This window comes from Lactuca virosa, chromosome 7, assembly GCF_052849685.1.
Source record: "Lactuca virosa cultivar CGN04683 chromosome 7, Lactuca_virosa_CGN04683_v6, whole genome shotgun sequence".
In the NCBI taxonomy this organism is placed as follows: domain Eukaryota; kingdom Viridiplantae; phylum Streptophyta; class Magnoliopsida; order Asterales; family Asteraceae; genus Lactuca; species Lactuca virosa.
The window spans coordinates 6,493,124-6,565,212 of record NC_136432.1 but is presented as its reverse complement, the minus strand read 5'-3'; the positions used below and the strand labels follow the sequence as shown (position 1 = coordinate 6,565,212).

The 72,089-nt window shown below is 36.9% G+C and overlaps 1 protein-coding gene and 2 long non-coding RNA genes across 3 annotated transcripts; 2 read left to right on the top strand and 1 right to left on the bottom strand.

Moving 5' to 3' along the window:
* The first annotated feature begins 33,155 nt into the window (after nucleotides 1-33,155).
* Nucleotides 33,156-40,410, top strand: CYSC1 (cysteine synthase C1). The gene is made up of 10 exons (XM_079058532.1): nucleotides 33,156-33,425; nucleotides 37,373-37,482; nucleotides 38,190-38,247; nucleotides 38,551-38,814; nucleotides 38,906-39,043; nucleotides 39,200-39,251; nucleotides 39,613-39,692; nucleotides 39,777-39,836; nucleotides 39,912-39,992; nucleotides 40,194-40,410. The coding sequence occupies exons 1-10, from the start codon at nucleotides 33,249-33,251 to the stop codon at nucleotides 40,290-40,292; spliced, it is 1,119 nt and encodes a 372-aa protein (XP_078914658.1). The 5' UTR covers nucleotides 33,156-33,248; the 3' UTR covers nucleotides 40,293-40,410.
* Nucleotides 40,411-43,152: 2,742 nt separating this feature from the next.
* LOC145123315 (uncharacterized) lies at nucleotides 43,153-45,429 on the top strand. The gene is made up of 6 exons (XR_013715096.1): nucleotides 43,153-43,557; nucleotides 43,729-44,007; nucleotides 44,093-44,199; nucleotides 44,269-44,342; nucleotides 44,470-44,804; nucleotides 44,907-45,429. It is a non-coding gene; the product is annotated as an uncharacterized LOC145123315 (long non-coding RNA).
* Nucleotides 45,430-45,771: 342 nt separating this feature from the next.
* Nucleotides 45,772-48,106, bottom strand: LOC145125746 (uncharacterized). The gene is made up of 3 exons (XR_013716144.1): nucleotides 47,527-48,106; nucleotides 46,582-46,640; nucleotides 45,772-45,901 (listed from the first exon to the last, which is right to left on the bottom strand). It is a non-coding gene; the product is annotated as an uncharacterized LOC145125746 (long non-coding RNA).
* Nucleotides 48,107-72,089: the final 23,983 nt, after the last annotated feature.

The window sequence follows — 72,089 nt, the reverse complement described above, 5'->3', positions numbered from 1 at the left end:
ACTTAGTATACGTAAGTAAATCGTCATACTTATGTGTGTGGTTTTATATTTAAATAGAACTCCTTAAATCCCCGTGAACTGTGTGTTTTGTTAATTCCCCATGTGAGATGTTATAACCATGCTAAAACTCGAAGTCCTCGTACTCGACGTTCTTCAGGCGTCGGAATTGTTATGACACTTGTCACCCCAGACCTGCCGGTCTAGCTGTTGCAAGCAGCTTAGGTGCGGGTTTGTCAGACCCAATATAGATCTATACACAACTATCACGCTCTCCCTCCAAGAGATTCTGATTATTACAGGACTTTTCTGTGGTACTTAAGAGTACCCCGAAGGTGAATGTCTCACAAATTTATTCATTAACAAGTTCACGTTGTTTGTAATGAAATACCCGTTTTGTAAATCGATTGTATTACCATTTCTTTATTAAATGAGGTGTTCAAACTATACCTATTATAGTTTATCAGTTGTGTGTTATGATTTAATGAAACCTTGATATGCATAACTTTGTATTTCAACGAAAATGACATTGAAACTACTAAGTGTAAATCTTACACACCTTGCTCAGCATGTTACAAGGTGTGAATAACTCTTAAACTTGTGTTTGACAGTTTTACCATTAACTGTCACTGTTTTAGAATATTTATAGAAAAATCATCGTGAGTCGAAAACTAAATCCGTAAACTCTGAGAGTTTAGAAAAAGAGTCTACTGTATTCATAAATTTTCCTATAATTTTTGGTGGTCTCAAACCAGTGTGAAAATGTTCATCTTCACAACCTGGTCCGACTTTGTTGCTGCAGTGATAGGCAGTTTTATAAAAATCACCATAAATTGTAGAAAAATCGTATCGATATGTGCAAGTATTCATTTTAAAGTTATAAACCTGAACTATTTGCATATTAAATAGTTTTGAAAAATATTAAGTTTAATTTGGGTAAAGTAGTTCGTGAACAGGTCACAACTTTTCTGTTGTAAGCTGTCAAGTTAAGTTTTAAATATGTTTTGGTGTTTTAACTTGTATTCCCCCCCTGAAAACTAAAGAAAACTGGAAAATGTAGGGGTATGAACTCACCTTGAGTGATTTCTTGAAGAGTGGAAGGTCGAAGACGAGGAGTATCAAGTCAAGAACACTTGATGAACACGTGAAAGCTTGGATGATCCTAAGAACGATTTTTGGTGTTAAGATGTGTGTTGATGATCCAAGGATGTTATGAAAATATGGAATAACACTTGAGTTTAGATGAAATACTTACCAAAAAGTGAGGTAGTAACTCAAGAACACTTTCACAAAGTGGTGGGAAGTAGAGAGGAAAAGAGGCTTTCTTGAGGGGTTAAGAAGTGTGTAAGTTTGGAATGATCAAGGTAAACCAAGAAATCCTCCAGGGATTTCTTTATATAGTGAAGGTTGCTGGAGAAAATTGGCAAGTTGAAATGATGTTTACCTTGGTTTGTGTGATGTGGATAAGATTGGGCCAATGAGAAGATGACACATGGAGACAAACGGGCACACTTGACCCACTTGTGGGGTAGAATACTCTTCTTAATGAGTTTTAATTAATAAATCCTTGAGAAATGAATAAAATGTGAGTTTAGGGAGTTTAAAATGGTAAAAATATGAATTTTGTGAAAAATCCCCGTCAAAAACGGGCTTAACAGGCGAAAGTGGTCGAAAACCGGACAATAGAAGCGAACCTGCGAGGTTCAGCCCTTAGGAGGTGAGGACCGAGAGAAGGGGAGAAGGGAACTGAAGGAAGGGCTCGAGCCCGAAGGTGATGGGAGCGAAGGCGAGCCTCGGGTCCGAAGGGTGGTCTCGGGTGCAAGAAGCTTCGGTCCTGCTGAATTCGGTCCAGGTGATGTTCGGTCTCGGATGCCAAGTTCGGTTCAGAAGGGCTAAATTCGGTTCTCACTAGGGACCTTCGGTTCATGCAGGGTTCGGCTCTAAGAGGTTCTCCTCTAAGAGGGTTCGGTCCCTAAGAAGGGTTTCGGCCCTAATTAGCTGTTTTTCACGTAAACTTCCCGTTTCAAGCGGTTTTTGGCCAAGTTAAGGGTCGGGATGACCCGGATGACTATAAAAAGTTGAGAGAGATTTGAGAGAGATTTGGGAGAGATTTAATTTTAGCCATTATTATCGTATAATCTCGTAATGCAAGGTTCGTGAACCCCGTTATGCTTCGTTTGTGATTGATTTAAGTCCCCAAAATGGTCCATAGTCGTGTTTTGATGCATTTAACTCCCTTTTTAGGGTTTTACATTGCTAAACACATAATTTCTCCGAGACACTTGGATTCTTGACATACAAATGCACATTTTTATACATAGAATAGCTTTTAACATACAAGTACTAGTTAAGTTTGACCGGTTTGACTTGTTGGGTTTGACTTTGACTTGTTGACTTTTACTTTGACTTGAATTTGACGGTTGTCACACACGAGGAGCTGGGCACTCATCTACATTTCAGTACGGCGTACCACCCTCAGACTAACGGTCAGAGTGAAAGGACGATCCAGATGCTGGAGGAAATGCTTCGAGCATACGTACTGGATTTTGGAGGGAGTTGGGATACATACCTCCCATTGGCAGAGTTCACGTACAACAATAGTTATCATACTAGTATAGACCGAGCCCCATTTGAGATGTTATATGGTAGGAGGTGTAGGACCCCAGTGTGTTGGGACGAGGTTGGGCATCAAGTCATGGGGAGCACTAAGGTAGTTCTCAAGACCACCGGATTGATTCAGCAGGTGCGTGACCGGTTGCGAGTCGCGCAGAGCTGTCAGAAAAGTTATGCTGACCGACGACATTCGGATCTCGAGTTTCAGGTGGGGGATTTTGTACTGTTGAAGGTGTCGCCCTGGAAAGGGACTATCAGGTTCTGGAAGAGGGGCAAGTTGGGGCCTCGGTTCATAGGCCCGTTCAGGATCATGGCCCGGGTGGGAAAGGTGGCATATCGCTTAAAGCTCCCTGAGGAGCATAGTCAGATTCACAATACCTTCCACGTGTCTTAGCTTCGGAAGTGTGTTACTGATGAGTCCGCAGTTGTTTCCTTGGATGACATTCAGGTGGATGGGAGCCTGAATTATGTCGAGAATCCGGTCGCCATATTAGATAGGAAGACGAAGGGTCTTCGGAACAAAGAAGTGAAGTTGTTAAAGGTACAATGGCAGCACCGGAAGGGCTCTGAATGCACTTGGGAGCCGGAGGAGGAGATGCGGGAGCAATACCCTGAACTGTTTACAGCTACGGACTTCGAGGAAGAAGTCTAGTTCAAGTGGGGGAGAGTTGTAACACCCTAAATCTGGTATGACTTGAAACCCTCAAGAAATTACATTTTAGCATAATTGATCCTTTTAGTACGTTGGGCATACTTAAGTGTACGCTTAGCGTACTATGCATGGATGGACGCGGAGGAGCGGGGCGTACCAACAGTACGCCGGGCGTACGTGCCAGGGGTCCAAAACCTTAATTTTCGGACATGAGGCCTATTTAAGCGAACTTCAGTCCCTTGGACTTAACCCTAGAGAGCCTCCACAGCCTTAGAACGTCCTTACACTCTAGAGAAACTTGTGAGACCATTTTTGAGCTTTAAAGAGTGCATTGTGGCCTTTTTAGTGTTCTTTCCAAGAAGAAGAGGTGAATAAACAAGCTTGGAACGAGTTGGTGCTTCAAGAACCTGCATCTTAGTCATCTTGCAAAGCTACTAGAGGTAAAAAGCTTGGATCTTTCTTCTTTAATCTCTAGATTTAGCTAGGGTTTTCTACCTTGTCCCTTTTGGTTGATTTTGGACCTCCATTGGTGAGTTAAGCAACTCCAAAGGATGGAAATGTCAGATCTGAGGTCACTTAGTCCTTTTTCAACATAAAAATGAAGTCTTGGTGGGTACTTTGACCTCATGCATGGGTTAAGAGCTTTAAAAAGGTCTTAATGAGGATGTTGGGAGCATATGAGACATGCAAAGGCATAAAGTTGCCAACGTTATGCCTTAGGTCGTCTTAATAGGGTTAGATTTGACTTCTGGACGTAAAGGAATCGAGTATTAAGCACTTAATGGAATAAGTGCTTAATATGTTAGTACGCTGGGCGTAACCCAGTGTACGCTGCACGTAAGCCCTAGAACCCCAATATGATGCGCGTACCAGGATCGTACGCTAAGCGTACGCATCACAGTGGGGCCGAATCTGTTTTGGGCCTTTGAGCTATTGGGCCTCATTTGATTATTAGGAATGGTGGTATTCTGGGAATTATGAGTCATATCATCTGTTATGGGCCATGGACATATTGATTGGGCCTTATTGGGCCAAGAGGCCCATTAAGGATTTTGGACTTGGACTTTGGGCCCATTAGCAAGGGATGGATAATTGGGCCTTAGGGAAGGGTTTGGAGTTGGGTTTCCTTTGTTTGTGAAGTCCTAACATGGGTTAATATTATTATTCAGCACGGGAGGTTACCGACTGTTAGGAGAGCAGCTTTCGCACTCAGCAGACGGAGGTTAGTCTTCTCACCATACCCATGGGTCTACGGCACCAAGGCCAGACCATTATGTGATTATGATTTGTGTATTAGTCATTATGCGATTTGATATGATATGTGATAGTGTGTTTTGGGTATAAGACCATGTGGGTAGCCTATGGCAGCCCTAGGTAAAGACCATGTGGGGTAGCCCATGGCATTGGATGTAAGACCATGTGGGGTAGCCCATGGCAGTCCTAGGTGAAGACCATGTGAGGTAGACCATGACATTGGATGTAAGACCATGTGGGGTAGCCCATGGCAGTCCTAGGTAAAGACCATGCGGGGTAGCCCATGACATTCTTACATGTTTTATGTATGCATGGCTTATGTGATATGTGCGTAGATTTAATTAGCTAACAAGATATGTGTATGTGTTTTGTGTGTGGTATGCTCTGGGAACTCACTAAGCATTTCGCTTACAGGTTGTCGATTTGTTTCAGGTACATCTGAGCCCAAGGGCAAGGGCAAGGCTTGATGGTGCGGCGTGCAATCTATCTCTCTTTCACTGATATGTTTTGGGGACACTCTGATGATTTAAATAAGTTGTAATGAATACTGATTTGAAAACAATTATATTGGGATTTCATGGTTTATGCAAATGTGTCTTATTAATTAAAAATGAAAATTTCTTTGAAAAATTTGGGTCGTTACAGAAGGGTAGGATAGACCCTGTTACCGGTCGAAAGGACCGAAGGGGTAGGATAGCACCTAGGTATGATAGGCAGTTACCAGTTGAAAGAGACCGAAGAGTAGACCAACACCCATATATGCTAGGCAATAGTATGTAACTTATGTATATATGCTAGGACATTATGTGGTAGAGGTAGGGGTGAAATAGTCCCCGGTTACCGGTTGAAAGAGACTGAAGGGGTAACAAGCACCCAGATATGCTAGGCAGTTACCGGTTGAAAGAGACCGAAGGGGTAGGCCAGCACCCAGGTATGCTAGGCAGTTATCGGTTGTAAGAGACCGAAGGGGTAGACCAGCACGCAGGTATGCTAGGCAGTTACCAGTTGAAAGAGACCGAAGGGTAGGCCAACACCCAGATATGCTAGGCAGTATGTTAATGTATGGTATATGGTATGATGGGGGAACTCACTAAGCTTCGTGCTTACGGTTTACAGTTTTGGTTTCAGGTACTTCCACTTCGAAGGGAAAGGAGTCAGCATGACTGCAGCGCATCACACCACGATTTTCCGCACTATGATGTTCTTGTGATTTGTACTCTGACATTATTATGACATGTTTTGAGACATATGACTTATGAGTTTTTATGATATGAGATAACTTAATGATGTTTTTAATAATATGTTTTCTGAATTATTAAATTAAAAATGAAATTTTTGGTCTTGGATTTTGGGATGTTACATTTGGCCAACAATAATTGCACATGACATATTTCTTTTTGTTTTGAAAAAATAAATGCTCCTTCAGATTTTAATATTGAAAAATATCAAACAAAAAAAAATGAACAATAAGAAAAACATGAGAATTACAAGTCAAAACGAATGGCTTAAAAGAAACAGTTTGTAAAACATGAGGTGTTATATATATATATATATATATATATATATATATATATATATATATATATATATATATATTCCTGTTTTCTTTCTTTTTTTATTAATAAAACTTAGTTATCAACGCACAACGAATGAAAAGGCAAACGTGCAACAAGTTGCGCCGCTAAACCTTTTTGTATGGTAAAGCCAATTCTTTTGAAGACTACATCCATAGAGCTAGGGGATATAACATTGTTATGCATGATCTGTTATACTCTATTAAGAAGCTCCACCGCATCCGACGCAAGGAAACCAAACGTATCATATGCAAATGGTATGAACACGTGTTGATTTTCCATGCACGATTTTGTAACACCTGTTCCAGGTATTACTTAATTTATGTAAGATCTATGGTTTCGGTGTGTGGACTCGGCGAGTTGGGAGTCCAACTCGTCGAGTAGAAGTCATTTCAGGGACGCGAGATCTACACCCTACTCGACGAGCTGGAAGTCCGACTCGGCGAGTAGGCGCTGTTAAGACAAAACCCTAATTTTAGGGTTTGCACCCTATATAATCTCCTTATGAGCCTTAAGGCTGACCTCCCATCAGCCTCCAAACACTAAGAACGTCGGTGCTAACCCTAATCTCCATTCTCTTCCATTTTGGGAGCTAGAGTGTGACAACCCGGAACTTTTATCTCGCACACTTAGTCAATTCAATCAAAGTTAAACTGATTTTGTTGACTTCTTGCACTGTTTGAGGGTTCGTTTAAGTGATTCTAATATTGAGTATGACCGAGGTTGAGTTTAGGAATGAGTCAACAAGTCGTATACTGTCAAAACAAGGCCATACACACCTTTAGAGGGAGTGTACGGTCGTACACATGGGTGTGCGGCCGCACACACACCTCCTAGCAGCACACTCACTTTTTGACAGCACTCACACTCCTATATAAAGGGTAGACCCCTTTCCTTTCATTCCTTTAACACCTTGGTAGCACACAACACCATTTCTCTCAAGTTTCTTCAACCACAAACCCTCCAAAGCTTCAAAAACGTGAGTAATCCATCCCTTAACTTGTTGTGCTTGAAAAACTTCTTGATCTAGGCCTTGAATCATGAAAGTCCCGTCATGTTCTTCATCTCTTTGAAGGAGTGCGGCCACACACCCACATATGGTGACCACACACTCCTAAAAGACCCTCCAAAGTGAGAGTTTGGCTTCTATCTTCGAGTTAGACATGACCATAGCCTTGCTATACCTTGGAAACGACATTTTTGGACACAAAACTTAATGGGTGTACGACCACACACTCATGAGTGCGGCAGCACACTCATGTGTGCGGCAGCACACTCCTGTGTGTGGCAGTACACTCCCTTATACAGCAGCACACACATTTGTGAGACCACACACACACACCATAGGACCACAAACCCATTTCTAAGACCCTAAACTTGTACTACAACCTAGTATGGACCTAAGACACTTCATGGATGCAAGTATGGACCTTGAAACACCTCAAAGACACTTTCCAACATGAGTGTATGGCCGCACACCCATTGGGCCGCATACCCATGGCCGCACACACCCTTAAGGTGGCCATACACTCCCCTCATGCAATCCTTTAAGATCCTAACACTTAGTGCGAGTAGTTTCAAGTTCTTAGAGTGGTGCTCCATCACATCTAGTGGTGAAATACCATCATTTGACTCCTTTATGTGTCATTATTTGTTAATTAGGATCAAATCGTGTTCAAGGCTTCACTTGAACATCCCGCATTCCGTATCGATCCTTCATTCAAATCACCCAAGGTGAGTTCATACCCCTACGTTTTTCCGAGTTTTTCATGTTTTCAAGGGGGGAATACAAGCAAAAGTACAAGGAAACTTGTGCTCAAAATATATTATTTTGTTTAAGATAATCATATTTCAACATGCTTTTGACACGGAAAACAGTTTTACCAAACGATTAAGAAATCAACTCGTAGATACAGTTTTCAAAACTAGAACAATGAACTTGTGAATCATATAGTAAAATGTATTATTTTATAAAGGATTCATGCAATTCATAAACAGGATTTTCGGTATTATTACTTGTAAATTTGTTAGGCTATGTTTGAGACACGTCCTTGGTAACACTCACCACAAGAAACAGAGTGGAGGACTAGCACTCGTGACCAGAATCTGTTGTAGGGAGAGCGTGACTGTTGTGTATAGATCTATACGGGACTCACAATCCCGCACCTCACTGCTAGCTACAGTTGGACCGGCAGGTCTGCGGGTGACAAAGTCATTAAGGATATCGGACGTTGCGGGCCATGTCCAGTCAGTTATGGTTATGAAACTCACAACCTAGATAACATGAATTTACTTTTGTAATAATGAATCAAATGAACTAACCTCAAAGTAACAACCGATAGATTACTGGAGGGTATTAATAATAATATCTTCAGGACTTAGTTCATCACAGTTTTCTTTTATTTAGTTTTAAGACTAATATACCTCTCTGGGTGTAACCAGTGTTTTTAAAAGAAAACTGCCTTTATCGACACGAGTATGGTAGATACTTGTAAACCTCAGTTTAAAACGGATAATCAACCATCAACCTTTAGGGAAAATATAGGATTTTCCCGGGATAAACCGGCAACTCAAAACGGATTGTTTTACAACCAACGGATATTCATATTCATTCCACGACTCCTTGGATTGTACATGCCGTGTATGAATCTGGAATTCATGGAAGGAATGGGTTTTCAAACATGCTTTTCATAAGAAAATATAGGATTTCTTGAGGAACACTTTTCAAAAGAATCAAAGAACATTTTTCCACCAAAACCAAATGCTTATGAACTCACCAGCTTTATGCTGACTTTCAAACTGCTTGTATTCTCAGGGAATTAGTAGACAGGTACTTCCAGGAGTTCGGAGAAGTCGAAGCGTTAGTGTCGTGTATTTCTATTTTACTTTTGATATGAACAAAAACTATGTATTAAACAATGTAAACCTTTTTCATATATGTATTCAATGTCTGGTTGTGTTTACTACGCTTGCTATGATACAATTGTTGTGATACTACGCATGACGTCCTCCGCCCCAGAACGTTTCCGCCGTTCCGGTTTTAGGGTGTGACATAGAGTAACTTTTGAAGCTTAAGAAGAAGGAGATAGTGAGGAGATCCAGCAAACCAAGTGTGACATCCCCATTTTCACGGCCAGAAAAGACCGATTTTGTTTATGCTTTGTTTAAAAATCAGAGTAACGTTTTAAATAAAAGTGTTGCGGAATTTGTTCCCAAAATAAAATATGATAAAAATTTATCAAAGCATTTCCGTAGAAATGTATTTCATAAAAAAAAACCTCGGGATGTCATGTTCGATACAAATCAAAATCATAAACAGTACAATATAAGCCTTACTACATTTATTCATATCTACAGGCCTATATCCGTAATCCCTCATCCAAAACATCACATCTATGCTCGAGCGCCACTACCTGTAATACATGAAACTGAGTGGGTCAGGCTTGGGAGCCTGGTGAGCACATAGGGTTTTCAACCCATAATAAATAAGTTATTTAATTTTATCAACCAACAATAACCCGATTACCCGTTCTCGTTATCCTCACTTTACGTCCCTAAACACCTATCATAAAGGACCTAGTCTAAGGATCATCATCTGTGACAACCGTCAAAAATTGAGTCAAGTCAAAGTCAAACAAAGTCAACAAGTCAAAACCAATCGACTCAATTAACCCTTGTATATTAGGGTTTACACTATGTAATTACTGTACAATGCAATATCTTAATGAGAGAAACATCATTTGGAAAGTTCGTGTGTTGAATTTCCTAAGTAAACATTGAACCAAAACGATAAAACATTATTGCACACTCATCGGGAGTGTGTACGACACTAAAACACGGTTTAACGGGGTTTACGAACCTTGCGTTGTGAAGCCGGACACTCAAATTAATCACAAACGAAACCTCTCTAAATCGTTTTCTCTCTATCTCTTTCTATTTGAAATCTCTCCCAAATCTCTCTCAAAAAGTTACTTTAACTTTTTGTAATCATTTGGGTCATATCGACCCTTAACCGGGTCAAAAATCGCTTGAAACGGGGTAAAAACGGGTAAAATAGCCTTAAGGACCGAAGCCTCACAGGACCGAAGCCTCTCAGGACCGAAGCCTCTCAGGACCGAAGCCTCTCATGAGAAGCCTCTCAGGACGGAAGCCTCTCATTAGAAGCCTCTCAGGACAGAAGCCTCGCATGAGAAGCCTCTCAGACAGCCCATGCGAGAGGTCTCGCAGATGGCCCCTTTTTACCGGTTTTTCGACTACAACTTCGTTTTAACTCCGTTTTTCATTATTTTAACGTGGGATTTTCACCCAAAACTTTATTTTATAAACTAAGGCCCCAAAATATATAAATCTCCAGGGTTTTTATAAAAATATATTAAAAGAATTAGTGGTTGAACTAATTATTGAGGGAATATTTGTTTTTCCTTAATTTATGGCAAAAGCAAACCACCACCACCTCACTCTATGATTAGCCACTCTTTCCCACTACCCCTTGTCACCTTAGTGGACATTTACACCCAATCTCCAGCTCTTCCCACGTTCTAAGAGCTGGAGAATTGGTCATCTCTCCTCATTCTCATTAACTTCTTTCATTCTACACTTAGCAACCAAACAACACTCTCCAAAATTCTCTCATCTTTTCTCTCAACTTCAAGAACTTCAAGGCTTTCTCCAACGATTTCTTTCTTCAATTAGTAAGTATCTTCATCATTCATATAATTATTACACTCCATTCTACTCAAATCATTGATATCTTACACAAATTCCATCTTATTCGGTGTTAGATTTTCGAATCATCAAGACATCTTCTTAGTGTTCTTGGGTTGAACACTTCCTCTCTCTTACTTTCATCTACTGAAACCACAAAGGGTGAGTTCATACCCCTACATTTACATGTTTTTCTTAAGTTTTAAGGGGGGAATACAAGTAAAATCATCAAGAACACAATTAAACTTTTTCTATCAGATTACATCAGAAAAGATGAACTTCGATCACGGACTGTTTTGGTCAACTTAAATATTTTAGTTTTCAAAACTGTTCTAGGTGCAAGTAGTTCAAACTCTTAGCTTTAAAATGGCTACTTGCACATCTCCATATGATTTTTCTACAATTTATGGTGATTTTTACAAAACTGCCTATCATTTCAGAGGCAAACCCGGACCAGTCTGTGATTATGAACATTTTCACCTCTGTTAGAGATCACTAAAAATCATGATAAAATTTACGAACAAACTAGACTCATATTCCAAACTCTCAGAATTTGCGGATTTGGATTTAGAGCTTTGATGATTTTTCTATAAATTTTCTAAGAACAGTAACAGAAACTATATACAACAAAAAGTTGCTGTCAATTTCATCTCACCTTGTAACATGTTGAGCAAGGTGTATATCTTTATGTGGATATATGTTATTGCAATATATGACATTTTATCTTAATATTTAGACACACATCAGTTTACAAATGGATTTGGACATATAAAATATAAAGAATAACAAGTGATTATAATCAAAGTACAACCGATACATTCAAACGTTTAATAAACTATTTTGAATATAGTTTGCATACATTACTACGTACTACCCTTGGTTGATAAACTATAATAGGTATAGTTTATGATACATTACATAACACATACATTTAAAAAGGGTACATTTATACAAAGGATATTTTCATTAAGCAAGGTACGGCCATACGGTACCAAGTTTTCATAACACGTAATTCCGTTAATGACTTTATGAAACATTACATAACACATACATTTAAAAAGGGTACATTTATACAAAGGATATTTTCTTTAAGCAAGGTACGGCCATACGGTACCAAGTTTTCATAACACGTAATTCCGTTAATGACTTTGTGAGACATTTACTTCAAATTACCATTAAGTCCTGTATTGTAACCAGAGTCTCCTTGAGGGAGAGCGTGATAGTTGTGTATAGATCTATATTGGGTTTGACAAACCCACACCTAAACTGCATGCAACAGTTAGACCGATAGGTCTGGGGTGACAAATGTCATAACATTTCCGACGCCTGAAGAATTTCAGGCCAACTAGGTCATAGCATGGTTATAATAACTCACATGTGGTATTAACAAACATAGAATTTACGGGGATTTCACTAAAATCAAATGAGTTTATGTCGATTTAAACTTGCATTGTTTACTATAAGGAACGAACACTACTTGTACATTTCGGTCTTTGGGTTTTAAGACTATATTTACACATTAAGGGAAAATATTGGATTTTCTGGAACGAACACTACTTTTACAAGAAAAGGCTTTAATAAACTCACATAAAGTATTAATGAATATTGGAATTTACGGGAACTTCATTAAAATTAAATGAGTTTACGTCGATTTAAACTTACATTATTTATTATAAGTAAGAAAAGTTACTTATATATTTCGGTCTGTGGATTTAAGACTACATATACATTTTAAGGAAAATATTGGATTTTTCTAAAACAAATACTACTTTTACAAACGAAAGGCTTTTAATAATACCAAACAAAAGCTTATGAACTCACCAACCTTTGTGTTGACACTTTTTCAAACAACTTGTATTCTCAGGAAATCATTAAACAGGTAACCAAGTGCTTTTGAGGATGGGACGCTAAGGCGTCTACTATTTCATATTTTGTCAACATATTGTAATTGATTCGTAAACATGTAATTGATACAATGATGTAACTTTTTCAATTATATATATGTTGGTTGTGTTTGCTTGAATTACTATTACAATTGTTGTTATGATACTATACATGAAGTCCTCCACCCCCGGACATTTCCGCCATCCTTGGTTTGGGGGTGTGACATCATCGAGATGGACACTACTACTAAGGGGATTCCTCAGCAATAAATGTCCTTAAGGCAACCATGTGGGGGATGGAGTACACCGGTGAACACATCGTTCACAAACACCTACAGGTTGCGAGCCTGCTAGCGTTCCACTGGACTGTGTAGAAGAGTCCGTGGTCGTCATCTATACTCCGCTAGATGACAGAATCAACAACAACAACATCGAGGCCTCTCATCATTTTATCACACATCGTCTATTACATCTACCCATGTTTTACCCCAACATTTTTGTAGATATAAAATACATATACAGTTTAAATCATTTAAAACATGTATAAAAATCTTTCATCAGCATAGACAACAAGTATTCAGACAATATGCACACATAGCACGTAATTTATATTAAATACTTCATATCTATGTGTAAGATGAAAGTGACTATGCACTCACCTGTTAAGGTGGTGATTCCGAACTCAGACATCGCTTAGTTATCTCAAAACAATTTTCCCTTGACAAAACCTAGTATCAATACCACTAGGGTTTAGTCTAACGTTAACCGCGACTAATTATTAGTCTAGCTATTATTACTATTATATAAGTGTTTAAACAATATTTTCCAACCACTATGTACAGACAGGGGTCAGGCATAAAACACCGGAGGGCAGGACCATTGTGGCATATAGCACTTCTGAAATCCAACAAACCTATGTGGCCCTTTAAACCAGATTCCCCGTACCGCGAGTAGTTAAAAAGATATTATAATGACACTTATATAACATATAATAATAGCCCAAATAATTATTATAAGGTCCTAATAACGTTACTATAATTAATTAAAAGCTATATTAAAAATAGCGTAGGCGTAGCTCACTAACAGTGGGTTTTCTCGAAAACCGGGCTTCGCTTGGAGCAGCGTTTCCCAGCCGAAAGGCCCTTTTTCTCGTGACTCCGGGAGCCTCGGGGCTTCCTTCGGGTGGTAGGGGGGTTCCCTAGGGTTTAGGGGGGTTAGGGAGGTAGTGAGAGAAAGTAGATAGAGAAAGTAGAAGGGTTTGGTGTGAAAAAGAAGGTTGTCCTCGCATGCCTTTTGTAGGCCGAACTTCGGACGTACGCTGGGCGTAGGGATGAGATTTAGAACTGGAAAACTGGACCGGAACCGGAACCGGTATAACCGGAAATTTCTAAAACGGTTCGGGTATTGAGTTTCAAAATTATTCTTATCCGGGTTCCGGGTATTTCGGGTACGGTTCCAACGGGTCCGGGTAATCCGGGTTTTTGAACCAGATATGTTTAAAAAACCGGAACCGAGTATAATAGACCGGAACCGGTTTAGTAGACGAAGGAACTGGTTTAGTATCTAAGGAACCGATATAGGGCAAGGAACCAGAATCGAAGGCTGTGGTGATCGACAACTCTCGCTTTTCACTTGCTCGACATCGACAAAGGATCCTCAATAATTGTTATCGGCAATCATCAAATACATTCAATCTCATTTTTTTTCGCCCTTCCCTGTGATTGACGACAACAACGGGAGTCAGGAACTAAATTAACCCAAAACAAAATTTGTATTCTCCTCTGTAATCGACAACATTCATTTGTTTTGATTTTTCTTCCATTTGGAACTTCAAATCAATCTCCAACCACTTGAATCTAATAGGTCTCTAATTAATATAATTAATGCCATATTCCAGCAACGTTATCATATTCTTACTTCTTCTTAGTGGTGTTTAAAATATTATAAAATGAATAATCAGTGCTGATCTTAGAAGTAATCACATGGATCCAACCACTTGACTCCAAATCTTAATTACTTTATGTTCTATTTTTTTTAATATTACCAGTTGAAATCAACAGAGTTTGAGTTCTGCACTCCATGAATTAAAAATTGTTCAACAGTTTTTTGTTTTTTTAATCTTGGAAAAAAGGGCAATCCTCCGATCAGCATCTACATACATGCATACATATACATATTTGTGTATATCTAAATATTTATGATCAATGTGATTTACACTTGTGAGTTGTGACTCTGCATACACAGAGTTAATAAAGCAATCTCGGTATTCCAGTTTGCGATTCCATTCTTCTCTCTGATTCGATTCCTGTTGTTACGAAACAGGTGATCAATCACGGAATCCCGGAAAGATTGGATTTACACAAACAGTACGGATTTTGTCCTAGGGGTATTTTCGGAAAAGCTGCCATATTTTAGTGTTGGATGTTTAGGATTTTGTTTTGCAGTAGAGGTTAAGCTAAAAACATGTAAAACATCAAAAAAACTTAAAACATGTGAATGAATATGTGGAAAGTGCAAATAAGAGGCAAGGGTATTTTCGGAAGTTTTCTTATTTAATAGTTTTTATTCCAGTTTTTGTGTTTTACTAGGATTGTTTTGTGTTTAGTGTAAATGGACCTTTCGTGTGGTATTTTTATGTAGCCCAGAAAACGTTTTCAATCAATAATACTTAGGCTCCAAGTATTTTTTGTTTATCCCCTGTTCATTACTTGAAGTTCTTCATATTGTTACATTCTTTTGTTCTTCCTGGTGTTACCATTGTACACAAGGTGCTGGTGGAGATAATCCCCTGTTACTATATTTGATTCTTTTAGTAGTCCCTTCATCGCACATGATTCATCAGAGATAGAGATATGCATCACTGTATATGTATCTTGAAAACCATCACTAAATAAACACTTTGAACAAAAAAATTGCCAAATTTAAAGGTTTCCGGTTCCAAAATTCCAGGTTTCCGGTTCATTCCGGGTCTAATACATGAATCCGGTTCCAATGTTCAATTTCCCGTTCCATACCCACTTTACCCGGTCTGATACCCAGAACCGAACCGGAACCGGTTCCCGTATACCGGTCCGGTAATCGGGTCTTATAATCCGTCAATTCCAGGTTCCGGGTTTTCCGGGTCCGGGTCCGGGTCCAACAGTCCGGGTTTGGACCCACTTTCATCCCTAGATGGGCGTACCGAGGCCCTACGTTGGGCGTAGTCTTCGCTTCGTACAACATGCGTCGGATAAGGGCTGGGGCGACGTGGCTTGCTTTGGTCCGCGGAAGAGGCGTTCGTTGGGCGTAACCGAGCTCGGACGCGGGGCGTACTCGGACGTTGGGCGTTCATCGGCTACGCTGGGCGTATGCGAGGCCAGGTGTCACCCATCCGAAGCGAGGCGTGGGCAACAAGGGACGGCTGGGATCGCGCCACGTCATCAATCTCGTAACAGCTTCGTAAATCACATACTCGACTTCTAAAATTCGTAACTTTCGCATACGAGCTCCGTTTTCGACGTTCTTTATATCCACGCGTAGGCGGGATCGTACTCTACAAATTTCATTTAGACTCCGTCGGTTAATTTTGAATTTATTTTTTAAAGTTTTATTTTTAACAGGCCGGGACAGGATTGGTTCGTTAAAAACTCATAACTTCTTCATCCGACGTCCGTTTTCGTCTGTCTATTTATCGTTATGCTACTATTAACGAGATCTTAGATTCTCGTTTAGGTTGTGTAGGTTAAAAACCGCTCGATCTAATATTCGAACTTCGGGCTGTACATTGCTAAGCCGAAACTTCGAAAAATCATAACTTCCTCATACGAAGTCAGATTTGGGCGTTCTTTTTATGTCCGCTCTCGGTTTAACTTATTCTACAACTTTCGTTTAGATCGCTAAAGCTAACAATCACTCTATCGTAAATTCACTATTTACGTCTCCCGGTGCCGTGCCGGTTCTGTCGCGAAACTTCGACAGGCCATAACTTCTTCGTTATCGTAAATTCACTATTCTACAACATATTTATATGTGGAATTCCAAAGGTCATGGGTTAACCCAAACCCATACCCATGGGTTTATGATCCATGGTTCATGTGGCCCAACTCTTTATGTATCCATACATAAACTTAGTCCAACATGGATCATAAGCCCAACACATATAAATATAACTAATTACCATAATTAGTCCCCATAGATTTAATTAGTCTCTTTTGATCACTAAATTAATTTCAAATTAATTCTTGATCAATACTAATTAAAACATATGATTTCATATTAATATATTATAACTTATAATATATTAATAAATCATATATAAATCCTTCTCTCAAGAGTCTATCCTAACAAATTGTCCTGATGATATGCAACCCAAATAGACCATGCTACTCTTGGGTCAAGTACATACCAATAATAGTTATGGGCTTAGACATCTAATCCAACAGTCTCCCACTTGGATAAGTCTAAAATTATTATTGCAAGTATGACTCCAAAACCCGACTAGTAATTGTAGCTCTTAAAAGTCTCTGTCGAACTCTGACCTAGTCAAATGACGTGTCCATTAGATAAGGGATCATATATTCCTCTATTCTAGATATCATATGGACTGAGACATGGATTATAATCATTCTCCATGTCCATTTGTTGTTTCCCGATTTCCGATTTATGACGACCGACTCATTAAACAAATCAAATCAGTCCAGGCCCGGCCGAACACTTACGTTTTTCATCACTAAATCATCGAGGGGCCCACAGATGTCGCTTTTATCCCTCCAAGGGTAAAAGGAATGGATAAACTTCGACTCATATGCTTGTACTAACCAGTGGTTGAATCATACACAAACGCACATTTTATAACATCAAGTTACTGATGCATTTTCGTACAATCAGTGTATAACCAACTCATAGTCAACAAATCATATCTCTAGGTTTGAAGAATATAAGATATTATCATCTCATGATCACTCGTGATAAAATCCATGAAGTGATTCAAATGAGCGTGGGTTTAATCCAAGGTTGTAAAAATCACTCGACGTTAGCTAGTCGGTGGACTGGGGTTAAGGGATTAATCGGTTAGGGTGGGATTAATCGGAGGATTAATCGGGGACCATTAATTGCTAATTCGTTGAATTTTCAAAAATTAAATATGACTAATATCATAACAAAGTTCGTAAATACCACTAATATCATAATAAAATAGGTTAGTATGATTAACACACCACTACTCATTCCTCAAATGGTTTCTATTGAGTTAGAATTTCTTCAAAGTATTAAAATTTCATCATTTTTTAATGCTTCAATCATTTTGTAGGCAGTGATTAATCGGTCGGGTAGCGTGTGACATCCCCATTTTCACGGCCATAAAAGACCAATTTTGTTTATGCTTTATAAAAATCAGAGTACTTCTTTTAATAAAAATGTTGTGGAATTTGTTCCGAGTAAAACATGATAAATACGTTATCAAAGCATTTCCGAAGAAATGTATTTTTATTCATTTTAAAACATTTGGGATGTCATTGTCAATACAAAAACATAAGCATAAACAGAACTTACATTCATTTACACTAGTGATCTACACCTCTTTAATCTCTCAGTGTAATGTAACTTCGTATCGGCACCTGTGATTCAAATAAGCTTGAGTGGGTCTGGTTGGGAAACGTGGTGAATACATAGGGTTTTCAACCCACAATAATATAATTATTATGTTTAAACATCAAACAATCAACCCAATTACCCATCCCCATTATCTTCTTTACTCTTAAGGATCTAACCTAAGAATTAGCTATTCCTCGTTCATTCATTCCTAAGGATCATCCTAAGGAATCGACACGAAATCCATCGTTGCCAGGGTTTACTCAACAGACACTAAGTCGCATAGTCGCCAGGGTTTAGGCACTAGGTCTCATAGTCGCCAGGGTTTATACAACAGGGTACATCTGGTGAACACTTAGTTCAAAACATTCGGTGAAAACTTAGTTCAAAACATATGGTGAACACTTAGTTCAAAACATATCGTGAACACTTAGTTCAAAAATACCTAGTGAATACGTAGTTCAAAAACACCTACAAGTTACGAGCCTGCTAGCGTTCCACTGGACGGTCTAGAATAGTCCGTGGTCGTCATCTATACTCCACTAGATGACTAGATCATCAATAACATCGAGGTCTCTCATCATTTTATTTTATCACACAGCAACTATTACATCTACCCATGTTTTACCCAACACATTTTGTAGATATAAAATACATATACAATTTAAATCACTTAAAACATGCATAAAATCGTTCATCCAGCATAGATAGCAAGTATACAGATAATATGCACACATAGCACGTAATTTATATAAAATACTTCATATCTATGTGTAAGATGAAAGTAACTATGCACTCACTTGTTAAAGTGATGACTAGAAATTCGAACAGCGCTTCGTTTCTTAACAATACGATTTCCTTCGACGAAACCTAGTATTATTACCACTAGATTTTAGTCTAATATTTATTGCGACTAATTATTAGTCTAGATTCATCATTAACTCAAAGTCTACTTTCATGGTCTATCAAGTAAGGATCAGCCAGGCAGGACAGTTGGGAGGCATGACCATTTCGGCATATAGCTTTTCTGAATTCCAACAACCTAACCCAACATGACCATTCTAGACACCTCTCTCGTAAGTAGTTCAATCAGTATAACGACTTTGAATCACTGATAAATTCTATTTATAGGTTCATAATAACGACATTATATTTATATATAAGCTATATTTAAAGTATGGTAGGCGTATCTCACTTACAGCGAGTTTTTATTAAAAAACGGGCTTCGCTAGAGCAGCGTTTCCGAGCCGAAAAGCTCTTCTTCTCGGAGCCGTCGAGCGCTCCGGGGCTTTCTTCTAGCGCTAGGGAAGTTTCCTAGGCTTTAGGGGGGTTTAGGGAGTCTAGAGAGAAGTTAGAGAGAGAAAGAAAGGCCTATGGTGTGAAGAAAATATGAAGAGTTCATCTCTTATTTATAGGGGTTTTCTCGTAGAGTAGGCCCTAAGTTTCGTCCGTATCTTCCGCGTACGAACTCCGTTTTCTACGTTCTTTATATCCACGCGTTGGTATTTATGAGTACTACAACTTTCATTTAGACCTCGTCGGCTAGTTATCATTCTATCTCTGATTTGCAAAACTGTATCGAATTTATCGCGCTCGAAGAGTAGGGACTAAGTTTCGTCCATATCTTTTGCATACGAGCTCTATTATCGACGTTGTTTATATGTACGAAACCCTTGTGACGTATACTATAAATTGGTTAAGATTACTCCTTCTAAATAATCTTCCATCAAAAAGTCATTTTTGACGCTCATTGTCTCTAAATTGTCTAGCCCAAATCTGCGGGCGTTAAAATTATCTCCCCCTTAGGATGATTACGTCCTGGAATCATCAACAAAGCAGGGCTTGTATAATGACTCCATACGTTATATCTTCATCCTAGGTAATAATTGTAACTTCTATATTCCTTCGAATCAATATCTATCTCTTAGACTTATTGACTGCAAGCAATACTCGATCGTGCACCCACTCTCTATCTCACGTTAGTCTTCCAATCATGAACTTCGAATCACAATCTCAATTCCTTATTGGATACTCCTTCTTCTTAACAAGCTTAATATAAGTTCTTTGATTACGACCATGGACTAATAGATCATGTTCTAATGACCTCTCATCGTATGATGCGACGCTTAGACTCAGGTCTTTTAGAGTCAAATTCCAGAACAAACTATACCTTCCTTCATGTTCTAATGTGATATAATCACATTCTAGCATATAGCACTTCTAGCTACAATCTTCTTACTTTAACAATAATCACGGTACTTCTACTGATCTCTTCGTTTATCCTTTATTTCAATCTTTTGTCTTAAGTCAGACGCGACATGGAACTTGGTTCTCTGAACCATTTAACATACTCATCTTAGTCGGACTCGATTTTGTATGACCACTTGAGTCGGAACAACAATCATCTTTTTAGTCATTACTGAAATGATGGTAACGATATACATGAACAAAACGGAATCAATGACTAGCTCCTTGGTAACCTTGTGACTTTCCCTGATCCAAGTGCGATTCAAGTGATTCCGGTAGTATAGGCCTCTACTACCATCCACACCTACTCATACTCGTCCCAAGTATTCGCAGCTTTCCAAGTTACTATCACAAAAACAATTTTAACACATAAAAATGTGTCCAAACAATCATAAAATTTTCCCTAGACTCTACTAGGACTTCCTCCATGCGTATCTTGAATCATCAATTCTGTTTCAACTCGGTTGGTGGTGTAAATTCCATACGATGGGATAACTTCATGGATTATACCAAAAATCTTTCTTTCTGCTAATCGAAAGTGCACTTCTCCGGTACTAGACGTATTATTTATTAGATGCATTCTAAAGGCAATATATCACTCTTAAAATATCTTCCGATAGGGATCATTCAATATCGTAAGCCTTCTCATTTTCTCCAATTGCTCAGTCTGCTATGAGTCCTTATCATGACATTCTATACAGCAAAGCAGGCGTTCGGTGTATCGAGACGAGAATATAGATAGAGGAAGATTTAGATGCGTATTCGTCTTTATTACTTTGAAAAATTACATGTCATTTATAATATCGTAATTAAACGTTTAGAAATCTGAACACATAAAATTTCCAGATCTGGTCGGCAACAGACCATATATCCAATCAAACGATAGCATAAAGCATCACAAATCATTTAGCACATAAAAGCATTTTAGGCATCTTCCATAATTAAGCTAGTGCTAGTGTCTATTCAGGTGCACTTCCTAAAATATATTAGACACACTCCTCACGATCATCGCTTAGCATTCTAAGTTTAAGTCTAGAAATAAATCCTTATTCCTAGTTCGCTTAAACTAATGCTCTGATACCAACTGTGACATCCCCATTTTCACGGCCAGAAAAGACCGATTTTGTTTATACTTTATAAAAATCAGAGTACTTCTTTTAATAAAAATGTTGCGGAATTTGTTCCCAGTAAAACATGATAAATACGTTATCAAAGCATTTCTGAAGAAATGTATTTTTATTCATTTTAAAACATTTGGGATGTCATTGTCAATACAGAAACATAAGCATAAACAGAACTTACATTCATTTACACTAGTGATCTACACCTCTTTAATCTCTCAGTGTAATGTAACTTCGTATCGGCACCTGTGATTCAAATAAGCTTGAGTGGGTCTGGTTGGGAAACGTGGTGAGTACATAGGGTTTTCAACCCACAATAATATAATTATTATGTTTAAACATCAAACAATCAACCCAATTACCCATCCCCATTATCTTCTTTACTCATAAGGATCTAACCTAAGAATTAGCTATTACTCGTTCATTCATTCCTAAGGATCATCCTAAGGAATCGACACGAAATCCATCGTTGCCAGGGTTTACTCAACAGACACTAAGTCGCATAGTCGCCAGGGTTTAGGCACTAAGTCTCATAGTCGCCAGGGTTTATACAACAGGGTATATCTGGTGAACACGCAGTTCAAAACATCTAGTGAACACTTAGTTCAAAACATATCGTGAACACTTAGTTAAAAAATACCTAGTGAATACGTGGTTCAAAAACACCTACAAGTTACGAGCTTGCTAGCGTTCCACTGGACTGTCTACAATAGTCTGTGGTCGTCATCTATACTCCGCTAGATGACTAGATCATCAATAACATCAAGGCCTCTCATTATTTTATTTTATCACACAGCAACTATTACATCTACCCATGTTTTACCCAACACATTTTGTAAATATAAAATACATATACAGTTTAAATCATTTAAAACATGTATAAAATCGTTCATCCGACATAGATAGCAAGTATACAGATAATATGCACACATAGCACGTAATTTATATAAAATACTTCATATCTATGTGTAAGATGAAAGTAACTATGTATCACTTGTTAAAGTGACGACTCGAAATTCGAGCAGCGCTTCGCTTCTTAACAATATGATTTCCTTCGACGAAACCTAGTATTATTATCACTAGATTTTAGTCTAATATTTATTGCGACTAATTATTAGTCTAGATTCATCATTAACTCAAAGTCTACTTTCATGATCTATCAAGTAAGGATCAGCCAGGCAGGACAGTTGGGAGGCATGACCATTTCGGCATATAGATTTTCTGAATTCCAACAACCAAACCCAACGTGACCATTCTAGACACCTCTCCCGTAAGTAGTTCAATCAGTATAACGACTTTGAATCACTGATAAATTTTATTTATAGGTTTATAATAACGATATTATATTTATATATAAGCTATATTTAAAGTATGGTAGGCGTATCTCACTTACAACGGGTTTTTATTAAAATCGGGCTTCGCTGGAGCAGCGTTTCCGAGCCGAAAAGCTCTTCTTCTCGGAGCCGTCGAGCGCTCCGGGGCTTTCTTCTAGCGCTAAGGAAGTTTCCTAGGCTTTAGGGGGGTTTGGGGAGTCTAGAGAGAAGTTAGAGAGAGAAAGAAAGGCTTATGGTGTGAAGAAAATATGAAGAGTTCATCTCTTATTTATAGGGGTTTTCTCATAGAGTAGGCCCTAAGTTTCGTCCGTATCTTCCGCGTACGAGCTCCGTTTTCTACGTTCTTTATATCCACGCGTTGGTATTTACGAGTACTACAACTTTCATTTAGACCTTGTCAGCTAATTCTCATTCTATCTCCGATTTGCAAAACTGTATCGAATTTATCGCGCTCGAAGAGTAGGGACTAAGTTTCGTCCATATCTTTCGCATACGACCTCTATTATCGACGTTCTTTATATGTACGGAACCCTTGTGACGTATACTATAACTTGGTTAAGATTACTCATTCTAAATAATCTTCCATCAAAAATTTATTTTTGACACTCATTGTCTCTAAATTGTCTAGCCTGAATCTGCGGGCGTTACATAGCGCCTAGGGATTAATCGGTGCCTAGTCGGGATTTTTACAACACTGGTTTAATTCAATACTCGAATATCATTCCAGTAGCACTCATGAATGTTTCAACAACTTTTGCTATGTCTAAACACTTTAGACATCTACAAGCTCAATTCATGACAGTCTTGATTCATACCTACTCCAAAGTATGATTGATTGTGGAGAGTTTGAATAACCTAGTTATTCGGGAAGTCAAAACATGCAAAGTGAGATACAAGAATAATACTAATCCTATATGGCCCCAAGCACCTTTGAGAGTAAATAAAATACCTTTTATTTAAACACCATATTGATTACTCATTATTCATTTTATAATGTTTCGAAGAATCAACTTAATACTTGAATTGAAACAATAGTCATTCCATGCTCCAAGCATGCACACTATGTTTGCCCAAACAACAGTTATGCCATACTCCAAGTATGCACACTATGTTTGTCTATGATCCTTACTTTGTGAAATAGACCAATTGAACATGATTCCAATGATGCTCATTTCACAATCCCAAATCCTTACCGTAAATGTAAGAATACCAAATTCTTGTCATTTACTGTAATCTATTAGATTTTAAACTTATATGCAATTATCGTCTTGTAAAGACTATGCACAAAAGTCACAGAGACTCGACAACAGACATTACAAAGTATTCCAATGGAGAGCAATTCCATGGAAACGAAGTCTCAAATTCAAATTACATTCATTTGAACATCCTTCTTGCATTAAGTTTTCTAATCTTACACAGATTTAATGAATAACTTCCACCTAGGGAAACATTTCCACATTCCCATTTTGACTATCACTTCTGAACGATAGTTGCCTCCTTTCAGAATATGTCAATATGGTCCTTCCAAAAATTTACACCATACTTCTAACTGTCCATGAGCAACCAATCTTTGGTAAACCTTAGATTGTCTTCGACAATTGCTTAATCATTTTAGTCATATCCAATTCTAGACCTTTTCCCCTCTTAATCCCCTAGGCATCTGGAAAATTTATAAAGGATAAATATTATAGCACATGTAATCGATCCTATACCCGAAGTATATGGGACACGATTCATGATGTCTCACATAAAGACATGATCCTAGACCAGTCTTTTGCTACAATATTTTTTATTTGTCATGTTTTCATAATTCGACTATGAAGAGGGATGTCGTAATCATAATCGAATTTTGAGAACGCAATATATATAGGATTTCCTTATGATGAACCATTCCAACATAAAATTCATATATATCATTGACTAAAGATGATTAAATCTCAATCTAAGCTTTTAGAATCGAAATGAAGTATAATTTCCTCTCCCTTAATTATAGCAAAACAACTTTTCCCAATTGAAACTTTTTGTTTTCTATAATTAACATTGCTAACTTGCAACACTTATAATAATTGATTATGCTCCCACTAGCATAACAATTATGCTCCCACTAGCTTTGACATGTATCCAGAAGTCAGCTGGACTTCTAGAAATCAATACTTTATTGACTTTCTTACCAAAGTTCAGATTTCTGATACGAGATGCTTTGATAAGACTTTATTAATATCATACACCTTTCTTTAGATAGCTCATATGTGTGTCTAAACAATTTTTAGAACTATGAAAAGGGATGCCGTAATCATAGGCTCAATTGTTTAGACCTTTGCCATTTCTCACAAGTCCATGTTAGTGTGCCGGTTAACCACACACGCTCCACTAACGACTCTGAGAATGCAACTATCACAATTGCTATCTACTTAAAAACTATTTAGCGAAAGCGTTTCCTCACCATCATTTTCATGAATCGGAGAGAAACCTTATGACACTTAGATTTTATGGTGTATGTGTTCCTATCCATGTTAATTTGTCATAACCACAAGAGGAGGTTAGTGACAAATCCAAACTCATATGGACTGAACTTGTTCAATCTTAACTTCTTGCCATCTGGCAGCACAAGGGCCTACCATTGCTTCCAGGTTGTTATGCAAACAATTGAGAACTCATAGAACTCACAAGCATATTCAACTTTAACTGGAATGGGCATAGAAATAAGAAAATGTCAACACGATAGGTTACAAACCTCAAGTCGTGTGCTAGTGATAAACAATAGGTTTTATTCTTGATTAGTTCTTGAGACCCTTTTCAAGATCATTAAGACTCCCACTGACATCTTGACATATAAGATTCTCTTGTCAAGAACCATTCCTTGACAAAACAAATATTCAAGAGTTAGTGCGGATACTTATCAAGATGAACACTTCACACAATTGGTCTTAGTTGGTCTTTGTTTTATCCAAAACATCACAGCTTACTAATTTCAAATGCACAAGAGTAAGAAAACATTTTACTCCACATTTGACAAGTGTTATAAACCTTCTTAACATTATGTCACTCAAGGCTCGATCTTGGAGTGTTACTCTAAGACTCAATTTTGGAACGAAGTATGATTCATCTTTTGATTTAACCATTTCAACAATTCACGATTCCTCTTCTCATTCAAACAAATGCACCAATATGTCCTTAGAGGATCAATTGTGAAATGGTTTTTCCTAATCTTTAAGATGATCATAAACATGATACTGAAGTACTCTCCCATCTTTTCAGATTGGAGAAACTTTTATCTTTCTGCCTAATTTGATTATTCTCATTCGTCCTGCCATACATTGAAACTTTTCCAATGTCTCAGAATTATACTTAAACTTGTAAGCATAACCATATTTAGTAAACTTTAGTAAATCATGACAAATAGCCTTATCGTTCTTTGTGGTGGACCTTATCAGCGCACAACCAAGTGTACCCGATCTCCTAGTCCTTCACTTGACTCACATATACATGTGAACAAGGAATTAGTCTTAATTTCCCAAAGATGAAAATTCTCATTCATCACACAATACAAGTTGCATGATTCCAAGTTTCTATCCAACTGAAACTTGGGTGATGAGAATCTTTCCTTATTTGGTGAATTATGACACTACCACAAACGAAAGAATCAAATCCATTTTCCAATATTGCTATCAATGGAATCATATAAACAACAATTTTCACAAATGTCATTGTAAGGATACTTAAAATAAATAAAATCAAAATTTTTTCTTTTATTTTTAAAAAATGGCGGAAAAACTTATCCTTACAATGCACATAGATATGAAAACTATGTTGTTATCTATTCCTAAGCAATCTATCATAACTCTTAAGCAGCAGCTCAAAATTCTAATCATCGAATCATGCGATTGAAATCCATTTATTCACGATCAGAATCAGCTTACTCTTCTTTTAAGTTCCCTTTCATTTCTTCGATTCTACAAGACATCAAAATATGACCTAGTCACATCATGTATTAAGAATCTCCAAATAGGAAATTAATAGAGTTAGATAGTGGACTTTACCCGAAGCATAGTCAAATTTGTTGACTTTTACCATCCTAGTGAACTTTTAGGTAAATAGGGTAGTTTCGCAACCAATGCCCCTTCCTTTGGCAATGGACTCTTTAGTAATGGTACACGAGACTATCTCGGACTTAGCCTTTCTATTTACCATTTGGTCAATCGGGTTAACTATGGCCAATCCCTTTCCATTGGGAAGTGAAGACTTTTCTGTACTTCCAATGTTTCCATTGTCCATGTCCATGAAAGTTTGGGAAGTAGATCTTCGAATCAAATTTGCTTTACCAATGCCCTAAATCATTGCTGATTCAGCAGCAACAAGCAAATAGGTAAGATCATTGAGGTTCATGTCATAGTCTGTTACATAGTAGTCCTTAAATAACTCACTATGTGACTTAGGAAGTGACTGAAGAACCCAGTCAACAGCCAACTTCCTTGAGACTTTGACACCCAACTCTCCCAGCCTGTCAATATGTGACTTCATCTCCAAGATGTCAGTGCACATACACTTGCCAATTGGGCTTGAGTGACCTTGAACTATTCAAGTCTTTAAACTTGTGGGTTAGGGAGAATTATTGGAGGAGATGGAGAAAGCTTGTTCCAAGAGATTTGGGAAGATCATAGTTGTCTGAACTAGACATCTATGTGGGAGAAATTCAAGTTAGTTGATCTAAGTCCTTAATATAACACCCAATATGAAATATTAAGGCTAGGACCCAACACAATATTTTATAACTTGGAAGAGGGATGCTGTAATCCAAGCTACAAAATATTTGAAGGTAGGTAAATGACGATTTACCAATTTCCACCACGAAAAACGAAAAATAATTTTAGGTCTTAAGTGAATTGAAACTCCTAGATCCTTTAATATTCATTGAACTTTTCAATGGCATGTTTAAATCTCGATTGTGCCTCTCAAGTTTGTGACTGGGATGCCGAAGATCACAAACAAGGTGTGAATAACCATGCAAATTAACTTGGTACCCTTAATTTTTATCACCTAATCGATATGTCGGTTACCCACACGCGCTCCACCAATCTATGATAAACATTAAGTTACCCTTTGCCACTCTTACTAGTCCATGTTAGTGTGTCGGTTATCCACACACGCTCCACCAACGACTTGGTAAGGTACAAAGTGTAATTTCATGGGTTAGCACCAAATTCACATTTTCCTAAAGTAACTAAGATTGGGAATTTAATAAGGTTTAGTTACTTTATATTTATCATTATACTTTTAATGAAAGGAGAATTAATGTCTAGTCAAACCCGTTCGGCTAACGACCCTCCACCAGTCAAGGAAGCGGTGGGTGAGAGTGGACACCCATTAAATTGCCATTTTATAGGCAGTAACCTTATACCCCCCCTTATAGACCGGCTTCGTGAATGAGGCCTACTAATGGTAAGACTGACTTACTCTTATACATATACATATATATATAAATATTAAACCTATAGCATTATAATAGTATAAGGGTTGAATTTTAACTTTTAAAATTCTAAGGGTTTAACTTGGAATTAAAGTATTCATGGGGGAAACTTTACAAATTCCAAAACTTGAGGGCAAGTTTTGAACAATTCAAAAAAACTTTTGGTTTCCATAACATATGAGTTTAAAGTAGTTTTAATGAAAAAACTCTTCAAGTTCCATAACTTGAGGACAAGTTATGGAATACTTTAAAACATTTAAAAAATGAAACTCTTCATTTTCATAACTTATGGAAATCTTATGAGTTTTAAAAATCATAAATGAGACTTTTCATATAACTTGAGGACAAGTTACAAAAACACATATTATGAACAACTTTTAGATCAATTTGGATCGAAAACAAATTATCACATAATTTTTCTATTAATCTAAACTAACTCATAAGAACAAGATAATTCATATCATCAATCTTCAAGAAATTAACATAAACATATAAACTAATACAAATCTTGAAATTATGACAATTATCTTTTGAATTGGATTAGCATGAACATTACCACATCAAAAAACAGGTTTATAAGTTCAAAAACAGCTTAGGGTAATGTTCCTAGTCCAATTACAGGCTTAAAAGTCGAAAAACTGCACTCTGGAGCACCAACTCGTCGAGTACATGAACTAACTCGGCGAATTGGTCAGATTTGTACTTAGACTCGACGAGTCCATCAGTGGACTCGACGAGTCCAAGGCAAAATGCATGCTACTCGACGAGTCTGTCAGTGGACTCGGCGAGTCCACTGTCCAGACAGCCAGAAAATCGATTTTTTCAGCAATTTGCATCAAGTATAATTGAAAACAAGCCTTGGCTCTTATACCACTGATGGGGTTGAGTATACTACAACATCCTATGGTGCACATACAACCCTAAAAACCTTGGATCTATGTTTTCACTAATTATACATACAAATGGTTTCCAAGGCATTAAACATATAACTAGCATGCATTTGACATAAACCATATAAGATACTAGTTAGGGTAACATACCTTTCATGTAGCTTGAAGTCTTGATGTATTTGGCATTAAGAGCTTAGCCCCAATAGCGTGGAAGCCTCAAATGAAGTCACAACACATCATGGACAAATGATGAAACTTGAGAGAGAATTCATACACACCAAAACCGTCCATATTCTCCAAGAATACATTAGTTGTGATTTTGGCTATGAAGTAACATATTTATATGTGGAATTCCAAAGGTCATGGGTTAACCCAAAGCCATACTCATGGGTTTATGATCCATGGTTCATGTGGCCCAACTCTTTATGTATCCATACATAAACTTGGTCCAACATAAATCATAAGCCCAACACATATAAATATAACTAATTACCATAATTAGTCCTCATATATTTAATTAGTCTCTTTTGATCACTAAATTAATTCTTGATCAATACTAATTAAAACATATGATTTCATATTAATATATTATAACTTATAATATATTAATAAATCATATATAAATCCTTCTCTTAAGAGTCTATCCTAACAAATTGTCCTGATGATATGCAACCCAAATGGACCATGCTACTCTCGGGTCAAGTACATACCAATAATAGTTATGGGCTTAAACATCTAATCCAACAATAAGACCATGCGGGGGTTCCCGTGGCATTAGGTGTAAGACCCTGGAGGGTTTCCATGGCTTCCTTATATGTTGTATGCATGACTTATGTGATATATATAGCTGTTTTAGCTAGTATGATGTGTTGTATGTGGCTTGTGTGTGGTATGCTTGGGGAACTCACTAAGCATTAGCTTACAGTTTGTGGATTTGTTTCAGGTACATCGGAGCCCAAGGGCAAGGGCAAGGCTTGATGGCGCGGCGTGCACTCTCTCGTACTTTTGTGGGACACTCTGATGTTTGGAATAAAAGTTGTATTTGAATTATGTTTTGAAAACTATTATAACTGGATTTCTTGATATTGGCAATGTGTTTAATTATTCAAAAATGAAAATTTTATTTGTGAAAATTGGGTCGTTACAGATTTCTCATGTTTGGTGACCTTGCATGTAGCAGCTTTTCCCGTTGTGAAACCCCCGACACTCAAGCCTACGAGAGGGGATACCCCTGTAAGGTCTACACATGCGTGTTTCCCTCCAAACCATCCAAAAATCAAAACGTCAGTCGGTCTAAGGGTTGACCTTCCTTCTGTCGGGTCAGTCAAGAAATTCACACAAGCCTCTTTCTTGGCAAAACCCCGACACGCTTAAATATATCGACCAAAACATCCCTAACCATATCGTGCCTGTATTTGAAACCCGGGAGTTCTTTGCAATGAACTGCATGTTCTCCAAAAGAATCCAAACATGCCTTGCGGCGTACCAGACATATCTCGTCAGCTGGGAATATTGGAATCATGAGTCGATATTTGAGGATGGTACAATACTCCACAGAAGACATATATTGGCCAAGCCCATCTATAGGGATAGCTAGAAGAAAATATTGAGCATGTGGTGCGCGTAAACAATGGAAAACTGCTTTCTACCGAGCCGTCATGATGAAATGCACTTCCATATCTTGGACAATTTTACTAAAAATGACACTCGCCAGTGTACTCTAGGATTTGGGGAGGGGGGATGCAGTGTCCTTAGTAGTAAAACTGCTAAGGTCAATGTCCGGAAGCTTGTTACGAAGAGAAGCTAAGGCACAAACATAACCAGAATCCATATCATATATGTCTCTATCTCGTAAGATGTGGTCATGCAATACCCAAGATTAGACCCTTGAGCCAACAAAAGCATATGGGATAGCGTCTACTGCCGAGTATAAACCCAAACCATCAAACTTAATGGGTAGAGAAGCAATTTGCTACTGTATGTCGCCAAAGAAAGGGTCACCACAAACCACAATGTCCTCAATCGTCCCGCACAACCCATTGTCAAATAACAACGCCGCCTCCTCCATGTGAACAAGTTGGCACGTCCTCAGCCCAAAGAAAAGTTTATCAATACCCATACAAGACCAAAGTAGAAGGAGCTCACTCTACGGATCAGACAATTGTGGAAGAAGGTGTTTTTATTTTTATTTTAGTCTAAACCAAAAGATTACCGATAAACCTGTTAAATTACCAAATAAAAAAATGAACAAAAAAATACAAATGTTATTTTTAGAAAAAAAAAAGTTAGTTCAAAAAGTCTTCAATAAATAAGGTATTTTTATGATATTAATTTAATCTAAACTAATAAAAAGTTACAAATAATTTAAAGATAAAAAACTTTCAAAGCGTGCATTTTCAAAATAGTCCGTAAGTATACTATCTTATAATTGGACTTTTATTAAACTTGACATGACTTTATGCTGTGTAGTATACCACGATGTTCCCTCTTTTATGAAAGACCAAAAAACAACTTAAATTTATTTATGAGATACTCATTGCTTAAATAGCTATGTGAAATCGCTTTATTTTGTGTAAATTTAACCACTTGCCAACTGATTTATTTCTATGACTGGACCTTTTATGATATATAAGATCTTTTATGATATCGATATTAATTTTTTAATAATAAAATATTACAGATAATTTAAAGATAAAGAATTTTCAAAGCTTGCATTTTTATTTATGATATATAAGGTCACTAATGTTTACTTTTTTATGAAAAACTACAAAATAAAATAAAAAATAAATAAATTGTAGATACTTATTGCTCGAGTAGCTACGTGAAATCATTTTATTTCTTTATATGAATTTAACCATTTGCCAACCATTATATATAATATTAATTATCAAAATTTGTAACCATTATATATATATTAGTTATCAAAATTTGTATGCGAGAGGATTCACTGTTCATTCCAGGTAAGCCAGCAAAATATTATAATTTCAATTCTTTTTTTATTTTTCTCCCTTTACTTTTATTTGTTTTTATATTTTGTACCACTAAATTAATTTTGATGTTTCAATTTTTATCCTTATAATTTTAAAATTTATATATATTTATATTCTTTCTCATTAATTAATTTTTATTTAACAGTTTCAACCCTTATAACTATATATATATATTAATTACCAAAATTTGTATGTGAGAGGATTCAGTGTTCATTCCACAGGTAACCTCAGCAAAATTATTATAATTTCAATTCTTTTTTCATTTTTTTCCATTTACTTTTATTTGTTTTTATATTTTGTACCCCTAAACTAATTTTGATGTTACAATTTTTATCCTTATAATTTTAAAATTTATATATATTTATATTCTTTCTCATTAATTAATTTTTATTTAACAGTTTCAACCCTTATAATTTTAAAGTTAAATTATTAGTATTTTATACATTATAATTTGGTCCCTTATTATATTTTAAAGTTACATTTTGGCCCCTTATATAATTTTTTAATAATCTTTTTTTTATTAATTTCTTAAAGATACACTTTCAAGTCAATTGTTTGTATCCATATTTTATTTTGATATTTTTGTGCTCTACTTTATATGATTTAATCGTCTTCGTTGTATATATGGTATCAAACTGCGTTTTTTAACATACCGGAGCTTCCGCAGCAACGCACGGATGATCCAAACCCTAGTTCACTTCCAAATTCCAATCTTGTGTCTGTTTTTAACCCTAGGAATGGTCAACTTTGAGTCCACCCTTCCCAGCTTTGATAACCACATGTACACATGTTCTCTTTGTGTAATAAGAGCAAACTTCAGTGGGCTTAAATGAAAGTTGCACTCCCTATAAAAACCTTATATTTCTTCTTCCATCTGCACTCCCGGCCTTTCGATTTCTCTATCACTGACTAGTGACTGGCATATTGTGCACTTTCTTCCAAAATACTCCATTAATGGCGGCACTAGCGAAGCTCGTACTCAAGAGGAGAAACTTCTTCATTTCCAGAGAAATTTTGATCGGAGCTAAATTCTACACATCTCATCCCTTGCCGGAATCTTCCTTTGCTCAGAGAATCAGAGATCTGCCGAAAGATCTCCCTGGTACTAACATCAAAAAAGACGCTTCTCAGGTATAATCTATATCTATCGTTATTTTCGTGTTGTGTTTCTATTGGCGGATGCTCTTTAGGCCCCCTGTTTTGATCTCAATGACAATATGGAAAATAGTTCTTAAAATCCGGTAATTAACTAAGAGAATAAGTAGCTGAAATCCAGAAAATCGCTTAAGAAATCAAAACAGATCTAATTTTATCAGGAGACCAAATAAACTAGGAAATCAAATCTCTTAAAACTCTGTAAAAACCAAAAAAACTAATGAAATTTACTACTTCTAGCTCAATCTTTGAGGTTAAGATCCGGTCACCGGAAAAAATAACTCCGCCGCCCAAATGCCCACCTCCTTCACCACTCATCGTTATTCTCGGCCGGTCGCCGAACTGTTCGCCGGTTCTGTACACACACTCTCTCTCTCTCTCTCTCTCTCTCTCTCTGCCAGTCGTCGCCTCGCATTCGCCGGACTGCACCTCTGACACTGCCAGCTGCCGCTCTCCCTCTCCGGTCTCATCTCCGTTGGAGTAACTATATGTATGGTGCTCTTTCTATTTCTTTATTTCTTTCTGACAACAGTATTATTTTATTTATTGAACAATACTATTTCTTATTTATTAATGAATTACCTGCAATTCTTATAATACATAAAAAAGATAATAGACGTTGATCGAAAAATCTGGAAACACAAAAACATGTGTATGTAATTTATTAACATAAAATGAAAATACAAACATATATACATGTTATTTACTTTAGAAATCAAAATAAATAAACTGATATTTGTTTTTATCAATACAATTAGTTTTTCGTAAAAATATCTGTTTTTTTGTTAATTTTGTTATATAATTATAGTCTATATCAATATGAAATAAAAACTCGCTAATGATGGATTTATTAAAATGAAACATACAAATTCTACTCCATATATATTAGATTTTGTTTTGAACGAAAAAAATAATAAAAAAAAAAAAAAATCTTGTCCATTTTGTTTCAGGTGTTCATTAGATTCTCGATAATTTGAAATTGGTTGGCAAATTTAGCAATCGACTTTCTGAAAATCACTTACACGTTATCTGTTTAGTGTAGCTTGTTGTTTGTCTATTATCGTCGTCAAAATCTAATCCAAATAATTTGCGTTTGCAATTGTTTCATTTGTCACTATCAAAAGATTTTCACTCGATTTGGTTTGTAATTTTAATATTTTATGAGGAAGACAGATAAACTTTTTCAAAATAAATACATCTTTTGGGGCAATTTTGATTTTGTTTAATTACAGGATCCGTTATATGTCTAATATGTTTTTTTTTACCCTTTTTAATATCAATAAGTATAAGCGAGTAATTAGACAAAAGTATCGTAGATCAAAAGCAATATAAGTAGTTATTGAGAAATAAAAATGGTGTATTTAGATTGAAATTTTTTACTTCCATAAACATTTAATAGTCTTGAAATGACAATATATATATATATATATATATATATATATATATATATATATATATATATCATTTTCTAATATGTGTTCTAAGGGCACATATAAGAAATATGGAAAAATATTACAATAATTAAATATGAAATTTATTAATTATAAAGAATATTTCTCATAATTAATGCTTCTTATTTGTGTCTTATATATATATATATATATATATATATATATATATATATATATATATATATCCCTATTCTAATAAATGAATAATTTTAATCTCCATTTGACAAGTGTCACTCTAATACAACTCCTCATTAATATTATGCCATGTGTCATGTATATATATATTAGGCAACTCATTTCAAAATTTTAATTTACATTTTTCTAATTATATGTTAAATTTGAATTTGTAATAAGTTTAAAAATTTGATATATCTCCTAATTAATAGTTTATTTAAAATAATTGATTAATAATTATAAATTTTTATTATGAAAGTTTAATTAACTTTATAGCCGTGGTTCCTACGGGTTATATATATATATATATATATATATATATATATATATATATATATATATATAGGTTCAGGTTCATTTGAGACCATACTAATTTTGTGAGACCGTGAGACGCATTCTAAAAATAATTTTAAAATGCAAAATAAAAGGAAAAATCCGAAAATTCTTTTTTTAATTATTATTTTCGTTACTTTTTTACCTAAAAGAAAATATCGTTTTTTTTTAAAAATACGTGAAATATTTTAAAAGAATATTACACTGTAAATATTCTAATATGATTTTTAGAATGTTAGAATATTCTACTAGATCTGTCAGATATGTAAAATATTCTAATATTCTACTAGAATATTCTAATATTCTACTAGAATATGTAAACAAACGGTATTTTTTTTTACTATTTTTTTATTTATTTTTGTTTTTTTTTTTATTTTTTTTTTTGAAAATATAAATGACGAAATAATATTTGAATTTTTTTTTTCTAAACTTTTCAATTATTTTGCATTTTAAAAATGTTTTTTTTTATCTACAAAATGAATGGTTAGGATTGCGTCTCACAGTCTCACAAAATTAGGTCGTCCCACATGAAACTATATATATATATATATATATATATATATATATATATATATATATATATGTTAACCTTTTATTTTTAAAACAACTTATAATGAAACATACAGATCATCTTATAAAAATTCTTGATGTATTGTTAAAAAAGTTATTTACTTGTAAATTTATTAAACATCGTGATCGTAATAAATTAAACAATCATCCAGGACGTAATATATTTTGTTTATATGCTAAAATTAGATATTTATTAAAATAGAGAAAATATAAGCCATCCACTAATGCTTACAAAAAGGGAAAACACCTTCTTACTTTTATTTTGACACTTCACTTTAAAAAGTGTTGTAATTTTTATAATATATTACAATATTAAAAATAAAAAGCGTCTACATAACCAAAAAAATGTTTATGATTTTGTATTTTGGGTTATGGTCCTGTGTATATATTTTTTATAAATAGACTATACAATTTTATGATTTTTTTATATGTGAAATACACCTTTGAATGTTGGGTTAATGACCTAGAAAGGTAACGAGCTTTTGTCTTTGTCCACATTTAGGTAACCATGTTTTTTTCGTTCACATTTGACCATTGAACTTGTTTGACCTGTTCAAAATAGGGTAATATGACCGGTAATTAGCGGTAACATTACCCTATTATGAACAGGTCAAACAAGTTTACTGGGCAAATGCGTACGAAAAAAACATGGTTACCTAAATTTGGACAAAAACCAAAGTTCCTTACCTATTTTGGTAATATTGGGTTCTTTATATTAAGTTTTATGTTAAGTGCAAGTAATCATAAGATCCATTGATGTGAAATGAAATTGGGTTGTCCGGTCTTGTGTATGAGGAGATGGTTAAGTCTTGGGACAACCCAGTTTAGGCCTAGCTAGTTAGGGGTTATGTTGTATACGCGTAAGGGGCTAGGTTGTATGTGTTTTAAAGACCGTGCAACACAGCTTAGCCCATGACTAGCCGGGACTAAACTGGGTTAGACCAAGCCTAACGTAATTGTTCATTGACTGTCGGAGCCTGATCCTAGGGCACACAGTTCCTAAGACGGTTATTGTCCAGTATAACCAAAACGGGTAAGAAACTTTGGTTTTTGTCCGTATTTAGGTAACCATGTTTTTTTTCGTACACATTAAGCCAATAAACTTGTTTGACCTGTTCATAATAGGGTAATATTACCGTAATTACCGGTCATATTACCCTATTTTGAACAGGTCAAACAAGTTCAATGGGCAAATGTGAACGAAAAAAACATGGTTACCTAAATGTAGACAAAGACAAAAGTTCGTTACCTTTCTAGGTCATTAACCCTTGAATGTTATATTCCGAACAAAGCTAAGACACTTGATGATCGATGATTTTCTTTATTTATATCTTTAGGAACTTTTGTGTGGGTATTTATTTTTCATTTTTTTATATCTAACCCTTTAAATATCAGATTATAGGTAAAACACCCCTCGTATATCTCAACAAAGTCACGGAGGGTTGTGGTGCATATATAGCAGTCAAACAAGAACATTTCCAACCAAGTGCTAGCATTAAAGACAGGTCTTTTCTCACTCTGAATTTCACTTGTAAAATCGTCAACCTTTTCATTTTTCTAGATCAATCAAAGATTTCGTAAATCCAGAAAAATAACGATTATCTGATTTGGAATTAACAAATTACCAACTTTTTTGGTCAATTGTAAATAGAGCAAGTTACAAATTTTGTCCCATGATCAATTTACAAGTTTTGTCCCCTAATCCATATAAAATGACTTCGAAATTGGAGTAAAGAATAGAAACTATATCCATAATGAAATACAAACTTAAGGACAATATTGAGATAATTTTAAATTTTTTACTGAAGTTGCAATTTTATGTAAAACATAAAACCCAAATTTTACACTCTTATAAGTGTGATCATCAATTTCGAAAAGTTGCAAACACGACAAAAAAAAACTACACTAAAAAAATCCCTATATAGAGATTATAATTTTTTTATTTATGTATGGGTTTTTGTGGTAGGGAGCAATTTCATATTTTTTTAAATCTAGCAACTGACAAGTTGTAAAATTGGTGGTAATTTTGTGATCAGTGAAAAAAGTGGTTAGTCTGTTATATTGATGGTCATTTTTGTGATTTGTTAAATTGGTGGTAATTTTTAAAGAGGTCATTTTTATGAATATCCCATTTATATCTCTCATAATTCGTCTTAAACCATGTCTAATCGTTTAAAATTACCACACAAACTTTTTGATTATTTTTCATTAGGCCAGCACTTTCCATGATGCTCGACGCAGAAGAAAAAGGCCTAATTACACCCGGAAAGGTAATCTGGTTTTAAAATTACAACACAAACTTTTTGATAATTTTTCTCCAAAGTTTTTATATATAAGACGAGACTGTGTCGATGAGGGACTCAAACAACAAACACCCTAATAAGCAGGTTCAATGAGATTAGACTAGATTTGTGTCAAGTCCTCACAATTGCAAAACTCTGATACCATGTTAGATATATGGTAAAAACCATATTTCTAGTGGCCTAGTGATGAGATTGTGTCTAGCAGATTTGAGACTCAAAAAAAGGGTGTAAGATTAATATTTGTATTTTGTTGATGGTTACTTATACCAGACAGTGTTGATTGAGCCGACATCGGGGAACATGGGAATCAGTATGGCATTCATGGCGGCTTTAAAAGGGTACAAGATGGTTTTGACAATGCCTTCTTACACAAGCTTAGAAAGGAGAGTAACAATGCTAGCATATGGAGCCGATTTGGTCTTAACCGACCCAACTAAAGGAATGGGAGGCACAGTTAAAAAAGCTTACGATCTTTTGGAAAAAACACCCGATGCATTCATGCTCCAACAGTTCTCTAACCCCGCAAACACCAAGGTTATTTTCATCTTTTTTTTTCTCATTTCAAAATTAATTATTATTGGAAAAAAAATATATCTACTGAAAACTAATCATTATTTATAAATAGGTGCATTTTGAAACAACTGGTCCCGAAATTTGGGATGACACCAATGGTAAAGTCGACATTTTTGTGATGGGGATTGGTAGTGGAGGAACTGTATCTGGTGTTGGACAATATCTTAAATCAAAAAATCCTGACGTAAAGGTAAAACTATTATGATATTATAATTTGTGCTTATAGTTTGATATTAGTGGGGCTTATTGGCTTAATACTTAAGGACTTTGTTTTTTAGGTATATATCTTTATTTTGGACAATTGTTGGATTTTTTATAATTCATCCAAATTTTGTATCTTTTGTAGATTTATGGACTTGAGCCTGAGGAAAGCAATGTGCTAAATGGTGGCAAACCAGGTAAGATTTGGATTCAATTGCATTTTTGGTCCTTGAGTATAATCCATTTTTGCAATTTTGGTCCTCATATGAGGTTTTTGGTACTTATTCCAAGAAAATTGGCTACTTTAAGTATCTTAGTATTTGCTGGTGTTTGCAGTTCTGGTTCCAAAAATTTAGTCATATTACATAAAACATAGATATAAAAGTTACAAAACCTCAAAAATAAGGAGAAAATCTGTAAGAGAAATTATACTAAGGGACCTAAAATGTAATCTACTCTAAGATTTATGTAGCTTTTTTTTCGGAAATTCATTACATTATATGCTTTCCCTTTTTATACGTTTATCAAATGAATTTATTGTACCCGATTATCGTATAGGACCTCATCAAATAACAGGAAATGGGGTTGGATTCAAGCCGGATATATTGGACATGGACGTAATGGAGGAGGTTCTTATGGTATATTTAGCAAAAAAATCCATAATTTATTTCTGATTGTTATTATTTTTAAAAGAGTTTAATCTCTATAATGATTCGTTACAGGTGTCTAGTGAAGACGCAATTAACATGGCCAGAGAATTGGCCTTAAAAGAAGGACTTATGGTAAGAATTATCATTTCAGAACAAAATATATCAATAAAAGAAAATTAGTTAAATTTTGTTATTTCTTGTTTGTAGGTTGGCATATCATCCGGAGCAAATACTGTTGCAGCATTAAGACTTGCTCAAAGGCCAGAAAACAAAGGCAAACTTATTGTGGTAAGTAATTCTTTTTCTTCTTAAAAATATTCCTAAAAATTACAAAATTTAATTTAAATCATGTTTGATACAAAATTTTCAACTTTCTCTTTGTTTGGAAATGAAATCCAATCAATTGTTATATATTTCTGTTAAGATATTAAACATTGTGATTTTTATGAAAAAAAAATAGTACTGATTTTTATTCATTTATTTTACCAGACTATTCATGCAAGTTTTGGAGAGAGGTATTTATCATCAATTTTGTTTGAGAAGTTGAGGAAAGAAGCAGAAGAAATGCAACCAGTTTCGGTTGATTAGTTTAATATTGTTAAAAGATGATAAATAATGTAATATTTATGTTTCTGATAAACTCAATACCATATATCATGAGTTATCCAGTTTCATATATAGAAACCATGCCAAAATTGCAAATGAATGATGTCGTTGTGGGTGAGGTAATCAAAAAATACATAAAAAAAAAAATAAAAAATTAATGGACCAATCATATAGGGTAGTCACAATAATAATAGTAATTTTGTATTCGAAATATGGTATCTCAATATGCATCACGTGGTTGTATTGTAGTATCCTACTTTCACCTCTTCTCAATGAATCTACAAACTCAGCAATTTCATCCAAATTGTAACATTCTAATTTCACTGTTATAATTAGGCAGATTTTTCAAAATATATCATACATACTTATAAAGTTAACATTTTTCTTTGAACCTCATGCATTTGAAACCCCCATAAAAATTTGCAAACACCTCATGCATTTGAAACCTCCTATTTTAATTAATACCACTCAAAAGTTTCTTAATAATGATTAACAATTCAAAGGTTTATAACTTATATAATATATTTAATAAACAATTAATGGATACTCTACTATAAAAAGGTCAATCTTTTTGAGTAGACACAAATACAAATCACTTACAAAATTCACAAAGAAAACAAGTTTAAAGTTTTTTATGTTTGTTTGAGGGCTTTGAATAATTTTTCGAGTCATGTTATTATGTTGAAGTTTTTAATTTGTAAGTTTGTTATATACTAATTTTTTTTTTGTATTTTCTTGATTTAAATATTCTTTTAAGAATATCATTGTATGTTGTGGTTGAAATTTTAATGTCAATTAGATTAGATTCATGTTATCGATCATATGTTATGGAAGGTGATATCTATAATATTTAATTAACTATTGTATACATGTTTGTATGTTCATGTTGCTTCAAAACAATAATTAATTAAAAATCATGGATATGTCATATTATCCATATTATCCATGTAAGCCTTTTTTAAAATGCAAATTGTCAATCTTATCACTTTATATTTTAGTATATGTTTAACATTTTAATTATAATAATAAGTGTTTTTTAAAAGTTTCTTTCACTTATTAATAATAACAAGTGGTTTTAAAATTAATAGGCAATAATTATAAATAATAAAATCAAATTACATGGATATGTCATATTATCCATGCAAGTCTATTTTGAAATGCAAATTGTATATCTTATCACTTTATTATTTAGTGTATGTTTCACATTTTAATAATAATATTAAGTGTTGCTAAAAAGTCTTCTTTAACTTATTATTAATAATAAGTGGTTTAAAATTAATGAATAACAATTTTAAATGATAATAACATCAAATTATAAATTACATTTAGCTATAAATAAATTTTATTTTAAATGAACATCATTATTGAAATTAGAAAATGATCGCATAAGTAAAAATATAATTAATCAATAATAATAATTGTTAAAAATAATACTAAATAGATAATTATATTTAATTCTATTAATGAGCAATATGGGTTGATGTCAATGAATATTATTGTTCAAAATAATTCAACTTTTATATATATATATATATATATATATATATATATATATATATATATATATATATATAAATTAGTGTAAAAATATGGGATAATGACTTAAAAGGGTAACATATTATTGGTTTTGTACACATTTAGTCCCTGACTTTTTTTTGTCCACATTTTACCCTTGAACTTGTTGTTGTGTTTAAATTAAATCATTATTACCGGTTGCTTCCATATTTGCTGACATGGCTGCCTATGTGGACACTCATTAAAAGAAAACACTCCTATGTGGATCATCTCTTAGTTCTGTTGATTATAATACGATGTCTAGCCCTAACTTCAGTCACCATGTAACACTTCGTTCAGTATGCAAACTCCATTCAATACATTTAATATAAACTATTCAGTACATTCCATATAAACCATTCAATCCCTACATTCAAAATACCACAATTCAATACATCATACAAAACTCTATTCAAACTGTTTTCATATAATATTACAACTGATTTCAACCCTATAACTATGTGTTTTATTCTTCAGCTCTTGAACTTCTTTCTTCAAACATGCAACATCCTCTTTAACTGCTTCAAGTTCTTGTTTTAAATCCGGATTCCCAGTCACAAGTTCATCAATCCATTCCCAATACTTACACTTCTTACCTGGTTTCTTTGAAATCAAATATAAAAATTGTAAGAACCTCAAAATCTTTATTTATTAGAAGGAAAATCAAAAGTACAGAGGGAAATCAAGATCGACATACCAGAGAATTAGGGCAAACTTTGAACTTTTTGTTAGGGTTGTCTTTAGTCTTGGATGTGCATATTCGAACTGGGAGTCGACAATCACATAGCTCCTCTTTCTTTGTGATGGAACCAAATGAACTGGGAGTCGACATCTCTTCTTCGATTTTGGGTATGGGTTCGAATGTTTTTTGACTGAAGTTAGGGCTAGGCATCTTATTATAATCAACAGAACTAAGAGATGATCCATGTAGGAGTGTTTTCTTTTAATGAGTGTCCACATTGGTAGCCATGTCAGCAAATATGGAAGCAACCGGTAATAATGATTTAATTTAAACACAACAACAAGTTCAAGGGTAAAATGTGGACAAAAAAAAAATAGGGACTAAATGTGTACAAAACCAATAATATGTTACCCTTTTAAGTCATTATCCCTAAAAATATTATCTCAAAGTTTATATCAATAACATAACCATTTTAAAATATATTTTAACAATATATTTTTAATCTTCTACGCAACGGGCGAGAATTCGTCTAGTTGTTCTAATAAGAAACATTAAGAATTTACAGGGAAGGTGTGAGGTTTATAGTCACTCCTGTATTCCCTCTTATTTCAAAACTAACCTCCATTAAAGCATTGCCGCATATGAACAGTAGCGGCGGCTCATGGCTTAGATTTTAAGCCGGTACTTGGAGATGCTATCTGTGTTGGACCCCAACGTCTTCCGATCATCAAATGTCGCTGCTATGCCCTTTTACATATAATCCATAAAATCGTTTTGTTTGTTTACTCCATTCGATCGGATCTGCGTACAATCCATAAACCCCGATAAATGATTGATTCTCTCTCCTTCTTCTAGGTCGCTGCTTTGCATCCAATGGTTCTACTCCACCTCTGTGTCCTTCAACAAAACTGCCGATACCAAAAAAAACCGTAACCTTTTCTATTTCGCTGGGTGGATGGATTTGTAAGAAGCGACGATGTCATCTGGTGAATCGACGGTTTGATTTTTGAGGTACTTCTTGATATGCAGCTAATCGTAAGATTTGCTACGGTTACTACCTTTGGGTGAAATCGATTGCATCTGGGTTGTTGATAAGCATCATCAAACCTCAGTTTCTACGATTCCTTTCTATTTATTTTTTAATTTTAATTGCTTTGGTTTGCTTTTCCTTTTCGATTGCAGCTATCAACGATACAAATTGCAAAGATCAGTGGAAACTCTTCCCTCTACTAAAGAAGGTCAGGCAAAACCTAATGTTTCTACGATTCCTTCCTATTTGTTTGTAATTTTGATTGCTTTGGTATTTTTTTTTTTCTCTTTGGAGGGGTATTTTACGTATTTTGTCTAAGGCCAACCTCCTATATTGTTATAAAAATCATTTGCTGGAAAATTATATCCGAGTGATGGAAATCATTTTTGGTCAAGATATGTGATTAAACCCTAAAAGCCGCATGCCAACTTGTATGTCAATTCCATACTCTTTTACCTTTTTTTTTTAATTATTTATATACAAATCTTATTTGTAGCTTTGTTTGATGAATTGCAGATTGGGTATTGTCCACAATTTGATGCATTTCTACAATTTTTGGCTGTCCAAGAACATTTGCACTCTACACAAGAATAAAAGGGGATCCAGACTACATGCTTGAAAATGTATGTGATATGTATATATGTGTATAAAATGATTTTAAAAATATGGTTAATTTAATAAAAACGTTGCAGGTTGTGATGGATAAGTTATTTATATTTGACTTGTGAAGGCATGCTTTTAAACAATCATTCAACTTAAGTGGGAGGTAACAAATACTTCAATTGCAAATCATGCATATGTTATTCATCTACACGCATCATCTTAAATTTGCTTTTTGTGTATAAAAGTCATACTTTTATAAATAATACAATTTTATTTTTTTATTTTTTTAGATGGGTACCTCCTGCTTTGCCAACAGCCAAGAGTCCAGAAAATGAGGAAATTTGAGCAACATTTGGTGCTGGAATAAGGACGGCACTATCTTTTTTTCTATTATATCATTGTCCTTTCATATTATTTCTATATAAAATCTACGCATTATACCAATGGAGTGTATATCTATTTTTTGTTTAAATTCTTCTTTGCAGCGTGTTGAGCCTGAATGTACATTAACTGATTTACATACAAATGAATTTGAAGATATGCTTCATGCCCTCACATTAGAAAAAGAATTCAAATCAAGGAAGCAATGGGTTTTGCATTAGATAATGTTGACGCTGTTGGAGAGGTAAATATTTCTGCACAGGGGTAAAATAGTATTTTTTTTTTTAAAACTAATGTTTTACTGTTGTAGTCTTCTTTGTTATTGAATCAGTTGTATTTGTTGTAGATAGTTGAAGTTTTGACTAAGTCTTTGACTCTCAAAGAAACATGAATACCTACTAAAGTTGCAAGGCTTACGCTTGTGTCAGACATTCTTCACAATAGTAGTGTTCCTGTGAAAATTGCATCTGCTTACAGAACTAGATTTGAAGCAAATTTGCCTGATATACTTGAGAGCTTTAATCACTTGTATAGGGGTATCACCGTAACAATCACTGCTGAGGCACTTAAGGTAGTATTTGGTATCGTGGAATTAGGGGAGGAATGGAATGGGTAATGAAAATAAACTATTTGTTTTCTTTAATGGAATGAAACAGACCATTTCTGAAGGAATGTGGTTATTTCCATTTTGTTAATCTTCATTCCTTAGCCGAAAAGTGTTTTTCTATTCCATTGGAATGAAAAACACAAATATAGCATTGTACTTTCATTTCTTTACAACTACCAACTATACCAAATATATCATTGTACTTTGGTTCTTTGTAAAACTGCCAAGATTTAGCATTGTAATTTAGTACCACATTTGTCGATGTAGAGTCTGATTACTTTTGTGCTTATGGGATCACCATTCAGTTAGGTAACTACCTAATGACATGCATGATGCATGATGATTAATGTAGTATTATTTTACAGTTACGGGGTGGGGGTGGGTGCAATTCATTTATGGGAAGGATCCGACACGTGTACCATGACAAGGATTTCAAGAGTTGATGACTACAAAACAAAAACAAAAAAATTGGTAGGATGCTATGACCAGATTAAGTCCTGTTGCGATGCGATTTAGTCAAACTAAATATATGAAACATCCCAAAAATACAGTCTGAAAATTTCGTTTTAAATCAGTAATAAAACCATAGTCATCATACGTCGTAGAAAAATCACAACAATGTATCTCAGAATAATATAACAACTGTCATGTATATCAGAGTATAAACATCCCAGGCTGAACAAATGGTGTGTGCACTGCAATCTTTCCGAGCTCCTCTTTTGAAAACTGTGTACCTGAAACCACAACTGAAATTTGTAAGCACGAAGCTTAGTGAGTCTCGCCAACTACCACATACCATACAATAACATATAAAGCACATACGGGGCCTCGCCCACTGCATCGGACCGAAGTCCGGAACTAACCAGGGCCTTGCCCTCTACATCGGACCGAAGTCCGGAAACTGCATCGGACCGAAGTCCGGAACTAACCAGGGTCTTGCCCTCTGCATCAGACCGAAGTCCTGAAACTGCATCGGACCGAAGTCCGGAACTAGCCAGGGCCTTGCCCTCTGCATCGGACTGAAGTCCGGAAACCGACTAAACATAGCATAGCATAATCATAACTACTATAGCATAAACAAATATACTGCATATTGCATCGGACCGACGTCCGAAACACATAACACAAAGTCATGCTTGAATCATAAAGACATCGAGCACACTGAACTCACTGCATCGGACCGAAGTCTGGAACTAACTGAACATAGCATAACATGATCATGGCATATAATATGAACACATATACTGCATACTGCATCGGACCATAGTCCGGAACACATAACACATACCATGCCTGTATCACAAAGACACCAAGCATACTGAACTCCTGCATCGTACTGAAGTCCGGAACTACTGCTAACTTAAACGGACCGACATTGTGGCCGTAGACCCGTTCCTACTGAAAGGAAACTCACCTCACACTGCTGAAGCCCTGCTGACAAAACCCTAGCTGTTGGATGACAGATTCCCGAATCTGTCAACATCAAAATAACACCCAATTAATAATTGGGTTCCACTACATGACTATAAATACATATTTTCGATAATTACTACATTATCCCTAGCTTGGCTTACCCAAGCCCAAAGCCCAATCCATAGGCCCAAAGTCAACTAGGGATCAAAGCCCAACTATTGCCCATCTATGGCCCAATTTTCTAAATTGGGCCTAACCCCTCATATGGGCCTTACCCCAAAGCCCATCTAAATATTCTAGTCCGTATAATCATTCTTGGATGGCCCATTATTGGCCCAATTACCAAAACCCAATAGAAAGGCCCAAGTGAAGTTAAGGTTTCACATAAAATGATAACTAGGGTTAAGTATTTCTTACTTAACCCATTAAAGACTTAATCCATTAAGTCCTTTACTCTACTAGATAAGTGCTATGAAGTGATTGGGCTTAATACACAATCCAATCTCAATGGCCCAAGAGTGGGTCCCATAAGTCCAAGACCCAAATACTCATAATTAAGGTTTTCTAAACCCTAATTAGGGTTTCCCACCCAAACATGGCCCAATAGGCCCAAAACTAAACTTTAAGCCCATTAGGGTTTTGCTAGGTCAATTAGGGTTTGCTTGTGGGGCACCACCCACTACCACCTCGGGTAGTGGTGGTCAATGGCGGTACACGGCGGCGGCCACCACCTTAAGGTGGTGGTTTTCCATTTCTTTCCATTAATTAATTAATTTTTACAATTACAATGTAAATCTCCAAAATAAGCACACACACTATAATGCTAGGTATACACACACATAGCCACCCTAGTGGTGGCCGGCGGTGGCTCGTGGTGGCAGTGGCTGTTCTTGATTTTCCGGCTAGACAAAACACACCACTCAAACTCAATGGAAAATAAACCCACCCACGCTATAATCTTGCAACCAGATCCAACCACCCTCCTAGTAGCGACGGGAGAAAGAAGTGGCAGCAGCTAACGGTGACCTTTTGCGGTGACAGCCACCACCGCGAGGTCGTGGCGGCGGTTCCCTTGTTTCCCAGTCGAAAATTCATACGCACTCGCACTTATTCGGGATCTGGAGACTGAAACTTCCCAACTCAGCCACCACGGGTGGCAAACAACGACCAACACCCACCACCGGTTCCCACCGATGTACCCGATGTCGGCCACAGAAAGAGTGAAGGAGAAGACGTAGGTGGGAGGCGATGATCCAAACCGAGAGCCCCTTTTCCGTTCACGACTTGCATGGTGACGAAAACCACTTGCTTTCTCAGTCTCGGCGATTCTCCGGCAGCAACGTCGCAATGGCGACCTTCCATGGCAGTGTGGCGGTCGGCGGTGCTCAATGGCGAGGCAGCAGGCACCCCGCTTGATCAGAACAGCGAATGAAAGGTCGAGATGGCGGCTGGAGATTTGACGAACGGCAGAAGGGAGATCCGGAGATGGTGGCGGCTGAAAACGATCTCCGAGGGTGGCGGCTGCTCTCCTCATTTAGGGGTAGGGCTGGAGATATACCCCGATCCCCTAACTTGTTCCCATAATGATATAAGTAGTCCCTCTCTCTAGAAATATTTTGCAAACTAACCCAATATTTACCCTTTCAACCCTCAATAATAAAATTCATTACAATTTAGGTACGATAATTATCAAACATACCCTTGCCTCTAAAATTCTTCCCAAAACAACTCCATAACTTACTAAACAACCCCCAACTATCAAAATTCTTCACAAATTAGTCTGAGACTTACATTTATTTATTTATTTAAATAAATAGGGCGTTACAATATATTTTTTGGTTTTTGTTTTGCTGACCCTACTTTGATTATATGTTACTTTCCAGCTCTTCTACGTCATGCCTTGATTGGGAGGGTGAGCAAGAGGGGACCTGCAATCTAAGTATGGAAGCAAGCCAATGTTTTTTTTTTATTTTACGTATAACGACAACATACTTACATTTCTTTATTGCTGCTAGCAATATTTACCAATAATAGCAACATACTTACATTTTGATATCAATATTCAATATCGGCATTGTACTTTATTTGTGGTATAAAAAAACATCAGCCCCATTGCGAAACACGTACATGTTTACTAGTTATATACAAAGACAATAATCCCTTTTTATTTCATTAAGTGTTTGAGGAAATGCCTAGGATAAACATGAAATTCATGTATATGTTCATTTCCTTGTCTCTTCCCTTCCCTTCCATTGTAGCCTTTCTTTTAATACTAAACTCTATTAGTGAAGACACCAATCCCTTTAGTACACTCCAATCTCCATCTGTTTGATGAAATACCCTGGAGAACTATGGAATTCACAAATACTTTTTATACATCATTATTAAGATAACATTTTATGAGGAACAACAAAAAAAGGTTGTGTGTGTAAGATAAACGTTGCCTTTAATGCAAAAAGGTTTTTACAATATTTTACCCACTATAACAATATACTTATATTTTTTCTATTATAGCATCATACTTACATTTTATATGGAGATTAGCTAGATATAGCCCACCCATAATATCAACATTTATTCTTTAAAAATTACTAAAAATAAAAATCATTATACATAATTGATCATCAAACACCCAGACAATATTCGACTTGTGAAATACATGATGTATGCATCAAATCAGCAATGCTTTATAATCGTTTCAAATGCATTGTAGTTCTTACATACTACTTATAGAGGGTGTCTAAGATTTCATTTTGAACCTAAAAGGACTTTTAGGCACGCATAAGGCCTTATTGATTTATGATTGTGAGAAAATGAGTTTTTTTTAAAAGTGTTTAGATTAGATTTTATGGTAGGAAAAGTCAATAAGTTGTTTTTTTAAAAGGTGTGTCTTAGCTTATTCATTTTTAAGAGGTATTTGTAACACCCGAATTCCAGGTATTTCTTATTTTGACCATTGATATCAAATTAGTTTGCAAATTTGGTCCCAATGGGTGAAAGTGTAAATCTTAGGGAGGGGGTGCGTACGCTGGGCATACTTCTAGTACAAGGGGTGTACGTTGTCTGGGATCAAACCTTAATTTTTAGGGTTTGGACCCTATTTAAGCATCATTATGGACCTAAGACCTTTCCCCTCATCAGCCTCCATACCCTAAAAGATATCCCACGAAACCCTAGCCCTCTTTTGAGTGTTATTGAGCCTTATAGTGATCTTTTGGTGTTTTTGGGTGGTTCTTGGTGGTGAAGGAAGTTTCTTGAAAATAGTATGGTGCATTCAAGTCCTTGGATCCAGATTCTACACTTTTTTGTGCATCTATAGAAGGTATAAGTTCACACATTGGAGTTCTTTGTTCTATATCTCATTATGTCCATGTTTATGCACTTTTTGTCCCAAAACCTTGGTCTTATGGAGTATGGACTACTCCAGACCATTTGAGCTGTCCTTTTCGGCATTTAGGAGTGTATGAAGTCATAAAAATCAAATCTTGATGGTTGAGGTTCACCCATGCTTGAGTTGTTGACCTTTTTATGTAGTTTTGGACCTAGGGTTTGGTATTAGGTCCTTTTTAGCCATGCAAATTGGTAAAGTTGTCAACTTTATGGTTTAAGACCTTATTTAGTAGTAGATCTGAGGTTTGGACTCTAAGGTGTTAAGGGATTAAGACTATTGGTTAGCTTTTGGGACTCTCGCCAGTACGTCGGGCATACTCCTGAGTACATTGCGCGTACTAGGTCGGCATCGCGCTTCCGGGTCAACGCGCGTACGCGGGGCGTACGTGTTGGGTACTCAGGGCGTACGCCAAGCTGTGGGCCTCCTTTGATTTTGGGTCACTTTTGGGCTATAGGATTTTGGGCCTTGAATATCTTATGGACTTGAGCTATTTTAGAGCTTTGAGTGCTACTTAGTTTGGGCCATTTGAGGATGGATAAAAATGATCTTTTATCCTTGGAGTCGAGAATTATGAATTAAAGTCTCGGTTATGGTTTATGACCTAAATATTAACTGGGCATTAACTGATCACATTTAATGCGGAGATTTATGGATCAGTAGTTCGAGCATTTACCTGACTTTTCAGCAGATCGAGGTGAGTCTCCTCTCAGTGTTTGGCGGGTCGAAGGCACCAATGTCGGCCCATGGACTATTGTTATTTGTATGCTAGCTGTCTGTGTGACTCTTGTATATGTTGTATGTGTTTGTATGTATATCGAGCGGGGCTCGATGCCAGGCGAGGTCTGATCAGTGTGTTAGGCGGGGCCCATCGCATGTTGCTGACAGATCTATTCTGGACGAGGCCCGATGGTTGTCGGGCAAGGCCTATTGTATGTATGGTATGAGGTATTTTGTGGAACTCACTAAGCTTTGTTCTTACGGTTTCCAGATTATGTTTCAGGTACTTCCGGATCGAAGGGGAAGATCTTTGGATGATCGCATCGCACACACCATGATTTTTCACTTATTTGAATCTGATGTATTTTGGATGATTATGGATACATTATGATTTCCCTATGGTTTTGATAAACACGTTTGGTAGATGTTTTATTTAATATAAAAACAAAAAAAATTGGTTCTGAGTTTTGGGACGTTACAAGTTGGTATCAAAGCCTTAGTTTGAGGGATTCAGGCATACTCTCGGGTGTGCCTGAACTCAAACTGAGGATTTAGTAGATTTTCATAAGAATAAATGTTTTATAAAATATATTTTTAATAAAAGAAAAGGGCCTGGTGCATGCAATCGACCGAACTCAAGTAAGTTTTTCCAAAATACCCATACATGTTTTGTGATATGATTTGAATTGAGAATATGTGAATCACATGCTAGATTACGGATAAGGATCTACTCAAGGATTGCATGATAGAATGCTAGGAGAGATGCCTTTATATGCCTATTGTATGAGCTTTTAGACTTGCATGCTAGTACTGATCAGTCGGTGATAGGATGGCATGTTAGGTTATGCTTTGATTCAGACTACTCAATGCCTGAATGTTGCTTGCTTTGTGCTTTTTGGAGTTTCCATTAACATCAACTAACTATTAAGAGAATACACTAAGTTACATATTACTGAGATTGGATAATTTTAGAAGGTTAGGTTTAACCCTATTGCGCAACTCTTTTTTTAGTCCAACCGTTGTAGTGTGAGACCTTTCATTCGAAAAATTATTTGGTGTCGGTGGCATGTAATTGTATTCGTAAGCTAGTTATATGGTGTTAGGGGGAGTTCCTTCTACAGCTGATAGCGGAGATTGATGTGGTGGTAGCCCTAGGAAAACCTGGGAGGTGATTCGGTGTCGAGAACCTTGTTTTGATAAGGTTTGTTTGGGTTGTTAGGAAGTGGCTTAGAGGATTCAAGACGATCCATAAGGAAAGTACGGATAGATGTGGAAGGTAGTATGGGCCCGTACTACTGGAAACAGGGGATCCGTACTCAAGTCAAGGAAAGTCACGATGATACCAGGAAGCTTGTAGAATGTGGGATTCTTTGAGTATATTTTGATGGTTTATATGATTTATTTTCAGTATGGTGGTTACTCGAGGAGGTTCTAGTAGTGGTTCTAGTATCGGTGATGGTTCGGGTTCGGGTTCTGGGCTGGGATTATGGATAATCAGATGCGGGAGTTCATTTCATCGGAGATTACCTGCAGTATTCTTAAGCAGACTCATGTGATCTTTAGTACGATCAAGGAGCGTATTATGGAGATTCTGGATGAGCTCTTGAGCGCTTTTCATTATGAGATGGTGGCGATGATGGGAGCCCGCTGTTTGACTTTTTGAGAGTTTCGAGCATATGGGGCACCGGAGTTCTTCGGGAAGAAGGACCCGATTGCGAGAAGGCGTTGGTTAGCGGATGTCACGAACACCTTCCGTACTAGTTGTTGCCCCGAGGGGGCAAAGGTCAGACTTGCATCCTGTCTTCTGAAAGATAGAGCTCAAGATTGGTGGGAGGAGGTTGGACACGCCTTGGGAGGCGAGGCAGTTGAGTCGATGACTTATGAGGATTTCGTGACGAGGTTTTCGGGATGAGTTTGCACTTGTGATTGAGGTCCAACAGTTGGCGAAGGAGTTTCAGGACCTTCACCAGACTACTGAGACAGTGGCGGAGATCACCGCTATGTTCTGTAAGAGGGCATTCCTGGTTCCGCAGTATGTGGGGAACGAGGAGATAAAGAAGGCGAGATATCACAATATGATAAGGAGCGATATTAAACAGTTTGTGAGCAGATCCAGTTGCAAGACACTGGATAATATGGTGGCGCGAGCCAGAGAGAGGGAGATTGACCTCGAGATAGATAAGAAGAGGAAGTCGGATCAGGTTCAGAGTTCTTAGGGTTCGATCAAGAGGCCCAAGGTGTTTGATTTGAGATCGAGGGGACAGCAGGGTCGGGGCCGTTGCGGCAAGATGCATGATGGAGCTTGCAGGGTGGGTGGTTCAGGATGATACAAGTGAGGCAAGACTGGGAACTTTAGTTGGGATTGCACTGCCACCACCCAAGGATCGAGTTTGATTTGCTTTCATTGCAATCAGATGGGCCATAAAAAGGCCGATTGTCCGAGTCTAGCAGCAGCATGACCTGTTGCAACACCCGCTCCGGCGACCTTGCGGATTACAGATGGCCGTCAGGGCAAGGCGTAGGCGCCTGTTGTGAGGAGCAGGACATTTCGGTTGACATCCGAGGAGGTTCGTGCAACACCATATGTGGTGACGTGTATGTATCTTCTCATTATCTCTTTATTTATGTTAATTTTCTTGCTTATATTTTTGTTTTGCTTTTAGAGTCATTCCTTGTGAACGATATCTCTGCTTTGGATTTTTTTTTACTCGGGGGCCACCCGATCCTTTGCATCTCTCGCGCTCAGCAAGAGGTTTGTCGATACTCCGGGGGAGCTGGAGTATCCATTAGAGGTTGAGATTGCTGATGATCGTCCTGTGCGAGTATCGAGGGTTCATCGGGGATGTATATTTGAGTTGTTTAGTGAGTGGTATCCGCTTGACTTGGTTCCCATTCCCCTGCGCGAGAGCAAGGTTGTTGTAGGGATGGATTGGTTGAGCCCCAATGGGGCAATGTCACAACCCGAAAATTTCTATCTTGTAAGGTCAAACACATCAACTTAAGGTCAAACTTATAGGTTTCTAGACCGAGTATACGTACGGGTTGCGTGTTAGGAAGTGAACCACGTAAGAACCGGGAGCCTAGATCATCATTTGAGCCATAAAACCTCATCAAGTGAGGTTCACGGCCGCAAACCATGTTCACAACCGTGAAACCTCCTTAGGCCGTGAACTACCCCTTATATATATGAGATGGATTCATTTTTCATTCATTTCTTTCTTCTGGTCGTGATCCTCCCATTCTCTCTCAAGTATCATCCACAAGAAACACTTTTTTCTTCCCTTAAACACCCCCTTTTCTATTGTATCTTCTTGGAAAACAACAAAGGGCCTTCAAGCACTTGCTAAACACCAAAATCTTCAAGATCTTCAAGAGTTCATGGCCGTGAACCCTTCATAGGGCCGTGAACCCTTCAAATTTGGCCGTGAACACTCATGTGTTCTTAGGCCGTGAACCCTTCATAGGGCCGTGAACCATCAAACTTGGTCGTGAACTCCATTTCAGCCTTCCAAATTGCTTCTAACACTCTTGTGGTGAGTTATTTTTGCATCCTAGGTTGTTTCCTAATCGCCTTTGTAGTTAGATTCACTAATTTCATGCCTATATGTATCATTACATGCTATTTAGGACTCATTTGTGTCTCGGGACTTCGTTCGTGAAACCTATCATCCTTATTCCAGTCTTCAATTGAAAAGTTCGTCTGTTCCTCCAAAAAAATCCTATATTTTCTGATATGATGAATGATAAGTAGAAATGACTCTACAATTCCTTCTATGAGTACTTAATAAATACAAGTTATATAAAATCTAGATCAAGCAGACAATTGATTGTGTGAATATGCCCTAAGCCCACAACCAAACAAGGAACATGAAATGAGGCGGAAGTCACACATCCCATTGTTTGTTAGATCGTCATTGTATATAACCGTGGCGTATTCACTAGGTGCTTACGGAGTTAATTGTAATAGTTCTTTTATATTTCATGAAAACATTCCTTAAAAAAAATCATATATTTTCTTTAGTAAAACTAGTAACCACGATAGTTCCTTCTATAATCACTTAGTTTATACTAGTTATATATAATCTAATATCGAACGGACAGTTAAATGTATGAATCTGACCTAAGCCCACAACCAAACAAGGAACAGGAAATAAGGCGGAAAGCACACATTCCACTGCCTATCGGATATTAATTATATATAACCCTGATGTATAAACTAAAGAATTATAGAATTAACCATTTAAGGCCCTTTATGTTATACTAGTTTAATAATACGAATTAAACCTTTTACAGATAAGTTTCTAGTTTCACCTACTTAATGTTCTATCCGAAAAGTATGTTTTTGTACTAGAAAGTGGTATGTTGTATTTGTGTGTTATGACCTGACCCATACCTGTTACTGTTGGATTAATGTCTAAGTCCATAACTATATTTGATATGTACTTGACCCGACCCGACATGGTCCATTTGGGTTGCACTTCACCGGCACAATTTATATGGATAGTCTTTTGAGAATAGTATATTTATGATTTATATTAATATATTATAAGTTCTAATATATTAATATGGAATCATATTATTTAATTAGTATTGATCAAGAATTAATTTAGAATTAATTAAGTGATCAAAAAGAACTAATTAAATATGGACTCTTATATATATGGAATGGGTCAAGTTCATTTAGGTTGGGCTAAGCTTTCATGGATGGTCCATGGAGATTTTAACCCATGGATCCTATGTAAATGAAAGGTCATGGGTATTAGGGTTTACATGGATGTAACCCTAATCCTCCATAATATATAAAGGGGTCCTTGGCTCACAAAATTGGCACAAGTGTGTGAAAATAAGAGTGGGCCGATTTTAGTGTGCATACATATTCTCTCAAGTTCTTCCAAGGTGTTTTGGTGATTTGTGATTCCATTTGAGGCTTCCACACTATTGGGGCTAAGCTCTTAAAGCTTGAAGACATCAAGCTACATCAAAAGGTATGTCATCCAACTAGAACTTTGTAGTATAGGTGCTTCATAATATGCTAGTTAGGATGAAACCTTGGAATAGTTAATATTTGCATGTATAATAGAGAAAACATAGATCCAAGGTTTATAGGGTTACATGTACACCATAGGAGTGTTAGAATGCTCAAAACCCAACAGTGGTAGGACAAGGACTATAATTCTCCCTTCATTAAAAGTATTAATGATAAATACTAAGTAACTAAACTTTTTATAAATTCCCAATCTTAGTTACTTAGGAAAATGTGAATAAGGTGCTAATCCATGAAATTACACTTTGCACTTTGTTTAAGCTGTTAGTGGAGCGTGTGTGGTTAACCGGCACACTAACCTGGACTTAACAAGGTAGTCAAAGGGTAACTTAATGTTTATCATAGTATCGTTGGAGCGTGTGTGGTTAACCGGCACATCGATTGAGGGGTAAATATTAAGGGTACCAAGTATATTTGCATGGTTACTTCACACCTTGTTTTGTGATCCTCGGCATCCCAGTCACAAAACCTGAAGGGCACACTCGAGATTGAAACATGCCATTGAGAAGTTCAATGAATCTCAAAATAATCTAGGAGTTTCAAAACCAATTAAAACCTAATAATACATTTCGTTTATCTTGGTGGAAATTGGTGAATCGTCATTCACCTACCTTCAAATATTTTATAGCTTGGATTACGGCATCCCTCTTCCAAGTTATAAAATAGTTTGTTGGGTCCTAGCCTTAATATATCATATTGGGTGTTATATTAAGGACTTAAATCAACTTTACGTGAATTTCTCCCATTGTTGATGTCTGGTTTAGACAACAATGATCTTCCCAAACCAAGCTTTCCTAATGAATATGACTTCCCGAGTTTGGCTCATGGAAGTCATACTTCTCTTCCTCCACCTCCTCCAATTATTCTCCTTAACCCACAAGTTCAAGGTCACTCAAGCCCTAATGGCAAGCAAGGTCTATGTGTGATCACATCTTAGAGATGAAGTCACATATTGACAAGCCGGAAGAGTTGGGTGTCAAAGTCTTGAGAAAGTTGGATGTTCAATCACTTTCCAAGTCACATAGTGAGTTCCTTTGGGACTACTATGAAACAGACTATGACATGAACCTTAATGATCATATATATTTGCTTGGTGCTGCTGAATCAGCAATGATTTGGAACGATAGTAAAGCAAATTTGATTAGAAGATCAACTTCCCAAAAACTTTATGGACAGTGACAATGGTGACACTGGAAATCCAGAAAAAGCATTTTCTTCCCAATGGAAAGGGATTGACCATAGTCAACCCGGTTGACCAAATGGTAAAGAGAAAGGCTAAGTCTGAGATAGTCCCATTACCAAAGGGTCCATATGTTTATTTTGCCAAAGGAAGGAGCGTTGATTGCAAAGCTGCCAAATTTACCTAAGGATGTTAAAGTCAATAAGTTTGACTCTACATCAGGTAGAGCCCATTATCTAACTCTGTTAAGTTCTATTCTGAGATCCTCATTACATGATGTGACTGGGTCACATGTTGATGTTTTAAGAATCAAAGAATAGAGAGAAATCTTAAAGGAAGTATATGTTGATTCTAATCGCGAAGGTGGATTTCGATCGCATCAGAATTTTGAGCAGTTGCTTAAGAAGTTATGATATATTGCTAAGGAATAGATAACAACAATTTTCCATGTGGATTGTAAGGATAAGTTTTTCCACAAAGTTTTAAAATAAAATAAAATTGTTTAATTTTATTTATTTGAAGTATCCTTATAGTGGCATTTGTGGAAAATTGTTGCTTATATGATTCCACTGACAACAATATTGGAAAATGGATTTGATTCTTTCATTTGTGGTAGTGTCTAAATTTACCAAATCAGGAAAGTTCCTCATCACCCAATTTTCAATTGGACCGAAACTTGGAATCATGCAAGTTGAATAGTATGATGAATGAGAACTTTCAAGCATTGGAAAATCAAGACTAATTACTTGTTCACATGGATATGTGAGTCAAGTGAAGGACTAAAGGGATCGAGTACACATTCTTGTGCACTGGTCATGTCCACCACAAAGCTCGTTAAGACTATTTGATTTACTAAAGTTTAGTAAATATGGTTATACCTACAAGTTTAAGTATAATTCTGAAACATTGGAAAAGTCTCAATGTATGGCAGAACGAATGGGAAGAATCAAATTAGGCAGAAAGATAAAAGTTTCTCAAATCTGAAAAGATGGGAGAGTACTTTAGTATCATGTTTGTGATCATCTTAATGATTTAGAAATCATATCACAATTAGTCCTCTAAAGGTCATCTTAGTGCATTATTATGACTAAGAAGAGGAGTCATGAATTGTTGAAATGGTTAGATCAGGAAGATGAGTCATACTTCGTTCCAAAACAATTCTTAGAGTCATACTCCAAGATTGTAACTTGAGTGACATATCTTAAAGAAAGGTTTAAAACACTTGTCAAATGTAAGAATAAAAGTGTCCTACTCTTGTACATTTGAAATTGGTAAGTTTTGATGTTTTGGATAAAACAAAGACCAACTAAGGCCAATTGTGTGAAGTGTTTGTCTTGATAAAGAATCTGCACTATCTCTTGAATATTTGGCAAGATAGTCTTATATGTCAAGAGGATAGTGGGAGTCTTAAAGATCCTAAAAAGAATTTCAAGAACTAATCAAGAATAAAACCTGAGGTTCTTCACTAGCACACGACTTGAGGTTTATAACCTATCGTGTTGACATATTTTGTGCCCATTCCAGTTAAAGTTGGCTTTGCATAGGAGTTCTGAAAGTTCTCAATTGGTTGCATAACAACTTGGAAGCAATGGCAGGCCCTGTACTGCCAGGTGGCAAGAAGTTAAGATTGCATAAGTTCAGTCCATATGAGTTTGGATTTGTCATTATCCTTGTCTTGTGACTATGGTTTTGACGATTCACATGGATAAGAACACATACACCATAAAATCTAAGGGTCATAAGGTTTCTCTCCGATTCATGAAAATGATGGTGAGGAAACACTTCCACCAAGTAGATTTGAAGCAGATGGCAAAAGGTATAAACAATTGAGACTATGATTACGGCATCCCTTTTCATAGTTCTGAAATTGTTTAGACACACATGCATGCTATCTAAGGAAAGGTGTATGATTTTGATAAAGTTTTATCAAAGCATCTCGTATCAGAAATCTGAACTTTGGTAAGAAAGTCAATAAAGTATTGATTTCTAGAAGTCCAGCTGATTTCTGGATACATGTCAAAGCTAGTGGGAGCATAATTGTTATGCTAGTAATTGTTATGCTAGTGGGAGCATAATCAATTATTATAAGTGTTGCAAGTTAGCAATGTTAATTATAGAAAACAAAAAGTTTCAATTGGGAAAAGTTGTTTTGCTATAATTAAGGGAGAGGATATACTTCATTTCAGTTCTAAAGGCTTAGATTGAGACCTTAATCATCCTTAGTCAAGAATATATATATGAATTTCATGTTGGATTGGTTCAACTTAAGGAAATTCTATATATTGCGTTCTCAAAATTCGATTATGATTACGGCATCCCTCTTCATAGTCAAATTTTGAAAACATGGCAAATAAAAATATTGTAGCAAAAGACTGGTCTAGAATCATGTCTTTATGTGAGACATCATGAATCGTGTACCATTTGCTTTGGGTACAGGATCGATTGCATGTGCTATAATATTTGTCATTTCTAAATTTTTCCAAATGCCCAGAGGCATTAAGAAGGGAAAAGGTCTAGAATTGGATATGACTAAAATGATTAAGCAATTGTCGAGGACAATCTGAGGTTTACCAAAGATTGGTTGCTCAGGGACAGTTGGAAGTATAGTGCTAATTTTGGAAGGACCATATTGACATATTCTGAAAAGAGGCATCTCTTATTCAGAAGTGATAGTCAAAATGAGAATATGGAGTTGTCTCCATAGGTGGAAGTTATCTGTGTAAGATTAGAAAACTTAATGCAAGAAGCATGTCCAAAGCAATGTACTTTGAATATGAGACTTAGTTTCCATGGAGTTGGTCTCCATTGGAATACCTTATAATGATTGTTGACAAGTCTTTGTGACTTTGTACATATTCATTACAGGAGGGTCAGTGCATATAAGTTTAAAATCTAAACAGATTTCGATAAATGATAGGAATTTGAAATTCTCACATTTTTCGATAAGGATTTGGGAGTGTGAAATTAGAATCATTGAAATTATGTTCAATTGGTTTATTTCACAAAGTAAGGATCATAGACAAACATAGAGTGCATACTTGGTGTATGGCATAGCTATTGTTTAAGAAAAACATAGTGTACATGCTTGGAGCATGGGACAACTAGTGTTTTTAATTCAAGTATAAAGTTGATAAAACCGAAACAATGAATAATGAGTAATCAGTATGGTGATAAATAAAAGTGTTTATTTATATTCATAGGGTTTGATACCATATTTGATTCATTTATTCTTGTGTTTCACTTTGCATGTTTTGACTTCCAGAATAACTAAGTCGCTCTTCCTGAATGATTAAGTTATTCAAACCATCCACAGTCGGTCATATGTTGGAAGTAGATATGAATCAAGACTGTCATGGGTTGGTTTGTAGAGGTCCAAGTTGGTGGACAAAGTGGTGTTACAACACTCATGAGTGCTCATAAGTTCTGAGTATTGGATTCAACCCACGCTCATTTGAATCACTTCATGGATTTTATCACGAGTGATCATGAGACGATAATATCTTATATTCTTAAAACCTAGAGATATGAGTTGTTACTATGAGTTGGTTATACATTGATTGCACGAAAACGCATTGGTAACTCGATGTTATAAAACGTGCCTTTGTGTATGATTCAACAAGTATTAGAACAAGCCATATGAGTCGAAGTTTATCCATTCCTTTTACCTTCGGGATAAAAGCGATATCTGTGGGCCCCTCGATGATTTAGCGATGACACATGTGAGTGCTTGACCAAGCCAGGACTGATTTGATTTGTTCAATCAGTCAGTCATCATAAATCGAAAATGGGGAAACAACAAATGGACAGAGAGAATGATTATAATCCATGTCTCAATCCATATGATATCTAGAATGGAGGAATATATGATCCCTTATCTAATGGACAAGTCATTGACAAGGTCAGAGTTCGACAGCGGCTTTAAGAGCTACGATTGCCAGTTAGGTTTTGAAGTCATACTCAATAATAGTTTTAGACTTATCCAAGTGGGAGACTGTTGGATTAATGTCTAAGTCCATAACTATATTTGGTATGTACTTGACCCGACCCGGCATGGTCCATTTGGGTTGCACTTCACCGGCACAATTTATATGGATAGTCTTTTGAGAATAGTATATTTATGATTTATATTAATATATTATAAGTTCTAATATATTAATATGAAATCATATTATTTAATTAGTATTTATCAAGAATTAATTTAGAATTAATTAAGTGATCAAAAAGAACTAATTAAATATGGACTCTTATATATATGGAATGGGCCAAGTTCATTTAGGTTGGGCTAAGCTTTCATGGATGGTCTATGGAGCTTTTAACCCATGGATCCTATGTAAATGAAAGGTCATGGGTATTAGGGTTTACATGGATGTAACCCTAATCCTCCATAATATATAAAGGGGTCCTTGGCTCACAAAATTGGCACAAGTGTGTGAAAATAAGAGTGGGCCGATTTTAGTGTGCATACATATTCTCTTAAGTTCTTCCAAGGTGTTTTGGTGATTTGTGATTCCATTTGAGGCTTCCACACTATTGGGGCTAAGCTCTTAAAGCTTGAAGACATCAAGCTACATCAAAATGTATGTCATCTAACTAGAACTTTGTAGTATAGGTGCTTCATAATATGCTAGTTAGGATGAAACCTTGGAATAGTTAATATTTGCATGTATAATAGAGAAAACATAGATCCAAGGTTTATAGGGTTGCATGTACACCATAGGAGTGTTAGAATGCTCAAAACCCAACAGTTACCCCCTATGATATATATATATATATATATATATATATATATATATATATATATATATATATATATATATATATATATATATATATATATAACTAAGATCGAATAGATAGTAGACTATGTGAATCTGCTCTAAGCCCACAACCAAACAAGGAACAGGAAATGAAGCGGAAAACACACATCATGCTGCCTGTCGGATCCGATTAATATATAACCCTAATGTATCTACCGAGGAATCATAAAGTTAGCATTATCGGCCCCTTTCGGCTGTTTGTTCATGTTACTAGGAAAGTTATGTGGTGTAGTTCTATTGTTAGGAAAACCACTAGAAGTTATGAAATCCCGTACTCTAAACGCCTTAGTCGATACTGTTGTGTGTTTTATATATTGTTATGTTTTATTTATTACTAACCGGTACTTTGTAGATGTACCCCTTTTAAAACACTAATTACCTTAAAACCAAAGTATTAATTAAGGTTAAAAATGTGATTAAGTTATAACCATGCTTGATTGACTAGTATAAAACACGACATTCTTAAGACGTCGAAGATGGTATGACATTTGTCACCCGTAGACCTGCAGGTCCCACTGTAGCTAGCAGCAAGGTGTAGGATGGTCAATCCTGTATAAATCTATACACAAACTCACGCTCTCCTCCCAGGAGATTCTGGTTACAAAACATGACTCAAAAAGTATATTGCTATGCCATGAAATAGTGTTTCACATTCTAGTTATTCTGTTCTTGTTATAGTATGTATTTTCCTTCCTGTTCTAGTTATAGTATGTATGAACTGAGTCATGTATGCTTCACTGATCTAGAAATAGTAAGTAGCAATCCTCTAAACTATACCTATTATAGTTTACTAGTATGTTTGATTGAACTATTCCTGATTTGTAGAAAAGACTCAATTAGCTACTGAGTTAAGCATGTACTTTAAAAATGGGGTTTTATAAACAACAATCTAATATCTTTTAAAAGAGTTTTTGAATTGATTTGATAACTTATAAAAGCATAAGAATTCCTTTAATGTGATGGTTATCACAGGTAAATATTAACACAATTTTATCGTGTTCAACTTGTATTCCCCCCTTAAAAGCATTTAAACCCATTTAAAAAGGTAGATTATAGGGGTATGAACTCACCTTATGTGGGTGATTCAATTGAAGACTGGAATAAGGATGATAGGTTCCACGAACGAAGTCCCGAGACACAAATGAGTCCTAAATAGCATGTAATGATATATATAGGCATGAAATTAGTGAATCTAACTACAAAGGCGATTAGGAAACAACCTAGGATGCAAGAATAACTCACCACAAGAGTGTTAGAAGCAATTTGGAAGGCTGAAATGGAGTTCACGGCCAAGCTTGATGGTTCGCGGCCCTATGAAGGGTTCACGACCTAAGAACACATGAGTGTTCACGCCAAGTTTGAAGGGTTCACGGCCGTGAACTCTTGAAGATCTTGAATATTTTGGTGTTTAGCAAGTGCTTGAAGGCCCTTTGTTGTTTTCCAAGAAGATACAATAGAAAAGGGGGTGTTTAGGGGAAGAAAAGAGTGTTTTTTGTGGATGATACTTGAGAGAGAATGGGAGGATCACGGCCAGATGAAAGAAATGAATGAAAAATGAATCCATCTCATATATAAGGGATAGTTCACGGCCTAAGGAGGGTTCACGGCCGTGAACATGGTTTGCGGCCGTGAACATGGTTTGCGGCCGTGAACCTCATTGATGAGGTTTTATGGCTCGAATGATGATCTAGGCTCCCGATTCTTACGTGGTTCACTTCCTAACACGCAACCCGTACGTATACTCGTCTAGAAACCTATAAGTTTGACCTTAAGTTGATGTGTTTCACCTTACAAGATAGAAATTTTCGGGTTGTGACATCATCTCCCCGTTAGATGGAATTTCGTCCCAAAATTGGCTTTCTTAGCAGGATTCCTGGGGTCGTGCTCCTCTGAATGGTAGAATCTCCACTCGTAGACCTGGGCGACTTTGCCCTGAAGTTCATGATAGGATTCATACCTGGTCCATCTATCAGTACCTCGTGTATACAAGTCGTATATAATTTAGATTAGTAAGACGGTCGGATGTGCGACTCTGCCCCAGGTCCACAACCAAACAAGGAACAGGAGATAGGGCGGAAACACACATACTAAATCCGCATAATCATAATTATATACCACCCTCGTGTATACACTCAATAGTGATAGGTGGGGCGTATTCATCCTTAGCCTATGTGCTTGCACTTGGTCTGTTGGACGAGTGGTAGTTTATGGAAGGTTTGTTGGGTATACTTCGGAAAGGTTTCGGAGGGTAAGGTACTCCTCTCATGAGTACTTCGGGGTCGAGAATATGAGGGAGACAATTCTGAGGTCTGTATTGGGTTTTCGTTACGAGTGATGAGGGTTTCGTTAATCTGTCGGTTAAGGCGATGGATTTTCGAAACACATGAACTTGGTATGGTGAGGACCACGCCAATCCACGACGAATGATGACGACGGACTCTTTATAGAAACAAATGTTAGGCCGTTTTGAAAGAAACGTTTGTTATACGACGGTGTATTCCGAGTGTGCTCGATAATGTATTCTGTGTAGGCTTTCTAGTACTTTCAGTTTTCTCCTTGATATTACCACTGCAACCTATCGTACCGAGATAAGTGAGTACTAACAGTGAAAGTGCTTTGATAACTAGTGTCGATACTTTATATTATGATCCTTCTTGGTACCTCTATGATCGCTTGGCATATACAAGTTATGTATAATTAAGATGAATAAGACGATCGACTGAGTGACTCTACCCTAAATCCACAACCAGACAAGGAACAGAAAATGAAGCGGAATCACTCACGCTAAGCCTGCAAAATCTTAGTTATACATAACATTGATGTACATACTAAGCCATCATAGCTTACCTGTACGAATCTTTAGTGCTCTTATGAATGTTGTGACTTGTTCGGATGAGTGAGTTATTATAATTACTTTTAAATTTCCCCAATTTTTAATCTTAATATAAAATATAAATTAAATCTTTAAAGTAATTTTATTTAGAAGACATACCGCTGTTCGCTGGTGGTTCCGGGGCAGCTTCTCCTGTGGTGATCATCAGAATCCGTCCATCCGCGCCAGAGTTCTTCGTTATCGGGCAGTCCCTTTTGTAGTGTCCAGTCTCGCCACACCCGTAACAGGCCTGGCTTACTTAAACTCCAAGGACTTGGGAGATCGGCTGTACCGACGCCCTGCAGAAACGGGCAGTGTGCCCCTTCCTGCGGCAATTCATGCGCTGCATCTCCTGGCAAGCTCTGGTGTGGTGGTAGTTACACTTACTACACTTCGGGAGAGTTCTAGCATACCGACTAACAGACGCTGGAGTGGCAGGCGTTGTGGCGGCATGCACAGTAACTACTTGTTGTTCATGCGGGGGTTCCTATGTTGTTCGTTCCTTCCTCTTGTTCCCCGACTTTCGTTTATAGTCCCCTCCCTTTGTTGGCTCGGGAACGGAGACTGCCACGCCATGGCAGACTCCATGTTCAATGAGTCTCTGGGCTAGACATTTGGCGCTATCGAAGGTAGTTGGATTAGAAGACAGTACATCCCCCTGAATCGGGGTAGATAAACCCCAGATGTACCTTTCTATCTTCTTACTCTCCGGGGTAACCATCCCGGGGCATAGCGCTGCCAGGTCGCTAAACCTGTTAGTGTAGGCTACTATATCTGAGCCAGCCATGGTATATCCCATAGCTCTTGCTCTAGCTTTTGAATTTCGCCTCTTGGGCAATATTCTTCCCTCATCATCTCTTTCAGGTTCTCCCAACCCATCGAGTTAGCCACTGATAGGGTCAATGACTTAACATGGCCATTCCACCACGTTAGGGCTCTGTCGGAGAAGGTGCAGGCAGCAAACTTCACTTTGCTCTCCTCTGGGCACAGACAGATTTCGAAAATTGATTATGTTTTCTCGAACCATCGCATTAGAGCAATGACTCCCCTATTTCCATTAAAGGATTTGGGTTACAGTTCATGAAGTCCTTGTACGAACACTCTCGTGGGTGTCCGTGGGTAACTCCGGGGTTAGTTAGGTGGGTACCGCTACCAGATCCACTTATACTACTTGCGTGGAATTGATTTATTGTCACTGCTGTTGCGGCTGTTACTGCTGCTTGGAGAGCAGCAAGATCGTGTCGTGGTGGTGAAGGCGTTGGTGGATTCTCTGTTGTGGTATTGACTACGTGCCTTACAGGTCTACCACGAGGCATCTTGCTAGAATGAATACAAATATGAAACGGAGATAAGTCTATAGCAGTGGTTATAATCCGAATGTTGAACAACTAAGCTATCCTAGTTCTAAGTGTATCCGGTTCTGACTTTCATAGAGTTCTGAAAAACAATTCATAATGGGAGTCTATATAAAATAAACTTTATGAATCAGAAGTGGCTACCCTCGAATGGATCTCTGTGAATTGAATAACTGATACAAGCTGTTACGAAAATGAAATAATCCTAACACATAGTGTGAGTAGTGTATTCACTAGCTCACTAAGTCATTTTAGGTTATTAGTTATTAGTGTGACGCATAGGACGTTCGGTTTCTTCGGCTAACCCTTCTTGAAATCCTCCCACGATTCTCTTCTAGTTCCTCCTTGACTCCTCTGTTGACTGCTTATGATGGAGTGGTCTTATCTATCTAGGTTTGTCGTGCGAGAATGGGAGTGTCTAAAGAATCTATGAGATTAAGTGAAACATTATGGGGTGATCCTTACCGGGTCCTCCTATAATTGTGCAACGTATACAAGTTGTATATAATTTAAGATTAAATAGACCTTCGAATAAATGATCGTACTCTAAAACCACAACCAAACAAGGAACATGAAGTAGAGCATAGATCACAAATTCTAAGTCTATAAAATCTCAATTATATAAAACCTTGGGAGTATACACTCCAAAATTATAGACCTACCAATAAGGGTCTTTTTAATTTTCACATACGTTATTTATAGTGTCTAAAATACTCCTATAGTATTTTAATGGTATGAACTTGATAAGTTTTAAACTTGTTGTTATCTTATAGTATCATAAAATACTCCTATAGTATTTTAACTTTATGTTCTGTTCTAGAGATCCTCTGCCTAAAGAGTTTGGTAAGTTTTAAGTCTGTTGCAATACCACATCACTCCCAAACACATGTTGGTCATATCTCAAATAAATATAGTTGATCAGGCTATATTGATCCCATATATGATTACATAATTGTCCAGGTTTGACCGCAGTGTCCAACCTTTAAATACTTTTGTTTTGTTCTTCTTGTGATACTTGTTCTAGTATCTATATATGTATGCAGGTATGTATACTTTTATAAGAATGTTGTTATATTTTAAAAAATATACTTTTAGTCAGAGCACTTCGGCCCCATTGTATTTATAGTTGTATATCTTTTATAGGTTGATATACGTTGTTCACTATAAACAATGCTCTGATACCAATCTGTCACACCCCTAAACCGGAACGGCGGAAACGTTCAGGGGCGGAGGACATCATGCTCAATATCACAACACATGCATCGTAGTAAAACAAGCAACAACAACTATTGCATTAATATCAACGTGTGTACACGTATTCGATTCACATAAGATTGACTCCAAAAGTAAATAACAAAACAAGGACATGAAGCCACTATGCTCCATCTTCTGAATCCTTAAGTGTGTACCTGTCTACTAGTTTCCTGAGAATACAATTTATTTTGAAAGAGTAGATCAGCATTTAAGCTGGTGAGTTCATAAGTATTTTAGTTATAAGAAGTATACTCTAACTTCTTTAGAAAAGTTCGTCTGTTCCTCCAGAAAATCCTGTATTTTTTGATATGATGAATGATAAGTAAAAATGACTCTACAATTCCTTCTATGAGTACTTAATGAATACAAGTTATATAAAATCCAGATCAAGCAGACAATCGATTGTGTGAATCTGTCGTAAGCCCACAACCAAACAAGGAACATAAAATGAGGCGGAAGTCACACATCTCATTGTTTGTTAGATCCTCATTGTATATAACCCTGGCGTATTCACTAGGTGCTTACGGAGTTAGCTGTAATAGTTCTTTTATATTTGATGAAAACATTCCTTAAGAAAATCATATATTTTCTTTAGTAAAAATGGTAACCACGATAGTTCCTTCTATAATCCCTTAGTTTATACTTCTTATAACTAAAATACTTATGAACTCACCAGCTTAAATGTTGATCTACTCTTTCAAAATAACTTGTATTCTCAGGAAACTAGTAGACAGGTACACGCTCAGGGATTCAGAAGATGGAGCATAGTGGCTTCATGTCCTTGTTTTGTTATTTACTTTTGGAGTCAATCTTATGTCAATTGAATACGTGTAAACACTTTAATATTAATGCAATAGTTGTTGTTGATTGTTTTACTATGATGCATGTGTTGTGATACTGAGCATGACGTCCTCCACCCCCGAACGTTTCCGTCGTTCCGGTTTGGGGGTGTGACAGGCAATGATTGATTATGAGCATCAGTTGGTGCGTATTTGGACCCCAATTGGGGGATAGTTAGTGATTCAGGGAGAGCATGTTCAGCATGGGCCGACTCTCTGTTCAGTAGTTAGGGCCAGGCACTACCTTCAGCAAAGTTGTTCTGGATTCGTTGCTTATGTGATGGATACCCGTGAGAAGGGTAAGGCAACTGTGGACGATGTACTGATTGTTCGGAAGTACCTGGATGTATTTCCAGAGGATTTGCTTGGAGTGCCTCTGGAGAGGCAAGTGGAGTTTCGGATTGACTTGGTCCTAGGTGCGGCTCCGATAGCCAAAGCACCTTATCGGTTAGCACCTCCAGAGATGTAGGAGTTGTCTACACAGTTGCAGAAACTTTTAGACAAGGGATTCCATTCGGACAAGTAGCTCACCATGGGGAGCGTCAATATTGTTTATGAAGAATAAGGATGGGTCGCATCGGATGTGTATCGACTATCGGGAGCTGAATAAGCTAACAGTGAAGAACCGTTATCCACTCCCGAGGATTAACGATTTATTTGATCAGCTCCAGGGTGCATCTTGGTTTTCCAAGATTGATCTACGTTCGGGTTATCATCAGATGAAAGTCAGAGGGGAGGATACACAGAAGATGGCCTTCCGAACTCGTTATGGTCATTACGAGTTCGTGGTGATGCCCTTCGGGCTCACCAATGATTCAACCGCGTTCATGGACCTGATGAATCACGTATGCAGGCCCATGCTGGATTGGTCTGTGATTGTGTTTATTGATGACATCTTGGTCTATTCCAAGACCCAGGAGCAGCATGAGGAGCATCTAAGGGAAGTATTGGAGACTCTGAGGAGGGAGAGATTGTATGTGAAGTTCTCCAATTGTGAGTTCTGGTTGCGCGGGGTGCAGTTTTTGGGGCACGTTGTCAACCAGAATGGTATTCTGGTTGACCCGGCTAAGGTCAAACCGGTGATGAGGTGGGAAATTCCGAGGTCTCCATTTGAGATTCAGAGTTTCCTATTATTAGCAGGTTACTATCGGAGATTCATTCAGGATTTCTCCAAGATAGAGGTTCCTTTGACCCGGTTTATGAAGAAGACCGTCACGTTTCATTGGGGGTTGAACAGCAGGCAACTTTTAAGACTCTGAGACGAAGATTGTGTGAGGCGCCGATTCTGACCCCGCCGGAGGGCGTTGAGGATTTATGGTGTACTGCGATGCATCAATCACGAGTTTTGGGTGCAGTGTTGATGTAGTGGGTCATGTGATTGCTTACGCTTCGAGGCAGCTGAAGCCTCACGAGGCGAATTATCCTACGCATGATTTAGATTTGGGGGTTGTTGTGTTTGCCCTCAAGATTTAGCAACATTACCTCTATGGGGTCCGTTGTACTATCTACACGAATCACAAGAGTCTGAGGTATCTGATGGATCACGGCGTAAATGGTTGGATGTGGTGAAGGATTATGATTGTGAGATCATTTATCACCCGGGGAAGGCCAACGTGGTGGCCGATGCTCTCAGCCGCAAGGCGGTTGTTGTTCTGATCAACGATGTGTGTTTGAGGATGACGGTGATTACCCCACTCTTAGAGTAGATTCGAGTGGCTCAGGCTGAGGCTATGAAGGAATAGCATCGGAAGAGTGAACGCGTAGTGGGTCAAGTGGCTTCCTTTGATTATGATAACCGGGTATTATTGACCATTCATCGTAGGGTGTGAGTTCCATATTGGGGCGGTGAACGTCAGGTTTTGATTGAGGAGGCGCACAAGTCGAGATTCTCTATTCATCCCAGAGCGACAAAGATGTATAGAAATCTCCGGCCTGATTATTGGTGGCCATGTATGAAGCCAGACGTGGCGTGGATTTTATTCCGATCCAAGAGAGCATTCCGGTGGAGAAGCTGGCTGATATATACATTCGGGAAGTGGTGGAACGACATGGGGTGCCAGTTTTTATGGTCTCTGATAGGGATGTTCGGTTTACTTTTAGGTTCTGGAAGAGATACCAAGAGGAGTTGGGTACTCGTCTGCACTTCATCACGACTTTCCATCCGCAGACTGATGGTCAAAGTGAGCGGACTATCCAGACATTGGAGGACATGCTGTGGGAATGTGTATTGGATTTTGGCGGTAGTTGGGATACGTATCTTCCTTTGGCGGAATTTTCGTATAACAACAATTATCACGCCAGCATTGATCGACCTCCTTTTGAGATGCTCTACGGGAGGAAGCGTATGACCTCGATATGTTGTGGTGAGGTCGGTTAGCGGGTCATGAGGAGTACCGAGGTGGTACTCAAGACGACGAAATTGATTTAGCAGGTCTGCGGCAGACTTCAGACAGCATAGAGTCGACAGAAGAGTTACGCAAACAGACGCCAGTCAAACTTGAAGTTTCAGGTTGGAGACATGGTACTCCTGAAGTTGTTACCTTGGAAATGTGTCATCCGATTCAGGAAGCGGGGCAATCTGGGCCCCATGTATATTGCTCCTTTTAGGGTTTTAGCCCGGGTGGTAAGGGCTGCATTTCATTTGGATATGCCCGAGGAGCTCAATCGGATTCATAACACCTTTCACGTCTCTCAGTTGTGGAAGTGTTTGGTTGATGATTCCACAGTGGTTCCGTTGGAGGACATTCAGGTGGATGATCACCTGAATTATATAGAGAGAGCGGTGGTGATCCTTGACAGGAGGATAAAGACTCTACAAAACAAGGAGTTGGACCTCGTGAAGGTTCAATGGTAGCACCGAAAGGGTTCTGAATGGACGTGGTAGCCCGAGGACGAGATGAGAGAGCATTACCCCGAGTTGATTGCGGCAGCGGACTTCGAGGACGAAATCTGATTCAAGTGGGGGGGGGGATTGTAACATTTGGATCCTTGGAGGTATTTAAATTTAATATATTTTGGATTTTGGGTGGTGCTACGTCATGGTGGAGGCACCCCACGACGTGGTAATGGTCGATGTACCGCGGGTTTTAAATGACCGCAACGACGTGACATCTTATGGTCACATCTTGGAAGATGTTTAATGAGAAACCCTATTTTTCTGGGTTTGCTCTATATTTAAAGGAATGAGGAGGCTAGGGTTTGCTCATCCTCAACCTCCATCATCCCCTTCAAACCCTGAAGAAAATCCTAATCACTTTCCTCCATTATTGAGCTAGTTTGGTGTTCTTTGAAGCTAAAGAAAGAAGAAGGAGGAAGAAGGAAGCAAAGATCAAGCAAGCAAGTCACCATTTTTCACCTTATCACTCTTCTGGACCTTTTTTAGTGTCCAAGACTTGATTTTCATCATGCTAGGTTGTGAGATCTTGAGTTTTGGCCCATAAACTTATTGTTCTTGCTTGTTGGGATGATGAGATCTCATAAAGTTTCGAACTTTATAAATCTCTGGGACATTTGGTATAATTTGTGCCTTGGATCTGGATATTGGTTGGGTTTTCAATCCATATATGAGATTTAGGTCATAAACCCTCATTTTGACCTAATATGGGTTAAAGACATGCATTGGACATGCATGTCTATAAAGCACCAACTTTTAGGTTAGTTTTGGTGCTAGAATTACTTCTGGAAAGGACGGACTTGGGGCTTTATGGAATAAGTGCTTATTGGTTAAGTCCTTGTATTATTAATCCAATTAGGACTTAGAGGATTGGGTTTTGCACCTTTTGGATGGTCCTAATGGATAAAGTTGGAAACTTTATCCTTTTAAATCACATTTTGAACCAGGTCTGAGATTTGGAGCTCTTGGAATCGAAGAAAACAGCTTAATGCATTAAGATGTTTGGAATCTCAGCTACCATGGCGTGGGCATAGGTCAGCACGACGTTGCGGCTAGGAATTTGCCCGACTGTTTGGTTGTACGTGGGCCACGACGTGGCGATCAGCTGAAGTCAACATTGATTGTTGACTTTGACCGTTGACCTTGA

Bases quoted from the DNA above. Each gene is read 5' to 3' on its own strand.
- CYSC1 (XM_079058532.1), top strand. From the start codon at position 33,249: ATGGCGGCACTAGCGAAGCTCGTACTCAAGAGGAGAAACTTCTTCATT. The intron at 37,483-38,189 runs GTCTTTTCTCAC...ATTTTTCATTAG, and splicing joins AGTGCTAGCATTAAAGACAG to GCCAGCACTTTCCATGATGC. The intron at 39,252-39,612 runs GTAAGATTTGGA...ATTATCGTATAG, and splicing joins GCTAAATGGTGGCAAACCAG to GACCTCATCAAATAACAGGA.